Here is a 72,089-nt window from a genome sequence, read left to right on the forward strand (position 1 = left end):
TGAAACGCAGAGGTGAAGGTCGACGTAATACAGGAAGGCGTTATCTATGAGCGACGCAGAAAACATATGGTAACAGGAAACGAAATAAATGGCTCGAGAAATGACTCAGATAAGTTCTTAGAAAGGCACAGCGTGTTGCTCGCTTTGGAACTGACGAAGGTTCTAGTATTCATTGCATGTGGGAGATAGGGTGCAGTGAGTGAAGTAGCGCCTCCAGAATGGCGCTCCTGCTGATTATGGAAGCGCTCCCTTGCTTATGCTTTAGCCTGCCATCGCGCCGTATACAGGCAATTTCCTAGCACCAGGTGCGTTTTCGAAAAGTCAGTCCCAACATGCACTCGCGGTGTGTCGCATGTGATGCCAGGTGAATAACGGAGGCGTAAGTGCGATGTCCACAGATGTTGTAAGCTGCAAACTCAGTACGCGTTAGCACTTTAGAAGGCGGCAGAACCCCCCCCCCCCCCTCCGACCGCACACGCTAGACACAAATAAAATCTGACAGTACGCTTTTGTTGAAAACAGGCTGCCAGAGCGAAGTTTTGAAGTAGCAAAGAAATTAGAACTATATATGCGAGAATGCAAACTGATAGAAGACCAGCAATGTTACTGAAGCCAGTACGCTATACATGGGCCACTTTAGCCCATTATATTTTGCGAATAAAGCAAATGAGGAAACATATTATCGCACCCATGTTTTGCACGATGTAAGCGGACTTCCACTGAAATTTTTGTTTGAAAAATTGTAAGTGGAGCTTTTTTGTTGTATTTTTTGATAAAAGTTGTTTCTTTACCTATTTTTTATTCTTTTGTGTTTCTGTAGGAAGATGATATTTTCCATAAATGTTTCAAAAAGAAACGTTCTAAGTTTGACAATTCTAGTTTCTGTGTGAAATTGAAAACGCGCCAGGACGCGTGAAACTAGCAAAATTTTTCCGACTTCGGCCTTGTAAGGATCATTTTCTTACGTTTTTTTTTTTTTCATTTGTGGACAGCATAAAGAAATTCCTGGAACTAATTTACAGTGAAGTGTTTTAAAATGAGCTGAAACATTTTTCTACACAACATTTTGAGTTTGAATTTAATTTTGCCGTGAAGCCGGAAGATATTGTGGTAAGTAATAGGAGGACGCTTGCGCCGCCACCTTCAAATATTTGTTTGACTTGCCGGAAACGTTTTTTGGTATTAAAACTTTAAGTTTCGTGCAGTTTGAATATTCCTACATGACAGAAAAAAACTAGACAAAACACAAAAATCAAGCGGACATGCATGTTCGATCTCTCATGAAATTACCCTCCAGCGTTTTGTCGACACCGTAGACATTTACCGTCAATGCATCCCCTGTTTCCTCGATATCGCTCGTTCTTTCACAAAGCGGCTCCACAAGGCATGCAAACGAGTCCTTTTTGGAACTGAAGAAACGCTTTATTGAAGAACCAGTGCTTCGCATGTACGGCGCTTCAAGACCGTCTACTGCGATGCACCATGCTGCGAGAACATCATGCTGCGATGCATCAGGTGGTGCGGGGAAGAAGTAGCCAGATGACAAAGGCAATGAACATCGGGCTGCCTATTATTCCCGTAAATTATTCAAACAGAAACTTAACTACGTAATCACAGATAGGACGGCTTGCCTTAGTGTATTCGTATGCTTCTTTCAAGCTTGGAGAAACTTTTATGTAGCACGTATTGTGCAATAGAAAGCTGCATCGGGAATATTTCATGTCGCTATACAATTTTCTCATTCACGCCTTTCTTCTAACTATAATATTTCGGAAGTTGAACAATTGATCGAGACTAATTGTGTAATTAGGCCGAATGCAAAAAAAAAATTAGTCTGAGTAGCTCCAAGCTACGCCAAGCAACATTATTTACCTTGGTTTTGTCCAGCTATGTGGCACTTGGATATTTTTAAATCTTGGTGCATTATAAATGGGACACCCTCTCTTCTCTCGTATCTCTATACTTCTTTCTCTCTCTCTCTCCATATATATATATATATATATATATATATATATATATATATATATATATATATATATATATATATATATATATATATTCCGTAATCATTTTGCGCATATCTTTCTTTTGTTGTCATCTTGTTCTGTCAGTATGGTTTCAAGCAGGAGGGGTTCTTGTTAGCATACCAACTTGCACTGCGGCATTTCAGCTTGCGTCCAGTGACTTCATTATTAAAGTAATTTAACAAGCAATGCGCCAACTAAGTACAAACTAGTAAATTTGCAGTTTAGATGCATAAAACTGGCAATAATTTATCAAACTAGAATTTTAATTGAAAAATTTAGGAAACGCTAGGAAATGTTTTGTATCCGAGTTACCGGAAAACTGATTTGGGACATCGACAGCACAGCTGGTCCTTAACATGCAATTTCTTACGCATTCTAGCAATGAGTTACATACAGGCAGCTATTAGCATTCTTCGCCTGTATTTTCGCCGTCAAATTTCAGTGCTATGTGTCAACCACTATAATCACCAACATGTTCAAAGGATGAAGCAAAACACAATACTCGTAATTCTATGTCCTGCAGAGGTAATGTAGTCAATGCAAAGGCACAATTCACTTATCAACGGCACATGGCCTGAAAACAATTTTGCTCATATTTGCTGCTGAATCCAGTCCATCAACCTTTGTTTCGTTTCACACCTTGCATAAAGCCTGCACTGCAATAACAAGGCATATTTGCATTGCGTAATCAGGTTATTTGTACTGCTGGGCTCAGTTGCCGTCCTGCACATCTTTCCAGTTATAACACATTGTTATTTTTCTAATGTACTTCAAACAAATGAGTGTGTACTGGTTTCAGCAGTGTAGAAATATCGTAAATTTGATATCTAAGCCGATTTTTTTTTTCATAATGAAGTAAAGCGCTGTGTAAGTCAGAGGTCATTAGTATAGTTAAGATTCATGCAAAAACTTCTATGCCATGTCCAAGAAAAAAAACTGGAGGTACGACAGACATGAGATATCTATTCAAACGTATGGGCCTAATATACGTTTATGAATATTTCATAAATTTATTTCTGGAGCAACAATAAACAAAGAGGTCTGTTTGATCGGGTTAATAAAGTATCAACAGAATAGCTGCTCGCGTTTGTTCACGCATAAACGAACTAGATATATACAGTAATTTGTCATTAAACTTTTGAAAATTGACTGTAGAGATGAAGGCGAGGCATTGGCATAGGCTTTGCTTACCAAAAAAAGAAAACATGTTCATCTAAGTGCTGTGACTTTTCCCTCAGGCAAGTCATTGTGTTGCAATATATATTTCAGAACTACTTATGCAGTATAGCACATACTGTTTTCACTGAGCCGAATATGCCTACCAATAAATTGAGCAGTTTAAGAATGTATCTGTACTCATAGCACAGGAACATCGGAAGTACGCACCGAGATCTGCATATTTTCTTCTTTGTCGGCACACATGGATTATTTAGCCAACTTAAATGCCACGGATTACCCAAATGTAGAAGCTAGCAGCCTCTAAAAAGGTAATAGCAAACTGAAATGGTAATCAGTCCTTAAGTGAAGCCTAGTAGGATGCATAGTGCTGTTCGTAACAACAGTTGATCACACTGGACAATACACATGTTTCTGTGCTGCTTGCCATTGAACTTTAAAATGACCCTTTATTCAATGAAAACAGAGCAATAATACACGTTTTGCTGCTGATTTCACTCTACTTACTTGATATGTTGAATAAATCTTATTTCTTAACGTAGAGTGCTGGAAGTCCACATAAGATAGTCATGGAAATTCATCCTACTTCTTCCCACACGACAACAGGCAGCACCACTTAGTTATACCGTGCCAGTGTCTCCTAAACCTACCAAGCAAGCATCCTGTAGACCACAAAGTGGTATTTCCTGTACGTGGTAGTGATATTTCTTCTAAGGGATACTACAAGTGATATATCATGATATTTTCAGTAAGTGGATCGCCATCGTAAATGTATCGTTCGCGTCCTGCTTGTTTTAGGGCAATCTGCACCACAAGACACAGCCTGTTAACAACACCATAGAGTGGCACTGTGCCACTGCGGTGCAGGCCGGCCATGATGAGAAGCAGTAAATTCTTCGCATCGTCCAAACCACGCGGCCGGCTACTGCCCTTCTCCCCAATGTCGACCAACTAAAAATTTTACGTTGCATTATAGCAAACACGCTGCAAGCCACACGAAAAAACACGCGCAGTCACGCAAGATATCACGTCGCGCAAGTGATATGACTCAAGACATATGTGCTGTCAAACACCACTAAGAGCATTTTGAGTGCCTGCGCGAAGTCGTATTATGAGGTCGTCGCGAAGTGTAGTATGGTTGGAAATTATACGATACAACGAAAGACAGACCACCTCGTGACAGTGAGCTAACGGGACAAGTGTTAGCTTAGGTTTTATCGAGGTCATATAGACGGTCTGATTCTAGATTAAAGGGATGAAGCGAAGGAACAAACTATTTAAAGTGAAGAAATTAAGTTAATGTGTCTATAATTTCATGTTAGAGGCCCATTTTAAGGTTTGAAGTGTACTAGTGTCTCGTAAGGGAATAGCTTTAAATTAGTGGGCGGTTAAAAGAAACTTATGTTATAAATATCCGAGCACACGATTACCAGAGTTGATAATTTACTAGTCATGAATGGTCAAAGCTTATACGCTTGTGATGTTCACACTGAGATATATGTCTCAATGATATATATATATATATATATAGTTGAAGAAACGGAGCACACTTACAAAAACTGAATTTTTAATGGTTTAACGTTTCGGCCGTGGCAGGGCCTTCGTCCGAATAAAATGCCATAGTGGTTTTATTCTGACGAAGGCCGTGCCACGGCCGAAACGTTAAACCATTAAAAATGCAATTTTCGTAAGTGTGCTCCGTTTCTTCAACTACCTATGCACCGGACCTACAGAACTTTTCCTTGTATTATATATATATATATATATATATATATCGTGACGAAATCTGAGGGGACTTTGTTAGTATGGTAAGTGTAGGAATTCAAATTAGTTCGATAGGCACGCATTTTCGCATTTGTCATTATTTGTTTCCCTAAGTCAGTTTCTGCACCAATAATCTATATTATTCAAATGAGCTTAATGTTTCTGATATACTCAAAAACAATGTTTTTGTGGAACATGCCACAATCCCTTGCGAACAAATATATGTTAGAGAGCAGTATCACAGGTGATAATTATATATAACTAATAATTGTGGTCCCCGCAAATATCATTGTGGTGCACCTGATTGAACTTCAATAGCTCAAGGTTTAGGACTGTTGGAAGTAACAAATAGGGAATATAGAGAAGGGAAACTGAGGTTGCAACACTGGCGCCTTCCGCCATCGACCCCGAAGCCCAGTTGCGAAGCGTCTGATAGCGCCTGTATGGTGTGCTAAATATTGAAGCTTGTCAGTGGCTACCGTATGGCTATTGGAGGTTAAGAGGCTACAGTTGCCTTTCTTGTCCTGCGACTAACTAAGAGGGAACTTCACTGTGCCCTACAAGAATCAATAAAGCCACTTCCACTCGTTTTTGCATCACCTTATATCTGTCCCGACGACGTTCTCAACAGGTCTACTGCTGTGCAACCGAAACAATTGCGAAGGCCGTTTTCTCGGTGATGCGCGCTTCAAACGTTCGCTATCTACCCTAAACAATTTCTCTTATGCTCTAGAAACTTGGAATATAGACTTTAAACAACTTCGTACTACATCACAACCCCCCAAATTGATTTCGTGCGCAAGAAAACACGCCTCGTGTGGAGAATCGAAACTCCGGTGCGGTCAGTCGATGCCGAGACAGCTGTGGTTGCTACGCTCGTGTTGGATTCTCGAGCCGAGTGTGTGAGCCGAAATTGTGCGCGTGTGGTTGTACATGCACATCCATTGAAAACGTAGGAAAAGCGCAATATGGAAGTTGAGGGTTACAGTCTGAATTTGTTCCGAGTTCCCTTTTCTGCGATGCACTGCCGAAAATGATAAGTTTTTGCACGATAGGGCATTGCGCGTGTTCTCCCTCGCTCGCCTTCGGTTTACTCCCTAATTCGCGCACTGGCCTTGTGCTTTAGGCATTCCTAAGGATTAAGGAGTTCGCTGTTTGTAGGCGACCCTATTTGAAACACAGCGCAATAGTTTCAAGAACCCGACAAATGCACGAATGATAGCAAACACGCACACAAACTGTCAATGGCAAATAAAGAAAATGCGTTGTATATAAAACTGCTGTGCTATCACATAATAATCAAAATACTCTTGCCCTCATGCAGGCATAATATGCTTTTGCGTTCCCGAAGAATGATCGTATGTAAGCAAGCACTGGCCTTCAACGATATTTTACACGATGCGGACGTGCTCCATAATTTTTTCCTTTTTTAAAGAGGAGTTTTATGGACATTCCAGTAAACAAACACAAGAGAACGACGTAGTAGAAGTCGTTTGGGTTTATCAGTGTTTAGCATGCAAATTTTATTTTATACGCTGATTTTTCATGGCTTTTATTTGAGGAACAAAACATGCCTATCCTGTTGCCAGTGCTTCCATGAACCTCCTGCTTCCCATTATCTAGCGAACAACAGTGCAATGATCACGCAGCTCAACAGCGAAAACATGCAGGTATCTATGCTGTCGAGCGAGCTGTTTTGCGTTGGCAAATCATCAGAAAAATGGCGAATGGTACTTAGCTGAAAGTCGATACATGGCGAAGACGTACTACAAGCAATATGTACGAAAAATGGCAAATTATTTCAAATTGTTTCGGTTGATGTCTTTAGCAAGCCTAATTTAAAAACAAATAACGTATAGCCCATCTTGCCAAATGATTTAATAAAACAGTCGGCGCCAACTTCCTTATCTAAGAAGCGATACAACCGGTGAGTGAAAGATGAAAGTTTAATTTCCCAGAAATCCTTTTTTATAACCAGGCAGTACCGTAATAAAACCTTAGTTTGACTTTTAAAGAATCTGAACCATTTCTGAGTTTGGCAATGTTGTAGTCGTTTGCAACAGGTACTTGTAAGGGAAGCAGGATGGTAATTTAGAGGCGAATTTATGTGGCCGGATAGCCGGAGAAGCCACAGTGGCGTTCTAGCAGTGTGCGTATGCCTGACTCTTCCGCCTCGGCTTTACAGGTTTGCGCTCTCGGCCAGCTACACAATTCTTCAGCACCTACTCGCGACCTTGCTCGTGCGAGCAACCGGCCCCATCTCCAGCAACGTGTTTCATCGGGCTCCCGGCGCGATTCTGACAGCTCACTTCTGCCCTCGTATCGCCTCCTGTGCCTGGTCACCAGCAGCTTGGCTATGTGAACGTCGTACGGACCACTCGACTTCATTCAGCAGCAGCAGTGGTGGTGTAGCAGTGTGTGCATGCTTGGTTCTTCCGTCTCGGCTTCACAAGTTAGCGCTATCGGCCAGCTTCACAACTCTTCAGCACCTACTCGCGACCTTGCGCGTGCAAGCAAGCGGCCCATCTCCAGCAACGTGTTTCATCGGGCTCACGGCGCGATTCTAAAAGCTCACTTCTGCCCTCGGATCTCCGCCTGTGCCTGGCCACCGGTAACTTGGCGATATAAACGCCCTACGGACCACTCAGCTTCATTGAGCAGCAGCAGTGTAGCAGTGTGTGCATGCTTGACGCTTCCGTCTCGGCTTCACAGGATTAAGCTATCGGCTCGCCTACACAACTCTTCAGCACCTACTCGCGACCTTTCGCGTGCAAGCAACCGGCTCCATCTCCAGCAACGTGTTTCATCGGGCTCCCGGCGCGATTCTGACAGCTCACTTCTGCCCTCGGATCTCCGCCTGTGCCTGGCCACCAGTAACTTGGCTATATAAACGCCCTACAGACCACTCAACTTCATTGAGCAGCAGCAGTGTAGCAGTGTGTGCATGCTTGACTCTTCCGTCTCGGCTTCACAGGGTTAAGCTGTCGGCTCGCCTACACAACCCTTCAGTGCCTACTCGCGACCTTGCGCCTGCAAGCAACCGGCCCCATCTCCAGCAACGTGTATCATCGGGCTCCCGGCGCGATTCTGACAGCTCACTTCTGCCCTCGGATGTCTGCCTGTGCCTGGTCACCAGCAGCTTGGCCATGTAAACGTCGTACGGACCACTCGACTTCATTCAGCAGCAGCAGTGGCGGTGTAGCAGTGTGTGCATGCTTGATCTCTTCCGTCTCGGCTTCACAGGCACTGCTGCTGCTGCGGCTCCCGGTGTTCTTTTGACCATACCGACTGTTCCTGAACTAACGCGTGGAACAGCTAGAAAATCATTTTAAAGACAAACTTGATAACCTGCTTCACAAGACCACGACAGCTGTTGTTTCCAAGCTAGATTCCCAGCCTTCTTTAACCATTAAAGGTCTAAAGGACGAGATAGAGGGACTAACAAGCAGCCTTGATTTTGTTAACAAGACCGTTGAATCCCTCAGATCTGAAAAGGAAGGACTAACTGCAATAAACAAGTCGCTGATTGTGCATAACTAACCCTTGAAAAGACGAATTGATGACATGGAACCGTACTCACGAAAATACAACCCGCAAATCGAAGGCGTTCCCTCTACTCAGAGTGAAGACTACATGAATATTATTCAAACTATTGGCTCTTTATGGAATAGCCTGTTTCTGCTAATGATATTGATGTCATTCATCGTGTTTGGTCTACTTCTGACAAAAAGCTCTTGCTTGTCCGATTTCACACTCGAGCCTTGAAAATCGAGTTCATAAGCAAAGCCCGAAAGGTACACATTAACACTGCTGACATTGGATTCACAAAAGCACGAGGCAAAGCTATTTTGGTCAATGACCACCTTACTCCACAGAATAAGCAATATTTCAGCAAGGCCTGGCAACTCAAGAAAGAAAAAAAGTGGCTTTTTTGTTGACTGATGACTGTATCATCCAGGCGTGGCAGTCTACTGATAGCAAAATGTTTCGCATAAGTAGTGACTCGGACCTGGCCATTTTCGCTTAAAGTGAAGGGGCTTTATCTTTTCTTTCTTTGTTTTTCGGTTCATCGTATTCTGACCTGGTCTCATGTCGTACGTTTCCGTTAACGACATCCAATTCTACTTTTTCTATAACTACCATTCAGCGATTCATTTCAATTCACGTATTCGTTGCAAGCTTTTTCACGATTATCATATACTACTCTCTGCTTTATTCCTTCGCACTTATATGTGCTTCTGAGACATGGCTGAGACATTCGGATAAAAATATTTATGGTTTCCCATCGTACAATTCTGAGTAGTGCAATCACCTTTCATCACAACATGGTGGCTCAGCCATTTTTATTTGGTCCAACGTCAAATAAAAGCGGAGGCTTGATCTTCACCTAAATAGCGAGTCGGTGCGGATTGAAGTTGGCCACTCTGTTATAGACATTGATAATAATATTGTCTTTCGCACCATTTATCGATCACCGCATTCACCAATTCCTGCTTTTTGTGAAGCACTTGACATTATTCTTGACATTCTTTCAAAGGAAAAAAAGCCCGTTGTCATCTTGGGTGACATTATTATTAATTTACTTGATGCTTCCTCCTGTTATCCAACCCAGTATGTCAGCTGTTTCCTAGGTTGGGGTATAGAATCTCTACTCTCCCTTCTCACCCACTGCACTAACGATGGTTTCGGAACACTTATTGACCATACGCTTTCGAAACTTCGTCATACTCCCTCCACATTCATTCTTCAAAGCAATATTACAGATAATTTCCCAGTTGCTTTTTGTTTTGAGAACATTCCTCGCATTTATAGCGTAAACTTTGTTAAGAATAAGTTTGATCGCTACCAATTTATAGAAACGTTATCTAATTCTGATTGGTCCCGGGTAACTTCAATAAATTCTGAATCAACATTACACCGCTTTCATCTCTATAATATCCAATTGCGTATGTTAATCGACAACTTGTGTACAGTGCCATAAACGTATTTCTTCGCCTACAAGCTCATGGTTGACAAATGACTTACTTACTAGCCTGCGTAAGAAAGATAAATTATACAAAAACAAAATGACAACCATTAATTAATGTACGTCTTCTTGATCGTTATAAGGAGCATTGTAACACACTGAATGCTCCCATGATGAATGCCAAAAGCGCTATTATAAAAACAAAATTAATTCGTCTGGCTCTCACATAAAAAAACAACAGCGCCTTATCAATTCCTTTCTCAAGAAAATGATTAATCCGTCGCTAGCCAACATTCATCATGAAGGATCAGTAATATCTGACCCATTAGATATCTACTTCCTACTTCCCCTCTCCCATAGCTGTTCCATCCTGTACACACGACGAACTTGATAATTTTGGTAACTCATCGTCTCTTTCTTTTTCGTGCTACCCCAGTGGTCGTAAGAAGAACAATTCCTAGTATAAAGTCTTCTAGCGCAGGTATCGATAATATTTCCGCTAACCATGTGAAAATGATTGCCGATGACATTGCGGATGTGCTCACCTACAAAATCAATCTTATTCTTGAACTGGCGTATTTCCCCGAGGGTTAGAGATGAGTAAGAGAATTCCGGTATTTAAAGAGAAAGGTGACAAATGCATAATTTTCAATTATAAGCGGATATCTCTTCTTCCTTTTTTTAGCGGAGTAATTGAAAATTTAATCAATGCTCACCTGTATATCTACTTAACGCAACTCAACCCACTTCATCCGAACCAATTTGGGTTTAGACAATGATATTTGACTAACCTAGCCCTCATTTACTTTACCGAGAAGTGTAAACCAGAAACTAGAAAAAAGTGTAAACTAAAGGCGTTTAAGAAACGCCAATCTATGAAATCCTCTAACCCTACAGCTAGAATAGAAGTGGCAGAAATTCGAAGTTAATCAACAAGCGTAAGATAGATGACATCAGGAAGTATAATATGAATAGAATTGAGCATGGTCTCAGGAACGGAGGAAGCCTAAAAGCACTTAAAAAAAACTAGGAATAGGCCAGAATCACATGTATGTATTAAGAGACAAAGCCGGCAATGTCATTATTATTGTGGATAAGATAGTTCAAGTAGCTAAGGCGTTCTATGGAGATTTATACAGTACCAGTGGCACCCACGGCGATAATGGAAGAGGAAATAGTCTAGAGGAGTTTGACATCCCACAAGTAACTCCGTAAGAAGTAAAGAAAGCCTTGGGAGCTATGCAAAGGCGGAAGGCAGCTGGGGAGGATCAGGTAACAGCAGATTTGTTGAAGGATGGTGGGAACACTGTCCTAGAAAGATTGGCCGCCCTATATACACAATGCATCATGACTTCGAGCGTACCGGAATCTTGGAAAAAGGCTAACATAATCCTAATCCATAAGAAAGGGGACGCCAAAGACTTGGAAAATTATAGACCGATCAGTTTACTGTCCGTTGCCTACAAAGTATTTACTAAGGTAATTGCAAATAGAATCAGGAACACCTTAGACTTCCGTCCACCAAAGGACCAGGCAGGATTCCGTAAAGGCTACTCAACAATAGACCATATTCACACTATCAATCAGGTGATAGAAAAATGTGCGGTATATAACCAACCCTTATATATAGCTTTCATTTATTACCAGAAAGCGTTTGATTCAGTCGAAACCTCAGCAGTCATGCAGGCCTTACAGAATCAGGGTGTGGACGAGCCGTATGTAAAAATGCTGAAAGATATCTATAGCGGCTCCACAGCCACCGTAGTCCTCCATATAGAAAGCAACAAAATCCAAATTATGAAGACCGTCACGCAGGGAGATACGATGTCTCAAATGTTATTCACAGCGTGTTTGCAAGAGGTATTCAGAGACCTAAATTGGGAAGAATTGAGGGTAAGAGTTAATGGAGAATACATTAGTAACTTGCGATTCGCTGATGATATTGCCTTGCTGAGTACCTCAGGGGACCAATAGCGATGCATTCTCACTGACCTGGACAGGCAAAGCGGAAGGGTGGGTCTAAAAATTATTCTGCAGAAAGCTTAAGGGATGTTTAACAATCTCGGAAGGGAACAGCAGTTTACAATAGGTAGCGAGGCACTGGAAGTGGTAAGGGAATACATCTACTTAGGGCAGGTAGCGACCAAGAATCCGAATCATGAGACTGAAGTAATCAGAAGAACAGGAATGGGCTGGGGTGCGTTTGGCAGGCGTTCTCAGATCATGAACAGCAGGTTGCCGTTATCCCTCAAGAGAAAAGTGTATAACTGCTGTGCCTTACCAGTACTCACCTACGGAACAGAAACCTGGAGGCTTACGAAAAGGGTTCTACTTAAATTGAGGACGACGCAACGAGCTATGGAAAGAAGAATGATTGGTATAATGTTAAGGAATAAGAAGAGAGCAGATTGGGTGAGGCAACAAGCGCGAGGTAATGACATCTTACTTGAAATCAAGAAAAAGAAATGGGCATGGGCAGGACACGTAATGAGGAGGGAAGATAACCGATGGTCATTAAGAGTTACGGAATGGATTCCAAGGGAAGGAAAGCGTAGCAGAGGGCGGCAGAAACTTAGGTGGGCGGATGAAATTAAGAAGTTTGCAGGGGCAACATGGCCACAATTAGTACATGACCGGGGTAGTTGGAGAAGTATGGGAGAGGCCTTTGCCCTGCAGTGGGCATAACCAGGCTGATGATGATGATGATGAATTTGCATATCATTTTTGCGTGTCCCCAAGAAGGTTCTACGAAACCAAAAAGGGCTATGATTTCATGTGGCGTGATGCGTCTTCTCAGGTGCCCAAGGAGCGTGACTGGCAAAGAGTTATGGCGATGAGGTTGACACATACGTATGCTGGGTCTTGCGAGGCTGGTGATGAGAGGAAGGAGCCCATTGCAGAAGACATTTACATTAGTAAGAACTTGATGATGGCTAGTTGGTTCATATTTAGAACTGAGGTGGAAGAGCGTGAATAAAACAAGGACACGAGGAAACAAATACCACAGACGACCGCTGACTGCCAACTGGAATTTATTTGCAATTCTCCAGCCATTCTATACCTTTTTCAGCACAGCCATGAGTACACCAAGTGCGCCACGACAAGAACAGTGGTGAAAAAACATAACCGTTCATCATCAGATGCACACAGAGTGTTGACTTAACTGAAGAAGGGAAGAATGACATTCCTGCACCACATGTGGCTCACAATTGAGTTATTCATAAGGAATGACTGAAAATAATTCATGTACCGTTACCCACTGAGGTTGCTCGTGAACTGTCGTGCCTGCCCAGCAACCGCAGCTCTGCTGCGTGAGAATCATTGAAAACAGTCCTCACGTTCTCCATATGAGTGTCTCTAACACGGGTTCTTATCCCTCACGAATGCGACAATGTTAAAATAGTGAATTTTTTAATCTAACACGAATAAATTATCAAGTTGAAAGGTCATTGAAGAGTTCGTTACCCTATACACATACACTTTGGACACTTTCTGCGGTCCCAAGATATCGTTAAAGGGTCTGGAACAAATGTAGAAGCATGAAAAATAACGATACGGCGAATATGCAAATTGATTATATTTTTGACAGATTTTCATAAAATGTGACTATGGACATGCATGAAAAGGCTACTCGATTCCAATTTAAAATTTTGAATATTTGCAGACAATAAGCAATGCAAGGCAAATTGAGGCAAAATATTTCAGCTACTTTATCCAGAAAAGACAAGAAATCAACACACCCTCAGCTCTACAGACATTTTCTTTGGGTTTTCGCATGCGGTAGTCGAATATACTATTGTGAAAAGCAGCAGAAGCGTTTCGTTCGCGGGGCGGCAGAAGCGGGGGGTTAGGAAGTTGTAGCACGAAGAGTGTGTTCGGTTTATGGCAGGGACATTTACGTCGAACGTTTACAACGGCATGGCGCCATTCTCGGCACTCCTTGATGAACAACCGCTAGAAAGATGATTGTGATATCTATAAAGCTTAGCTTTCCAAATATAGCATCAAAAGCAGCAAAGATAGCTGGAAAATTGCCAAAGTGCCAAAGGAACACTGGAGCCATAACACGCGCCATGTTGGAGGGCTCCGGAAAAATTCCGGGGTCACCTCTGCCACGGCCCGTCGTTCTTCAAATGTGCGCCCAAATGTGATAGCACATTTCGCTGGTCATTTTCTAACGCTTCAGGTCACTGTGGTGGCGCACGTAACAAAATCGACCGGTCGAAAGTGAGCCCGCACGGAACACTTTTCTTGCAATTGTCAACCGTTTTGTGTGAAATAATTGACGGGCAAACTGAAAGTTGTGTTGCTTACACTAGATACATCATAAATATTTATTCTGTATATAACAAGTTTAATAACATTCAGTACAGCGCGCGCAGAGCAGGACAATTTCACAATCTTCATGTATTTTTATGAGTTGTATTTGTTTTCTTGCAACAATACGGGTTCTTAAAAAGGGTTTTGAGTGTTACGGTTGTAGTGCTTTGCAGAAGAGCCATTAAGCAAGGCGGACATACTCTGTTAAAAATAAATAGCTTTCAAAATATTATTACCTAAGAATGTGGCAACTTTCCTTTTTGAATAAAACCTTCAGACAGTCTTATTTGTATGGCAAACTTGCAAGCAGTGGCTGTTTAAGGTAGCTATATTTATTTAAAACCTCACAAAGTCTGTGATAGTACATACTCAATGGCAAATTTCAACGCACGTTTTAGGCCGTGTGTAATGCGAGCGCACAGGGAGCGCCAGAAACGCCACCCGGCTATTAAGTCTAATTTCTTCTACGTCTAAGACAACCATTAATTGAATATATGTCCTCATAAAAACATAGAAAATAATTTATTAGTTGAACCACTGCCAAATATTATTGCATTTCATATTTATTTCTTTTGAAGACTAGGCCAATAGAAAAAAGTCAGTTTCGCCCGAAACGCGAAGCATCGATTGTGACAGTAAACTATAAAACCGCTACGCGAAGTAAGGATAGTATTTTTATCAGCCTTAGAAACTTGGCAACATTCAGTTACTAACTCAATTAAAAAGCTTGGAGTCAGCGCGCACAGGCAAACACGAAACTGCACACTCTATGAACCCGGACAGTCGCCGTCAAAACGTTGGCGAGAGGAAGGGCGCCATCAGCAGTGAGCGAAGTGACCTTCGTGCTGTCTGTCGCTTCAACGCAGTGTGCACGGCGAGAACACAGCAAGCACAAAGGTATGCAGTTCGCTTTCATTATAGGGAGCGCGCGAACGCGCAACATACGCAGTTGGTGCCGGAGTAGAACGCCGCTTCCGCTTCCTCCAGCGCTGCCTCCACGCTTTCCTCCTTTGCCCGCGCGAGATTGAGCCGTGAGGGTCGGTTCCCCTTGCGCGCGGTCGCGAAGTACGCACTTGGTGCCGGAGAACAACGCCGCCCTTCCCCACACAGCCGTTCGCGCGACAGAAGACGGCGCGCTTCCGCTCAGGTTTCACCCTTGCGTGCCCTCGATTGAGCCGCGATCACGAGCTCACGAGCTTTCGCTCGCACATGCACCATGCGGCAACGGTATACCGAACATCTCGGCGATGGCAGCCGCAAAAATATGTCGGGAGTATCCGTTATTTGCTATCGGAATAAAAGTAAAAATTGGCACTCGTTAAGGGCAAACCAACCCTGCCCCACGGTGCCTTAGTGGCTATTTCGTTGCTCTGCTAAGTTTGTGGGTCAGACTCCCCGCCGCGGAGGCCGCGTTTCAAAGGCGCCAACCTGCAAAGGCAGCGGTGCATACCGTGAACTGGGTGCATGTTAAAGAACCCTTGGGGTTCAAAATTATTCAAAATTATGACAGCCTGCCTCAAAATCAGATCTCGGTTTTCGCTCGCAACAGCCAGGAAGAAACATTTTTACCAAAGGGACTGCTCCAAATGCTCATAAGACAGCATGACTACGCTCAAATCTGCGCACCTTCAACCTGTCTGAGGCGACACTTTGTTTTATCTCTGAAGAACGTTATCGCTATCGCGCCACAGAGTATTCGGAGCACCGAGGCAGACGCACAACCAGCAGGGACTTTCTCGATTGACTGCAGCAGGGACTTTCTCCGCTGCTCGGTCGCTGTTGAACAAATGTCCGCAAGCGCGTATCGCGAGCAGATACAGCTGCTGCTTTCCACGGTCGCCGCGTGAAACGGCGGCGCAGAGCGTCGTTGCGCTGCAGTCAACTCAGTGCCGAGCATGTCGACGGAAGAGCGGCTCAAGAAGGACCCCGTGTTCGGAGTGGACTCGCGACGCAGCTGGGTGACGGCCGCCTTCTGCAGTGCCTTGTTCTTCCTCACCCTCTCAACCATAAGCGTGAGCGGCGTGTTCTTCTACGGCATCGTCGAAGCCTTTGGCGTGAGCAGGGAGCAGGCGTCGTGGCCCGTCACTCTTAGCGGGAGCATGCTGCCTTTGGCATGTGAGTCGCCTACATCGCCCATTTTTGTGAGCTGCTTGAGACGTTATTGTCATTCGATCGAGTCCGGGGATAACTTTCGTATGACGTCCCGTTCGGCGTCAATCGTCATTTCACTGACGGTTATCCGGGAATTGAGCTCCGGAAGAGGCGTGTGTGATAGTTCAATCATTACTCTCACTTCAGTTAGGTTGTAGCTCCACCTTCCGACAGCGCTTGGAAATCGATGCCTCCACACTGCCCTAGAGGTGGCCGACCAAGCACAGCTAAATTTCACATGTAATTACTATCACGGATGCCGTACGAAGACCTTCGCTATTGATCTGAAATAGAAAAATCTAGGACAAGCTTTTGTATGAACATCTTGTCCAGACATTTGGTCAGGATTATTGAACGGGCCTATCATCACAAAAATAAAGCGCTTGCGACAGGTCTGTCTGCCAAAGCAAGTGTCACTGCAACTGATGGAGGCTTATCACATAAAAAAGAAAGGTCTAGACTGTGTTAGTGACACCTCTATTAGATTGTTTTAATCGGAAATAGATTTTTTTTATAATTGGTTTCCACGCTAGCCTGATGAGTGTTCTTGTTTGCTGCGATCTGCGCATGTTCTATATGCCTATATATGCCCACGGGCTGCCGTGAATAAAACAGTTGAAAGTTACCGCCCGTGCTGTTTATGTGTTCGCTCCCTCTGTCCCCGTTTTTATTTGCGGTCAATATGGTATGCAGTAAACACTAACTAGGCCAAAGTGAAGTTCTTCTGAAGTGTCAGTGAACCGTGATGACGGATATACGGACATTTAATTAGAGCAAATCTCAGCTTAAAGGGCGGAAACATACAAAAGAAAGCTTTGGAATATCGACCTGAATTTATTTTCACTTTTTTCTGTGATAGAATATGCTTTAGAAGGAAAGGAGGGACGAGTGCCACATCGAGCAGATTATGTTTAAAAGCAATGCTTTAAGAAGCGTCGTGCATGTAAGTGAGCAAGAAAAGCAGAAAACAGTTTGCCCTGCTGCGATTCAATGACTGGGCTAAGCAGTTCATATGACATGCACCGCTTCGAATTTCCTATGAAAGCGTGCGATGTAGCTTGATGGACCCGTCTACAGCAGGTTTCTCAGACCTTCAGATTCGCCTGAGTTTGATTCGAATGTATTGAGTCTATTCCGTCAGGCGTCCGTACCCAAGCTCCACCACAACAGCAGAAAAAGTACGTGAAACGGATTACGCGGGTGCCTCAGCTGAAGCCAAGTCGACATTGCTCCTCTAAATGTCAAAATGTCTATGCTCAGTTCCAGCTACAAAAAACAAATCTACAATGTAACCTACACCTCTTTGCTATTTCCATGGGCTAAGGTGAAGAGCGGGGGTTACTTGTGTTAATGAGAAATGTGCACATTAGTATAAATATTTCTCTGTGTAGAATATATTGGTCGAAAGCTCGGTATCCGCAGTCATAGAAGATTGAGTGAATTAAAAGGCATTTCGTTCTCAGGGCACATCATTTAGAATGAATTTTTACGTAGAGGTGGGAGAATATCAAAGTTTTTTAATGCGAATGCAATATGAATAGCAGCTGATGAATGTACAAATTCAATAGTCAAACGCAGACTCACATATATACAGGAGGACTATTTATTTCGGCATCCGCCTCTTGAAGCTTGCGCATGTTTACACGCAGACGCTACCAACGCACTAATGCTAAAGAGCGAATACTTCAGTTAAAGGGCCCCTGAAACGGTTCGGAAATATTTTGTAGGCGGGTAGTGTACAGTTAAAATTAATCATTCGCACCACAGTTTGTGTGAAGCGTCTCATATTAAGAGAGTCACAGACGATTACAAGTAACCCTCCTCCATAGCCATGCATTTTCTCCTCCTCTACTCGTTCGCCGAGTGATTGGGGCTAAGCTCCACCTTCGCTGGCTCTCTCCCCGTCTTTATTTGCGGTCAATATGATATGCAGTAAACACCAACTAGGCCAAAGTGAAGTTCTTCTGAAGTGTCAGTGAACCGTGTCGTGTCGTCTACTTCCGGTTGTCTAGGAGCGAGCGCACAAGGCCTCTCCAACCTCTCGACCAGCTGCTTAGCAGTCTACCCCAAGCGATAGCTATCGAAGCAGCGTGGGTTGCGAGCATTCTGTCGCAGCGCCGAACGGGTCTGATATTCCGGTAACCACAGGTGAACTCGGCCTTTCGAAGGATGGGTGGATGCATGAACTCAAGCTGATGAAGGAACTTCAGCGTAGACGTACATGAGCGGCCTGATCGGTCGGCATGGTCCCGCCGCAGGTGGCGCAGAGCTTAACCAGCCAAACAAAGAGAAAATATTTCTCTAACCAAGTGCAAAACATTTTAAACATTTACAAAAACAACGTGTTGACAATTACGTTCCAGCGAAAAAATTACGCCAGCAGCAAGGAAGAGTGCACTTCGTTACTGCTAATGTGTTTAGTTGAGCTCTGTCCCACCAGGTGGCTGCACCCTGCAGACCATTCACGTTTGCCCTTCTGCTCATCCCGTAAAACGGCACGGTCAAACGGCCAGGTCCAGTCCCTTTGCGCTTGCATTTACCCGCACACCGGACTCGCGAAACGCTATTGTGTTAGCAATCCTCCGGTGTACTGTGACGGCCGCGAATGCGGAAATCCTGCCGCCGATCGGATAGCGAGAGTTCGATGCGCTGCAGTCACTCCGCACGTCTGCTGCCTTGCAGAGGGACACGATGTCGCAGCTTGACAGTCACTACTTTTGCAGCCCACAACACAACAAAGGCGAATTGTGGTGCTTGCGAAGGGACTGATACCGACATTGACCACGGAGCTATCGTCAACATGGAGCACGTTGTAACACGAGCAGACGACGTTTCCTGTTTGCCGGAAGTGCTTAAGTGTAGTGAGAAATTGTTCTTGTGCATTCTCTTTCGGTCTCTTTCTTTTTTATAGAAGCAAATGACCTAACGTTGCAACTACTGCGAGCAACATTTGATCACCATAATGTTGGAAAAATTAGCGAGGACGCGCCCTGGGCAGCCAATGGGATACCTCACCCTACTCGCGTCATTAGGGCAGTTTACATCAAATGGTTAGGGGCGGCTAAAAATCAGGGACAAGTAGCAGTAAGTCTGGTTCGTCAGAGCTGATGTTGCGTCGATAAAGAATTTCGCCATGGAGCACAAACATTTTGATTGAGCGATCTGATTGGTCATAAGTCAAGCACTCGATTATCGACCTTAGAGAGCCGTTCTCTCGCTGCTCAATAACTATTTCGCGAAAGTCAGAAATGTCCAGAAGGGAATTGTTGTGATCCAGTTTATCGTGGTGAGGAGGTTAGACGGGGTGACAAGACAAGCATGCAGTTAGGGTCCAGATGTAAGCGGCCGGACTTATAGATCACAATTAAAGAATATTCATGAAGTCTGAGTGCCCAGCGACCAAGGCGGTCATTCGAGTCTTTCATTGACGAATGCCAGCACAGAGCATTGTGGTCCGTGATGACAGAAAATGGCCAACCAAACAAGCAGGGCTAAATTTAGCCACGGTCCACATCAGAGCGAGGTACTCGCGCTCGGTGATGAATTGCGCTATGAAGGGGACAAAGACGAGTGGCATAGGCAATGACACGCTCGTCTCCATTTTGCTGTTGGGCGAGGACAGCACCTATGCCATGGCCACTGGCGTCTGTACGAACTTGAGCTTGTGCAGATGGACCGAAATTGTCTCATATGCGAGGCGTTCTCAACAAGCGGATGAGGGTGTTGAAGGCGTCAGCTTGCCCGTGGTCCTAAAAAAACACAATGTCCTTCTTGGGAAATTTCGTCAGTGGTAGTGCGATTTCCGCAAAATATTCAACAAACTGACCAAAATAGGAGTATAAGCCCACGAAGCGGCGCACGTCTTTTGCTGATCAATGTACAGCAAAGTTCTTGACTGCATGAATCTTATCAGGATCAGGATGTATACCGGCAGCACTGACAAGGTGGCCAATAACTTTGACTTCGTGATGTCCAAACTGACACTTAGAACAGTTAAGGGTAAGGCCAGCCTCCCTAAAGACTTCAAGGCCTTGGTCAAGGGGCGGCTAAAAATCAGGGACAAGTTGCAGTAAGTCTGGTTCGTCAGAGCTGATGTTGCGTCGATAAAGAATTTCGCCATGGAGCACAAACATTTTGATTGACTTTTGGCCAAGCGATTGCGGTGGCTGTCAAACGTAGGAGGAAACACGATGACATGATAACATAGGCAGATGGACCACTTATAGTCCCGAAGGAGAGAGTCCATCATCCTTTCGAAAGTTGCTGGGGCATTACAAAGTCCGAAATGAATCATCTTAAAATTTTAACGGCCGTTCGGTGAAACGAAACGGTCTTCTCACGGTCTAGTTAATCAACCGCAATCTGTAAATAACCGGAGTGGAGGTCGATTGAAGACAAGTATTTGAATCCTCGAAGGCAGTCGAGAGCGTCATCAATCCGCGGAAGAGGGTACACATCCTTTTTCGTGATCTTGTTCAGTTGATGATAGTTGACACAAAAATGCCAGCTGCCATCCTTTTTCTTCACCAAGAAAACCGGTGATGCCTAACGGCTCGAAGAGGGCACAATTACACATCTTGACTACTTCAGCTTGGATAACATGGCTGTCTGCGTGAGACACGCGATAGGGACGTCAGCACATAGGAGTAGCATCACCGTTGTTAATCTTATGGGTCTCAACGGCAGTCTGTCCGAGCGGGCGATCCTCAATGTCAGAGACGTCGCGATAAGACACGAGGACGCGACAGAGATCCGCAGCCTCTTCAGGAAGCAGGTCCTGAGCGATCATCTTTGAAAATATGCCGGGATCCGACAGCAGGTGGCGTCAGACGAGGACGGAATATCCGATACAGAGATGGCGGTATCGCCGATCGGAGAAGCGTTGCTGCGCGACATGCCTTCCGGGGATAACTTAAGTACATGAACCAAACTTTAAATTGGGAACGAATACGCGGTTGTCCGCAATAGTCAAAATGGTATGAGGAGCGCTAACTGTGCGTAGCAGGGGAACTTTGATAATAGGAGTCAGCACATAGTCACCGTCAGGAACAGATGGGGAGCATGTCGGAGGTATATACATGGAGACTTGAGGCAGCCACCATATGAAGTCTGCGGAACATGAACGAGGCTCCGCCAATTTTAGAGGACCGCAGTGATTTGCTGGGTCGAATTGGAGGAGGCCAGCACAGCAGTCAATCAATGCTAAATAGTCTGATAAGAAGCCGAGGCCGAAGATCAAGTCATGGGCACACCACTCAAGAACAGCAAATAAAACGGACGCGTTGAAACCACCGACTGTTTTTTGTTTTTTTGGCAGTACATATATACCAAGAATAATGGGCGTTGTCCATCGGCGACCCTGATAACACGGGATGCGGCAAGTTGGAAGACCTTCTTCAGGCAGCAACGAAGATTGTTGCTTATTACCGAGATATGGGCTACAGTCTCAACAGGCGCTGAGACATGTACACCGTCAACTTTTTCGTCGACTATATTGTGTCTGGTCGCTAGGATGAGAGGCTTTGGCGAAGACGTCGACACTGCAGCTCACCTCCGGGAGCTCCATCGGTTAGTTTTCCAGAGGTACGCACCCAGGTTGGAAAAACGGCAATAAGCGACAGGACTGGGGTAACCTGGACGACGGGCGACGACTTTGCGGTGAAGGCGACTGGTGACTGTTCGGCGACGGTGAACGACGGCGCCATGCGGTAGTACCGTCACTGACGTGATGATTCGGCCGGCCTTGCGGTTGGAAATGACGAAAACTACCGTCTGGACGAGGGCTACCCCCGTGGTTGTTCAGTGGCTATGCTGTTGGGCTGCTGAGCATGAGGTCGCGGGATCGAATTTCGGCCACGGCGGCCGCATTTCGATGGGGGCGAAATGCAAAAACACTAGTGTACTTAGATTTAGGTGCACATTAAAGAACACCAGGTGGTCGAAATTTCCGGATTCCTCCACTACGGCGTGCCTCATAATCAAAAAGTGGTTTTAGCACGCAAAACCCCATAATTTAATTTTTTTACACGAGGGCTGTTCGATAACGACATTGTGGACCAGTGGTTGCAACAATATCGGGCGACATGACCAACGCGGTTACAACTGAAGCGAATAGGTCGGTCATCCGGTGGTAGCCACTCTTCCATTTTGCGAGAACCTCGAGGCACCCATGGATTTTGGGTATGCAGGAGCGAAGGAAGTTCGGTCGGCCGGGAACTGGCTATGGTCTAAACTGATTGAAAGTCCACATTGGTGTGTTCTTGGTGCGCGATAGCCTGAACAAGGGGAACCATAGGAGCGCATTCATTGTTGACAGGTGGGTATAGAGCAGCAGGACACATGCCTTCCAGCTCACGGCACACAGCCTTCGTCACCTGCTCTGAAGGCTGCTACTGCTGCCTAGCAGAAGAGTCCTGACGGTCTTCACAAGATGATGTTGCAGTCGTATTGGGAAGCCATGAAAATTACTGATAAATACGACGCCTTTTCACCTACTCGAAACGCTTGCACTCCGTAATAACGTCATTATTTGCAGCACAGTTCTTACAATCATTAGATAGAAGGCGTAATCGGCGGTTCCTTTTAAGATATGCCCAACATTTTTAGACTCGGGCGTTTGACTGTGGGCCTCGCGGCAGAGTGACAGCACGTCTTGTATATAGGAGACGTAACCCTCGGTGGATGTTCGAACTCATGGTGCCAGCTCCTCCTTGGCGATGACCTTCCGACCCAACGGTTTTCCAAAGAGATCTCGCAGCTTCTGTTTGTAGGTCTTTCACTCACGGAGTTCTGCTTCGTGACTTTATTTATTTATTTATTTTTATTTATTGAGCACCTGCATCGCCTTAGAAGGCATTACAGCAGGGGGGTACATACATATCTACATCAGTTGACACTCATTTCAACACACAAAGAGCGGTAAAACGTTTCATTACATTGTGTGCCAACAATACGAGACGGGAGAGCATTCTACGCCCTCGTGGTCCTGTAAAAACATTCATAACGCAAGGTGTCACCCTTAAAAGGAAATTCATGGAGTTTCAAGGCATGGTCTCTTCTACGGGAATTGTACGATGGTAATTTAATATATTTGTTCCTGTCAATGCCTATTTTTGAATAGTAAACACTGTGAAAAATTTGAGTCTGAGGCACTTTCTTCTATCCTTTAGATCTTGCCAATAAAGTCTGCGCTTGCCTTCGGTAATACTGAGGTTTTTGTCGTAATTACCAAGAACAAATCGAACCACCCTACTCTGCATTTTTTCAAGTAAATCGACTAACTGACACGTATAAGGATCCCAGCAGATACAAGCGTACTCAAGTACCCAACGTACGTGAGTAAAATACAGCTGTTCTTTCAATTTACTAGGTAATTGGCCTACATTTCGACGGAGGAAGCCCAACTTTCGTGCCGCCTTCTTTCTTACCTCCTGTACATGCCTGTTCCACCTTAAATCCGAGGTAAAGCAAACTCCCAAGTATTTACATTCCGTAACCCTGCTTAGAGTAACGCTATTTAATTTGTACTCGTATGTCTTGTATGAATGTTTGCTTGTAAAGGTGATGTTTAAACATTTTGAAACGTTAAGTGACATTTCCCATTTCGCACACCAAGTCGAAAGTTTGTCTAAATCACTCTGAAGTGCATAAAAATCGGAATCACTATCAATAACCCTATATACTACGCAGTCGTCTGCAAACATCCTGAAAGATGACGTAATACCATTAGAGATATCATTTATATATAATAAATATAAGAGGGGCCCCAACACAGAGCCTTGGGGTACTCCAGAGGTCACTGCAGCAAGATCAGAGGAGATGCCATTGAGAACCACAGACTGTTGTATATGTGAAAGATATTCAGATATCCATGCAATTACCTTTTTGTGCAACTTGTAGGCGTGTAATTTGCTAATAAGTAGGTCGTGAGCCACAACGTCAAATGCTTTACGAAAATCTAGAAAGATGCAATCAATTATCTGCCTTTTGTCTATTGCTTGAGCCAAATCGTGAGTGAATTCTACAAGCTGCGTAGTACAAGAAAAACCCTGCCGAAACCCATGTTGGTTTACATTTAATAGACTCTTTTTAACTAGATGTGACCTAATACAACTATATATAACGGGTTCCATTATTTTACATGTAATACTAGTCAAAGACACCGGTCTGTAGTTCTCAATGCAGTTTTTAGGCCCACTTTTGTGTACAGGCACAACATTTGCCAATCTCCATTCGGTAGGTATGGCACCCATGTCTAAACATTTTTGAAAAAGACGGCGTAAATACAGGCATAACGATTCACAACTACAAAGCATTGCTGCTGCTATATCGTCTGGTCCATTCGCCTTTCTGGGAGAAACATTTAGTAATAGCTTGCGTACACCTTCCAAAGCAAACTCAACTTCGGGCATTTCTTCATTGCATAGCGAAAAATCGAGACTTAAAACCAGAAACTGGCAATTACTAAACACAGAAGAAAAATAACTACCAAATGCTTCAACTTTGCGCTTGTCATCATCAAGTACCGTGCCTAAGTATTCAAGAGGAGGGACAGAATTGTCGTTCTGTCCACTATGCCGAATATACTTCCAAAATTCTTTGGGATCTTCTACCAACCGTTCCCCAAGACGAGCAAAATAAGATTCCTTAGCCGATTTGGCTGAATTCTCAAAATCAAACTTTAGCCTCTTTAGTTTGGATAAGTTTTCCAGGGACCTGTGTTTTTTATACTTTAAGTATACCCTCTGCACCCTGCGCAGCAAGATGCGCTAAAGCACGGTTTATCTCTATCGCGTTTAGATGAAAGCATCCGAGTTGGAACGAATTTATCTCGAGGATAGAAGAGCTTTTTCTTAAAGCTTTCCCACAACTGTTCAACGCTCAAGTCATCCGCTAATGTGTCAAACGTTGGGAAGTACGAATCTAACGACTGATTTATAGAACAGTAATCAGCCTTACTATACAAGAACACTTTTCTAGGCAGTTTTTTCTCCATTGGCACATTTGTAACACTAACGTCAGCAATAAAAATATTATGGTCGCTCAATCCAGGTAGTGCATGAACGTCTGATATAATACCAGACCCGTTACACAACAGCAAGTCCAAGACATGGCCAGTACCATCATCACGCGACGCACTGAGGACATATTGTTAAAATGCATGAGTGTCCATTAGATCAAAAAACGAGGAGTACAGACCACCACTAACAGATTTCCTGGGAACTGCACATGACCAGTCAATTTCAGGTAGGTTAAAGTCCCCTCCGATCAAGACACGGTCATTTTTCAAACACTCCAATAAGTCAGAAAGTTTGATGAACTGCTCATACGACGCGCTTGGTGGACGGTAGTAGGAGCCGAACGCCATGCTTTTTCCATTTACCAGCCGAATCTTACAAAAGCTGCCTCGATATCAAGTAGTCGGCTTGCCACATGAACGGAATGTATTCTACTACTTACAAGAATAAAGACACCTCCACCATTATAATTTCTATCACGCCGAAAACACTAGTAGCTTGCCGGAAAACTTTCAGAATCTAAAACCGAAGAATCCAGCCATGACTCAGTGCCCAGCACTACCGTGGGCTGTAGGGTACGTAGCAGACATTGAAATTTGTCAATTTTATTCTTTATGCTCCTGCAATTTATGATTAGAACCCTGAGAGCCCATCCTGTTGCACGCTAATGCGAAGGTCACTGCTGAACCAAATATCCTGTTGCCCGATCGAGCCGAAAGCGCTTTCCCCGCAGGTAAAGCGTATCATGCTTCAAAACAGCCTTGTCCCCTTCCCGCTTGTTCAACTTCGCATAGTCCCATAGCTTCTTTCTTTTGTCCCCGACAGATTGTGAAAAATCTTCAGATATGTTATAACTGGTGCCTTTGAATTTGTAAGCGTTCAACAGCACCGACTGACGGGATTCATAGGAACAAAATTTTGCTATCAATCAATCAAGTTTTATTTTCGCCGCAGACAATACATTGTTACTGCGAAAATAGGGGGCCAGAGAAAAAAGCTGCATATGTGCAGCTTGACCAAGCTCTAGCCACCCCTTACAACAGCAGTGACACGACGATTTGTTATCTTGATTCAGTTATATAAACATATCAGAAAATAAATGATAAGACAGTCCGATCACAAATGACAATTACAAGAACAATTAGAAGCATAAGCAGTTTCGATACAGTCAAACAAACAGGTCAAATAAGGTTTTGTTAGTAAGGGCCAGAACGTCCACACCTTTCCGGTCTAGCTCATTTAGTGCAGTTGCCAGGGCGTAGTCAAGTTTTTCTTTCCCATAATGGGTGCGCGAGGAGGGAACGTAGTGACTGGACGTGGCTTCCCTGTCGTATGCGTCCCTATACGATGCGCACGCTCAATACTCAGGCTTGTGCCGCCAAGCCTGCTTCTGCATAATTCTGCAATAAGTTCTTCAGATTCGGCTGCTGTCTCTTTCGGGGATGAATCATCCAACCCGTGGAAGACCAGATTGTTCCTTCTTTGCCTGTTCACGATATCGTCAATCTTTTGGGTGAGAGCGATCATTGTAGCACGATCACCCTGTTGTTGGTCTGCCATTGTTGCGACAGCATTGCGTACGTCATCGACTTTGCCAATCTTAACATCTAGCGAAAAAATACGAGCCTTCAAGTCTGTGACATCTAGGGTCAATTGGTTTTGTTTTTCTTCGATAGAATTTAACTTCGACATTATTTTACTTTGACCGTCTAGGATCTTTTAAAATTGCGCATCAGTTGGCCCTGGGTTAACGGCAATATCACCGCCACACAGCAATAAAAGCAGCAAATAAAGTGCTGAACTACGAAAAACAACGAACTGCCGTGTCGGCTGCCTTCTCTTCGAATGCGACCATGATGCAAACATAGAAAACAGCACTTGGGGTGGAACCGGCATGACAGAACATGGTGTCTTACAAAAAGTTTCGAGAGCACCAACCTGCGTAAGCAGTAGGAAACTGGTAAGCGCTTCCGCCATGCTACCGGTTCCACGCCCCATCGCCGAAATGCCGTTGCAGACTATTTGTAGGAAAAGGTGACAGTCAGTGTCACGGGGTGCACATTGTTGCATACTTGAGTAACAGAAAACGTCGAATTCGGTGGGGGGTTGCGCATTTGAAGTGTTTCCGAACAGAAGTCAAGCAGTGATCTGCTCGAGGGGCGCACCAGGTACACATCGTCGTGAATGGATGCTAGAGAGACTACTGAAGGAATATCCGCCGGGGTTCTTGGTTGCGAACCGTCACCGTGAAGGGTTGCTGCAAGAATCGCTGCCGAGAAACCGCGCACCCAGACAACCTGCGTAAGCAGTAGGAAACTGGTAAGCGCTTCCACCATGCTGCCGGTTCCACGCATTTGCCCTGTTGCCGCAATGTAAAAAATTATCTTCGCCAGAATCATTGTGGGATCCCATTTGTTGTGGCTGCTCACCTGATCATACATCTCCAGCCAGCCGGCGACGTCGGCGCCATCGGTGCTACAGACCGTTCCCTGATCACGCGGATGCGTGAGTGCGAAAGTCGATGCAAGCGTTGCCGACCCAGGCACCAACGGAGGAAGATTGGTAGAGGAAGGATTGGTTGAGATTTGGAATGATTGGCTGCTTTTAGATGTCCTTTGCTTTGCCTGAAAAGGAAGAAACAGAAGTCAATTAGGGCGCTTGAATTATTGCCACCATCAGCACCATTGTTACTCAGTTAAACGGCGGCCACTGTTAAAGCGGCGGCCACTGCGAAGCCCCGTTATGAGTCGTTATTCCGCGATTCCCCCAAATGTTACGAAGAGGAAGCCTGACGCACAAACGTATGTATCACTATTTACATAGGAAACATTTAGTGCTAAACTCGGAGACTGGTACAAAGGTAACAGCTACTGTTCCTATTCACCACTTCCTGTTCGTCTCCCTCTTGCGTGCGTGGTCATGTGCAAATGCACTGTAACAATATTTTCTATTGTTAGTGCCGTTGATGAGGTGACTGTTGCCTGGGTGATGTGAGCGCTTTTCGCCACGGTTTCCAACGCGCACTGGACAGCGTCATTCCGTGATCGACGTCTTCGACTCAGCGTTTAGCGACGCAGCCGCGGGATTACGAGTGTTGATGAGATGGCACATAGACCGTAGGAGACATCGAAATGACCCCACCCCATACGCCTGTGCTACAGTGGCACATGTCGCCTCAACCTTTGCCGCGCGCGTCTACTTGTGGCCACTGTGCTGCGGCCAGTTCTGGGCAGTATCGAAGGCACACGCATTAGATACTGTATTCGATGCTCTTTGGTTATCCTGAATCTGTGTCATGATGCACCTTGAAAGACGTGTATCAGTAACTGTATTTCCGATACATAAAAGAAAGTATCGTGTATCGTAAGGTACACGATACTGGCTATCGCAACATCACCGTGGGAAGCTATAAACTTTGTCTGAACTCTGCTTCTCAAGCTTATACTGCTGCCACTAAGCCGCCTTAACGAAGCTAAAGAAAGCGACACCCCTTTATTTTACTTCCAGAACCCTCCAGCGAGGGAAGGCGATGTGGTCTGCGCGTCTCTATCGGAGGTGCAAATTCACGTGCTGGTGGTCGCGTAGTCTCGACAAAAACAGGCTCGTGAACGTCTGTAAGCAGCCGGGCTTCTGTTTTCTTCATTTCTTGTATTCAGTTGCGTCGTTGCCATGACACTTTCGCGTATCCACTATAATGTGCTGCTTGCGCCAATGCGTGCGGCATCGTGCGAGCAAATTCTAATACCGCTGTTGTGTCGTTATCAAAGTCTCTCTTGCATGGCGCTTTGTTACGAAGTGTGAAGAATGCAAAAATGGAGTTCCCTTGCGTTTGGTGGCTTTCACATATTGTTTTTAAATGAATATATTTTACCCTGAGCAAGAAAGACAACAATGTCGAGATACCAACAGATATTTAATTTCAAGCTCCGACCAAATAAAGTCGGTCGGAGTTAAGAAATTTCCAAGGAAACATTCTTTTGCATACGCTTGCTGCTATATTATATAGATCTATAACAAGAAACTTGCGAATGTATCGAGGTATCTAAAGATACAAATGGAAAGTATCGTATCGGATACAATAGCTGCTGTAGTATCTTGTATCTGTATCACAAATACTTGTTGCAAGAGTATCGTGTATCGTGGGATGATGCAATTGCCACATAACTTTGCCCAGCCCTGGCTGCGGCAACTGTCACGTTGCTGTTGTTTCGAAGACTTTAGGCGAAGTGTGCGCTGCATATGTGTGTCCTGCCTCGCACAGGTTACCACGACTCTCTCTCGGGCATAAAAAAAAGCAAGGCATGCGATCATGTCGCGTAATCCATCAGGAGAAACAAAAGAAGGAAGCTATTTGTAGCGATGCCTTCCGCTAGGTTCGTATTCGCCTCACGACCAGCTGATCCAGTTATATTTATCGTGGTCACAGCGTAGCCCTGACCACTGACGTAGCGTGAAATATCATTCGCATTGCAAAACACATCGCTACAAAACAGCTCCTTAGGGCTCACGAATAAGGAGTACTGTTGTTTACCTTGTACGTAGTACAGCCCGAACGCAATGTTCCCTCCCGTCGCTTTCGTACCATCTTCACGGAAATTTCGCGACATAATCTCGTGCCTTTCCGGACACGCATATGCAGCGCGCACTTTGTCTAACGTCTTCGAAACAGCAGTAACATCACACTTGCAGCAACACAGTGGCCACATGTTGACAAGCGCGCCGAAGGTTGAGGTGACATGTTTATTTGTAGCACAGCCGTATGGACCGGGATATTTCCGTGTCTCCCATGGTGTGCTGCAATCTCCTCAACTAACATAATCCAGCTGCTGCATCGCCAGAAGTTCAGTCGAAGACATCCATCACGGAGCGCCGCTGTCCGGTGCGAGGCCATCCTGTCTTCCCTTCATTTCACGCGCATTGAGAGTCGCGGCGGTAAAGCCCTCACACCACCAGGCAACTTACCTTGTCAAGGGCACCAACATGAGGAAATATTAACGAATGTAAGAGTAATTGTCCTACATGCGCTGGGCGTGTAAGCACAAAGTAATCGCCAGAACTTCCGAGCCTCCGAGGTAATCAAACGAAGCCACGCACGGCGAGACCGACTGCCGCATGTTGTGCCGTTAATCCCCGCGGTAGCCGAAGAAAATCCAAAAGCGTAGCGAGACAAAGTCTAAGAAGGCAACCAGTTCGTCAAAAGCGTTGCGGGAGAGGGGAGTTGTGATGGCGCATAGTTGAAGGATGACGCTGGTTGTTTTCTTTGCCGCGGAAGCGCCAGAGTTAATTGAAATGCTCTGTCTCGTGTTAGCGCCGTCGGCACACTGTGAAAAAAAAATTATTCAGTTTACAGTGAAAGTAGAACGTAAAAAGTTGACGCACACTTTTCTGTAGATGAAAAATGAGGCTTCCGTGGAACGCAGTCTGCAAAAATAATTTCCGTCAAATGCAAAGCGCTGAGCCCCATAGTTGAGATCGCGGAATTGCCCATATTTTGCAAATAAAACTAAACGGTGAGCTCTGTAGAACGGAAATTCTGTAAACTGAGCCCCGTGCTTGTGATTACGCTACGTGCCCATACTTTAGTAATGAAAAAACGGGGACTTGAAAATCGGACAGAACGTGGTAAGGAAAGGTATGAGCATAAAAGACACAAAAACGAAAAGGAAAACGGAAAGACTATTGTTTTCATTCTTATCGTGTCCAAGTTTTCTATGCTTGAAATTCCATGCCATGAATCCATACGAACTTGCTCACCTTTATATTGCTTCGTATCAACAGGTGCAAAGGCGGTTTGCAAAATTTAAGTATTTAAGTGATAATGCTTGCATAAATGTCCTGCCAAATCGTTTGGTTCACTGAAATGTGTTATTTTGTGCAATTAACGAACCAAGTTGTGCATTACAGAATGGATAACTAACAAATTTCAGATTTACCTGGAAACGGGGCAGCAATAAAACCACATAGGACATACACCCCACCGAATGTGCTGTCTGCGCATTTTTTTCCTTTTGTTATTTTATTCTACACCAGTTTTTCTTCGTGTAAGTGTTGTCATGTTCCACTTGGTTTCTGTAAGCGCTATGTACAAAGCATACATATATATTTGTGTCCATGAAACAACAAGCCACTTGAATCTCAACAAAATGGTTCTTGTTGTGCTTTACTAATAAGAACTATTTGCATGCCTAGACACCGGAAATGGACTGACTAGAGGAAGAATTGGTTGAGATTTGGAATGATTGGCTGCTTTCAGATGTCCTCTGCTTTGCCTGAAAAGGAAGAAACACAAGTCGATTAAGGCTCTTGAATTATGGCCACCATGAGCACCATTGTTACTCAGTTAAACAATAAATGATTTCTAATTCACAACTGTCATTACTAGTGCTCTTACCAAAACGAATGGTTCAAACTCAGGCATGTTCGTATATGTTCATAGTCTTACAGCATAAAAAAGCTTCAGATGGAAAGGACCCAAGCCAGTTGATGGTTTACTTGGAAAAGTATATATGTAACGCGCATATTATGACACACAGAGATTACATTTTCCGCATTTACGAGAGCTTCCATGGCCACATGCCGTGGACAATAGCTTTCAACTTTCACTGCTCCAATAAACAACGTTGCAGATTTGACTGTTTCCCAAAACAATGAAGCGCTCTTGAAACAAGCTCAAAACAGACATGTTGAATAATTCTGACTCAGAACAAGCAAGCCCAATGTACTGTGAAGATTACAAGCTGGTATAATAGCAACAACACAACAAACCAAACCTTGCGCCACAACGTCTGGCTGTCAGCTCCTCTCAGATATGGTTTCTTGTGTCACGAAAAAGGTATAAATGTGTAGTATTCGTTTTACTCAAGCAGTAAAAATTGAAAATTATGGTTGTCAATGCATCAACATACCTTCCCCATCTTCTTAAAAAGTTATAATATTGCACTGTTTTCACCCAAAAATTTTTCCTTTTGTTCGTCTGTCCTTTTCGAAGCAACCTCTCGCATTTCCGTGACGCAAAAGAACCTGTAAGTATGCTCGGGCCCCATGCGTGGCTGCTACCGGCAGCACTGTTTATTCTGTCTGTTCCTTGACTTTCACTTCCACAACCAAACAAATAATGCAACATGTTTTTTTTTTTCTAAATTGCGTTACTTCGTATGAATGCGCCTAATCGGGCAAATTTTTTAAAATAATCAATCCTCCGCAAAAAAATTTTGAGTAATTTATTAACACGCCCACACATGAGCACTTCCCATGAACTTTGAGAGCAAATAAGCAGAGAGCCATTTTCCCCAAATTTCCACGACTTTCACGCCAAAAGGAAGGCCAAATTTACTGCTGGTAATAAATGCGTAGAAAAAATTTTGACCAATGTGTGCATCGTTGCGTTTTCAAAATTTTTCTTTTTCACAGCATAGAGGGGATACTCTGTGGTAATTACTTGGAACGAATTCTATTGGCCTGCAGTTGGAAAAAAAATATTTTTAGAGCCTCAGCCACAAAACATTTTCTTTCGGATTGAACCAAAATTCTCATTCGGTAAAATCGAGGGAATATGCTTTTAAACGAACCGGTGATTCTATACTTTTTTTTCCAAAGGCACCTTTTTTTTGAGAAACTAAGGTTGATTTTATTGTCGTCAGGCTCAGGCAGGAAAATAAATTTTTTCTCAAAATTTAACACGGTTTCTAGACATGCCCAATTGTATTAATGCGAGCATACTCTACTCTCTGCAGTGCACATGTTGCCACTTCAGAGGCTACAAGAAGCAAAAGTTATGCTTCCAGCACAAGAAAGCAATAGAATATGTCACCTAAGGCAAATAATCACAGGAGTCTCGGATCAGTAGAAAAAAACTTAAAGGCTAAAAATTGGTCAGTACACTTATAGCACGCACTACTGAGTCAGGATCTACAACTTAGCGCTATTCTCGAAGAGTACCATCATTGCATTTGCTAAAGCTAACCTAAGAAAGCATATTTGGCGTGAGCAAACAAGGTTGGAAGGGAGACGACACCACAATGTCTCCCTTCCGTCCTTGTTTGCAGGCGCTAAATGTGCTTTCAGTTTAACAACACGCCCATCAAATGGCAATGCTGAAATTTAACCTATGAAGCTGAAACCTGCCACGCTAAAAATGAAGCTATAGAAGTGAAGGACTGCTCAACAGGCAATAAAACAACAAAAAATGATAGGCATGATAAGTAAAGAAAAATTCTGTTGAGGACGGTAAATAACTAGACACCATGAATAAATTTCTAAATCTGCAGGCACACGATGGGTTAGGTGACTTAGGCCAGACGTGTTTGAAGATTCCTAGCAAAGGCCTTCGTCCTACAGTGGACACAATGCATGGGAAAGGGCACTGCACCTCTTCGATTAGGCATCCCGAAATGTCCGCAAAGCGTTTGGGGCTTCCGGTCGGACTAGCTCTGAAAGGAAAGCGCATAACATCCCCGTGATCGAGCTGTCGAGGACTGTCCGAGATTTCCTTTGAAAGCACCATGACCGGAAGTCTCTCTCCTCGCTGCCTTCGTCTGCTCTTTGCTACTCGTAAATAGCGCCCTACCCTGCGAATTCAGTATCCTGACCTACGAAATGGTGCAGTCTCAGGAGCCACGATACCGACACATCCATAAATCATGCATAATGGTATCGCAGCCTGAGCACATCGAACGTGGTCTCACACAATCCTTCAGAAAGCTTATAAGAAATATTATCTTGCTTATTCAATTATTAAGCTGTAATTTTCGTGGATGTAATGTCTGTCTCGCACGAATTTGCACTCACATAATCCTGTAGAAAGCTTATTAAGCATATTACCTTACTTATTCGATTATTCAGCTGTAATTTTCGTGGATGTAATGCCTGTCTCTTTGTATTCCAGTTGTGCGATGAGTGAGAAATAACTTTGATTAGTGTCCAGCACTTTTGGACTCTGTTTTCAAGCATTTTGATGGTTTCCCCGTTACACCCGTTTGCCGATACGCGAAGTCCTAAGGCTCTGATGCTATCGACCACGGGTTTTGGGTTTTCATCTGCGTTAAGTGTAATGTTTCGTTTGTCGGTGGACCTATTGCAGTAATGAGAATTGTATTTTCATTCAGTTTCCCGGCATGTGAGCTGTCACATAGACAAAGCCCCAGCTGCCCAATCCTATATTTCGCTTCTGCAATGAGAGTTATGCAGGGACTTTTCTACCGGAGGAGTTTTCGAAATGGGCTGATTACTGGAGGATAAAAGGGTAATAGAAATGTCGCGTTTACATATTGCCAGGAAGTGAGCTTTACTGCCAACGTGACACTTCGCATCTCTACCTCGAACAGCGTCCTCAAGTGTCATTTTTTCCATGTCTTTTCACGTATCGCATCCAAGGAATGTCTTGAGCACTGCTTCACTCTTTTTTTTTATCTTTGTACAATAAACATCTGCGACAGATTTCTGCTGCTTGCCGAGCAACCCGAAAGGTTAAGTACAGTCGACATCGGCTGGTTAGACAAACACGTGTTGCTAACATTGAATAACCGCTTGTTTTTAGAAATATTCTGATTCCTTATATTTCTCATGTCGACCAACCGCAATCAACTGTAGATGTCGAGCTAAAGTTACATTGTTGATCTTTTTCACTAAACAAGGCTGTGGGCCCTCGGGCATGTCCCTTTCCAAATACGTTCTTCGGCAGCCCTATGCGCCTTGGTTGGGTTCAGTAAACTAATCAATCATATTCTATTTGCGCATTCTTGCGGACTCTGTTACACTGAGTGCCTGTTGCAAGGAAAATTTGAATTCTATGACATTTATTTTCATGCGTACGCTCGTATTTTTATTGTTACAGCAGGCACAAGATTACAGTAGGCACAAGATAGGATTTACTTCACCCAGTGTGCGTACATTTTTTACACTTGAATGTTTGTGTGCCTGTGTATATGTGTTAGGGTTACATGGGTAAAGGGAGTACTTAATTTCTTAACTGTGCATAGGGATAGCCGGCTCTTAGGTAGCGTGCCTGCGAATTTGTCAACAGAATATCAATAGGACCAACAGGACAATCAAGAGGCACTCGCAAAACTTACCTTTTCATGTCTGCTTCAGAGTCTTTATTATACTTAAAATGTACGCTCATTATCGACTGTGAGAGTGAAATACAGAAAAGTTATGTATATCGCTTATACTTCGCTATAATGTCGTGTGATGTGAAATCTCTGAACAAACATCACACATGAGGTTTCTCTCTAATCAGCAGTGACGCGTATCTGTTTCATGCAGGTCCCCTTACTGGCCTGCTATGTTCGCGCTTCTCCTGCAGAAAAGTCCTTCTCGTCTGCTCTTTCCTCACGGGCATCGCTGTGAGCATGTGCTACTTCGCAGAAAGCACCCTCTTTATTGTCGTCTTCTTTGGAATCATTAACGGTAAGCAACCGGTCGCCACTAGAACAATATACGCGCGTAAGTCAACACCTATTGTTGACTAATTTGTGTTCTGGCTTGTAAACGGCGCCAGGGACAACTAAGACCAGCCAAGGAGACATGAGACGGTCACACTCCGCGTGAATGTGAGCAAGCGTGGCAGCAGCAGTGAGCAAATGAGCCCCTTCGTGGTGCCTATCGCTTAAACGCGAACTAAACGGTAAGAACACTCCGCACACGAAGCTATCAGCTCTCTGGCCACCTAGACTCTATCCCCCATTGCAGACCGCCTTAAAGTAGGGTCCGCGCGACCGTGCTCAGCAGCGCCAAGCACAGCTGACACCGTTATAGAACGTCCCCTCTCCCCACTCTCGGGGGCATTGCGCGCAATGGAAGACGGCACGCTTTCTCCTTGCCTTCTTCCGTTCCGCTCGCGAGATCGAACCACCACCCACAGCTCGCTCCCTCGCACGCTTTCACTCGAACAAACAACATTTAGCGAGTAGTCAAGATTGTATTGCACGTGGGTTCTAAACGAAACATCAGGATGGTGGAAATGCGCCCGGAGGGTGTGCATAATTACTATCGCACTAAAAATAAAAATGTCTGCGCAACACCAGATACACGTACTCCTTTCATGACCAATGTTGAAAAGTATTTAAAGAACTGTAGAATGCTAAATGGCCCAGTTGATTCTATTTTGTTATTGTAAGAATGAAATAAGAGCACCTTAAATAATTTGGGTGGCAAGTGTATTAGACAATTGTTTGAGTGTCCCTGTGTAATTGGTCTTATACGTCTTCTACATTTTAATGGCCTTATACATCCAATAGAGATAACACTGCAAGTCTGAATGTTTATTTTGGCATGAACTAATTGGAAGAAGAACCTCAATCATCCTGATTAAACTTCATTTTGTAAACTTAGCAAAATAGATATTTCTAGCAAGTTAGATGACGAACAAGCGAGATCTTACGGTGTATACGAAAATAACATTTTACCACGTGAATTTTCCTCCCTCACTATGGGATATGCTATTTCAGGAAAAGAACTTATTATGAACTGGCAACTTCTAGCAAAGAGTAAACAATCAAGTGATAATTCAACTTTGTGCCAGGTGGTAGAAGCGTCGAAGGTCGTGTCCGAGGTTTTTTACAGATATTCAGCTCCACAGCAAATTTTGCATCTCTCTCCCATTGAACGGCCCGTTTCAGGTCGAATGAAGCACATGGAACCAAACCTGTCAAGTAATACTCGCGTGCAGCTGAAAAGCAAAATGGTCCGAGGAATGGTCTCGCGGGTGCGTTAATGAATATCACTTGTTCACATATAATTATGCCCCGTTTTATTTCAATTCTCTACTGAACCGTTTGAAATATGTCGCGAAATGAATGTTAACTAATGTTTTGCTATCTGGTTCTGGCACAGCAGGCTGTCAACTACAAATAGACTAGCCTGTGCTTGACTGATACTTTACTTGCGCGCGTACTTCACTTGTGAGGCTCAATTGAAGCCTGTAGCTAGGTGTACCACGTGAATGACTTGGTGCACAGTTGGCCCTTCACTGAATGCTCGTTAGAGCAGACGTACGTGGCCTATGGGTTTTAGGACACCTCTATAACTTCCTGGAGTATGACTGCTATTGTGGATCCCGAAGCGACCTCACATTGCTTCCCGAATTCATGGGCATATAGAGGCACTTTGTGCAGGAGGCTTAAGTTTGCACACCGAAGAAAAACTACTCCAGGTATTTCATTTGTTCTCGCTCCTCAATGTAGAGTTCTAAGCAAGGTTTCAGAAAAGCTTTTGGAAAATTCTGTTGGAAATGATTTACCAATATTTAGAGAAAGTATAAGCAGACTTCGCCGATTCTTCCGCTTATGAACTCATTGACTGCGCCAGCGGCAGGCTCCCGCACCGGACGAAATTTTCTTAGAAATAACACGCAATTTACAAAACATAATGCCTCCGGTGGCTTCTTGAACACTACCCAAAATCCACTGCTGTCAAGAGTTTATTCGGCCCACAGTACTCGGCAAGGACAATCAAGCGCTTATGTTGAGCGATAGCTGAAATGTTAGCTCGTCGGTCTCTGAGCTGCGTACTGCCACAGAAGCACGAGTGCGATATTCATGGGTGGTTCTGAACGAGGGAGGAGGAATAAACTTTTATTGTAGAACCAGCACTTTATGATGGCCGGGCCTAAGCCTCCCACGAAGGGACGTCGAGGGCTTGCCTCGCCGCCGCTTCGCGGGCGTGCTGGGTCGCCCAGGTTTGGTCGTCGAGGGCGGAGCTCCGCAGAGCCTCATGCAACCTCGACGAGAGAGTCGTGGTGTTAGTCTGGGTGTACTGTGCTGGGCACTCCCAGAGCATATGCGGAAGTGTAGCCGGGTGAATTCCACAGCACCGGCAGTTGGGGGTAGTGTAGACGTCCGGAAATATCGTTTTTATTAGCCGTATTGCGAGGCTGAAGCACCGCATCATCAGCTAGTGTGGTAAAAATGCTGGCAGCGTAATGGATGTGACAGAGAATTATGAAACCCACTTACGAGCACTTAATTGCTGTGGATGCTTCAAAGGCGGAGAGGGAATCGCCGTGCGCGAATTAAGCACTCGCATATTATTTGTTTAGCAGCATCGAATTATTTTGCCTCTAATTAGTGCCACCTCATGTCATCTTGCATTCATAATCATGCTTGACGTTTTGTTGCGTGTGCACCAGGATCTTGTTTTCAATATAAGTTAACAATCTCCCTCCTCCTTCTTGAACTTAAAGTTGGAACCTTGGCTTCGATGTCCAGAAGCGAGACCTTTCTTCGGGTGCAGCAGTTACTCGCAGCAGCCCCCTTCCTTGTCGCATTACACATTCGCTCTTGAGCATGTTCCTTTCAGGGGTAGGGGTACTTTGTGTCGCACCATCAAAATAATATGGGTGTAGGCAATGGTATGACACTTGCCTTTTCTTCGTAGGTTTCGTACTGTTGTCGTTGTGAAATATTGAACATAAAAAGGACGAGCGCATGCGATTTTCTTGTATTGCAAAACATGAACAGTTACAGAGGAAACGGATGACGCGTGTTTTGTACACGGGAAGTGCTACCATTGGTTGGTATTTAGGATGCACGTTCTCTAGGAGAACACTTATATTTCAATTCATGTACATTGAGCTTGTAAATCGGAAGCGCATTGGTTTTTGGATACCAAGTCATCCAACAAAATTCTTAAACTGGAACACTGCCTTTTCAGACTCATTTGCCTGTTTCTGCTTTCCTCAATGTAAGCGGCACATGTTTACCTAATGTAACGGGACTATAATTATGAAGTTTTGGTTGGCAAAGTGATATCTGCAAGGTGCAGTCACTTTCGGCATAATTTGTATTAACGAATTGGGCCTATCCAGCAATCTCCTTGAAGAAATGTGTCAACAGTAACTGGCCTGCTCCTCAAACAGCTGCTTGAGATTAATATGCCGATAAGAAAACTGCTACTGGCTTGCGCTTCTAAACGATTGTAGTTTTGTTGCACTGAATGGGCATTCTGCTGTCGCTGATTATAAGCAGCCGCGATTGACCTTGCATGAAAACAAGTACCCACCAGAGACTTCTGTTGGAAAGCCCTTGCCCATATAAAGGACTTAAGTAGAGATATAGCTGGGAGCTGTTGTAAAGACGATGGGCGCTGGCCCTGAAAGAGCAAGGAGAATACAATGGACACTTGCGCGATGAGACAGGCGATAAGGTTTATTGCTCTCCAAAGGAAATCTTGAATTCCAGATAGCCACCATATGATGTTCCTAAATAGTGTCGCTTCCATTTTGCAAGCGCCAAAGTAGTAATACTTCTAAGATTATCATGGCGCAACAGCCGCTACTTTTCATGCGAGTTTTCTGCCTATATATAGCAAAATTTGTGGCCGAATTCACAAAGCTTTTTTTCGTTACAGCTTTTTGCCATTGTCTGGCCACCTCCACTAATATGGGTAGCCTCAAGTTTCACTGCCATTTACAGTTAAGAAAATGCATAGCGCAAGAGCTTTTTGTTGTGAATAACGGCCCTGTTGTCTTCCCGAGTTGCGAAAGAGTGACAGTGGTAACAAGCATAGCGCATGGCTATATGGAGTCAACTGGGACCAGTCTGGTGATTACCATTACGCTGCCGCCAACCTTTTGTAAGTGGCCGGCTTTACCTGAAAAATGTTTAGGCCGGCCTCAGACTAAACCAAACATAATAATGAGTAAGCCAGGCGATGGGCTCTGTCACAAGTTTCATTCTTTGCGTAACTCTTCTACGACGTCAAAAAGGACTTGTTGGTTATTCATACTGATTTCCAAAGACACAGATGAAACATGTAGGAGGTGAATAAAACATTGATGTTGAAACACTGTTTCCGAAGTGGCACACATTTTTTTAGAAACTGCACCCAAATGATCACTTATGACTATTATTAGGAAAATTACGAACTTAGCTACTGGCAAGTCAAATGCCGGTACGTGACAATCCCAAGCTTGTGGAAGCCTTCAAGCAATTAATCACTGCAATCTACACTCATACAAAGGGGCAAGTAGCAGAACAAGCATTTTATGCTCGAATTGCTGCATCAATATAATGTGTTGATTGAACGCTAACATTGCAAATTATATTCAAATGCCTTTCGCTTATATAGGTCTAGTGTTCTTTGAAGATTTCAGATTCCGCCCTTGTCTTGAGCGTAACCTGATGGCTGCTCCTACGGAAAATCTCTGCTTGCGCAGGATTACTGTGTGCGTATCGTCTACCGAACAAGTCCGGAGCTCTCACAAGTGAAACAAATATAGGATAAGCAGTTAACCCACAGAAAGTATTGTCATCACACACTTTGTTCTGTGTACAAACGGATATCGACTGATATATCGATAGCTGAGCTCCTATCAATACCACGCGATAGTGTCGTCAGACATCAAAATATTCTTAGAGCAGAATGTCAACGGTAAGCGTTGTTGCATCATGTCCAATCACTTGTTTTGCAACGACGCACTCTCTTGCCAACCTATTCGTGGTTTGGTCTGTCGTCATCTTGTCTTTCGCGGATAACGTGAGTCAATCCTCGTGACAATTGATTGGTGAACTTGATGAATCCAGAAGTGGTGCAATCGAATTTGGGCTTATCCAAGAGCTTTTTAATCAAAGTGAGTGAGTTGCCCGTATGTCCGCACGCCGATGCACGGCAACTTCAACGTGGTTCGTAATGTGAGCACTTTTTGAAGGCTGTGTGACCAACGGCGTAGATGAGTCAATTCTATGATGATTCTTTCAGGGACGGCCAATCAACGCCTAAAAAGGAACGCGTACATTATACTCACCTTTATTCTACAACAAGCAGTATTCTTTTACGTAGAACGTCCAGCTCTCGTTAGGAAAATAATATTTTTTTCTGGGCTAAGTGCTACTTCCTATATAAAAGTGTTCAACAAGAAAATTGCCCAGCCCCAAATTCACGGGTACGACCAATTTTATAGAATCACATGAGCACAAATGCACTGCTCCAGCACGACACATGTGCACAAGCCATGTTCCATCAAACACAAGTTGATGTGCACTTGTAGATTTCTTGGACCCTGAAGACGACGGCTCCCACGATCTGAGTTTGCAACTCAAGCAGCGATAAAATCAAACTTTTTTTTTACTGAATGGTTCAGACTTGCGCATAGTCGTCGAAGACGATTTGCTGTTGCTAGTTCTGCATGCTGGCTTAACTTGAAGTTGATCTCAGAGGAGCGCACAAATCCTTTAACTTTTAAGAAAAAGAAAGCATGCCACGCACAGATATTCTTCCTACATGCAAATGCTTTATGCTTCCGACGCACTCTTGAGGTTTTAAAAATGAAACAGCTTCTTTCGTTCACAATTTCAGGGACCACGCTTTCGGGGCTCTACATCGCTGTTAACCTGCTCGTGGCACAATACTTTGAGCAGCGAAGGGCCACCGCCTGCAGCTTGATGTTCACCGCCGGAGGACTCAACACAATCGTCTTTCCACCGCTTATAGAACTCTTCTACTCACGCTATGGTATCCACGCAGCGTTCTTACTCTACGGAGCCATCTTGATGAACGCATTTCCGTGCTGCATCGCTCTAAGAGACCCACCATGGTTAGATAAGCACAATTTCTTGAGCAATAGAAAACGCCGAACGTTGGACACTGTTTGCACTGCAAGGAGTCCTGTAGGCGGGGATACCACTTCTCAAGACACCAATATTGCGAAATGTGTCGAAAGTAACGATGAACTGCATCTTTTCTTGGATAAAAGGAGTGTAGAGAAAAATGTGCAACGTATCAGCTTAACTAATACCAATGGTACACCCACCTCCTCCCGCTTTTCGATGAGTAGCAGGCTGGAGAGAAATTACGTCGTTGACTGTTTCAAGCATAAACTGGCACCATTCGCCACACTATCATTTTTAGTGAGCGCTGTGTCGTTCACGGTTGTGAACTTCGGGATGGCATTATACGTCCTGCTTTCAACAGACCTAGCAAGTGACCATGGCGTTGAACATTCAAGCTCAGTTTATCTTCTTCACGCTTTCTCCGCGAGTGACATCGTCTCCAGAGCTCTCAGCGGTGTCATCATCGACTCTAAGATTCTGTCCCTGGAGTCCGTGATGCTCCTGGGGTATCTTGTCCAAGGTGCTGCTTTCGAGATGCTCGCGTGGTTTGGTACGTTCCACATGATGCTGGCTGCTTCGGCGCTGATGGGCCTCACATGCGGCGCGAGGATCGCCCTTCAAGCCCCCGTGATTGCGAAAGACTTTGGTCTCAAGAAGCTTCCCGTCGTTATGGGAGCAATCTACTTCTGCATTGGCGTAGCGTTGCTTCTGCGCCCACCAATCGTCGGTGAGTCTGTACTTGTCAACAGCGTAGTGTTACTTAGATTGCACTTCGCACATGTTACAAATGTCATCTTTAAGCAGTAGTGTAACGTGTTAGAGCTATTATGGGAACAGCGCAAACTAGAGAAAAATAATGCCGCCTCCATTCCACCCTGTGAAAGTGGATGTACTGCGAAGCTGTTGCCGACATTGTCCAAGCACCACCACACAAGTCGAAGCACCGTCAAGATCAATGTAGCATCCGCGACCCCATTGGGGCATTTTCCGTTTGTGCTTCGACGTCTCCGTGCGTGTTCGCGGCGTCCGTACGCTTATACGTAACCCACGTTTGCGGATTGAAACGTCACTGTGATTTTTTCGCGCAAGCGTAGGCTCGCCCGTGAAATCATTAGTGCCATGTATGAAGCTGCGATGGAAGCGAGCGTCTGAGGAGGAATTCGCCTATTAGCCTTCGAGGAATTCGAAGAGAACTGCACGCCAGGGGAAGTACGAAGGGGCGCACTGGTGCCTTAGAGCGCGCGCCAACGGAAGGCCACTTAGAATATTTATTCATTTATTTACAATACCTCAAAGGCCCCAGTGAAGCAGTTTTAAATGAAATGTGGGCTGTTTACAAATGTGCCTAATATTATAGAATTTTTTGATCGCTATATTGAAGTCGATGCAACTGGAGAGGAGCGCAACGTTAGAGGGAAGGTAATTCCAATCTTGCGATACTTTGACAAAAAATGAAGAAATGTGCGCAGTGGCTCGAGCAGATGGTGGGTATACAGCTTTCTCGTTATTGCTGCGATCTGATTGACGATGGTCTGGCTTAATGGCAGGAGTACAGGTTGACGTGGGATAAAACTTGAATAGGCACAGACGTGCTATTCTGCGGCGTGCCGAAAGACTTCCAAGGTATGCGCGAGATTTTAGCTCGGTGACCTTAGAATGTTGTTAGTATTCTGAGAAAATGAATCGGACTGCACGGTTCTGTACAGGTTCTAGCATTTTATTAATGTGACTTTGGTGAGGCTCTCAAACAAAAAAGTCTATAGGTGGTGTTCAGCGAAGCGGGCAAGGATACGAGAAGCGATGCGCCGCGGAGGAGGAGGGTAAGCGGAGGCGCGTTAGGTTGGCCTTCTCTGGCGAATGCGGTTGATCTTCTCTGTCAAATGCAATTGAGTGTGCGTTATGGAGATAACTATCGTTTCAACGCAAACAGAGCGGCAAGAACGCAGAGCACACGAAGTTATGAGCTGTCGCAGCGTCTACAGTGCCCTCCACACAGGGCCCGTATGCTGAAACGTTCGCCTTCCACGAAAATATCGCTTTGGTCACGTCTCCGCCAACGGCGCGCCTTGATTGGCTGTTTTAGCGAAACCGGAAAATAAATAGCGCCATCTAGTAGTTCCGGCTTACGTCATTTTAACGTCATGGTGTCGATGGGTGCTCTCGCCATAAATTGAATAAACGAACACATCCTTTGGCGTCTTTTGGCGTTCGGTTGGTGGTGGAGTGTAATAGAGATAAGATAGGTGGTAGTTTATCGCAGTCTTCTGGTGGCGTCATACAAGCGTTGTTTCGCGGCGATATTTGTTGATTCATTTAAAATAAACCATTCCACACTTTATTCAACTTATTTTACCTAGAGTGGCCGTAACCAACCGTACTCAGTGCGCAGAACCGTGCTGCAGCCACTACACTCGAAAACAACACACCCGGGCCGCTCTGCACTCGCACGATGCGCTCTCTCATGCCATGTGAAACATTCGACAGCGCGTGTTGGTAGTGCACGCTGACGTCACGGGTAAGCAGTCGCTTGATTTATTGAACATGACTATCGCGGAAGGCGAACGTTTCAGAATACGGCCCCAGATCACTCTCAAGATGGGCGCGCGCGGCTGCCGAATACGCAGTTGCTCTCGGAATGCGACACCGCCTTCCATCCCGCTCCTCCCTCCCTCCCTCCCGCTCCGGAGGCTGGCGCGCGATGGAAGACTGCGTGTTTCTTTCCCGCTTTCCTCCCTGGCGCGCGCGAGATTGAGTCGCCATCATTACGAGACGTTCATTTGAGGGATCGCGAGCCGTTTGTGCGCAGGCGCGAGTAAGAGCAAGCGCGAGACAAAAAATCTGGGGGCTTTTGCTCCTTGAATGTATGATTTCCTAGGCACTACGAAGGAGGTTTCTTAGTGAGTGTTGTATGCGTTTGTCCCTAGGCGTGCCGGCATTGCGGAGTGGGGTCGAGTTTGTTTAAGCTCAGACGCTGGCTACCAGCGCGGTAGAATAGGTGAAGCAGCGGGCACTGACACCCAATTTGGGGACGGCTGGGCCTCTACTACGACAACTAGTGCTCTACCAGAAAAATCAGTGTTTTTTTAAGGTAGAGCGCCGTAAGAAGCCAGAAAGGCTTAATCCGGCATAACTGACTCAGCACCAGCGCCACAGGCGCGAGAAATTCTGTCCAACGTACCTTGAGAGGGCAAAGTTCTGACTGGTGTTGCAGAAGTCGCGAGTCGCAATAGTGCTGAACTTAGCGTCGCAAGTTGGCGGTTGCACTTAATTATATTTATTGATTCGTGCTTTTTACTAATTGTAACAACGTGTCATTATTTCGCATTATTGGCCTCCAGGACACCAAAGCTAGAACGCGTACTGGTCCGTGGCTCGGGGCTCGCCGAGACATGCGCTTGCCCGAGCGTGTTCGCGTAGAAAATTTGCAGCGAATTGTTTGTGCGAATTCCCCCGGTATGCTTCGGCCTCCACGACCCCACCCACGAGCCGCCCCGCTGCTTATTGGGTGCTCTCGATATCCTGCGCCGCCTGCTTTATTATAACCTCAGGTGCTCTCCTGCAGCCTGCGTTTGCCGGTTACATGTGCCTTCCTGGACCAGCGCTACTAAAAAATTCAATTTGTCGTCGCGACGAAAAAAAGCGTCCAGCGCCTTATACAACACCAGTAAGAACCTTGCCCCTTCGGATACAGCGATCACCAAATAGGGCGTCCATGCCCACTGCCTCCCCGCGTAAGCAGCCAGCGTCGGAGCGTAAACAAAGTCGACCCTACCCCGCAATGGCGGCATGTCTAGAGGACAAACGCATACAGCACGCGCTAAGAAGCCTCCTCCGTAGTTCCTAGGCAGAGTCGTACATTCAAGGAGCAAAAGCCCCCAGCATTTCCTTTTCGCGCCCGCTCTTACGGCGCCTGCGCGCAAACGGCTGGCGATCCCTCAAATGAACGCCTCGTGCCATCATCGGCTCACCGTCGCACGCTTTCTCTCGCGCATACAGCTTATGGCATGCGGGAAGAATGCTATCGCCCTTGCACTTTATACGGAATATTGCGGCGGCGACGACGGCAGAAATGCGCACGGAGTGTGCGTATATTTGATATCTAAATATATTTGTCGCAATTATATGGGCACGATTCCTATGTAATTGCCATCGCAATACTATGGGAATGCACCCATACGCTTGCACGTAACGCGCGTTCAGGAAGTGAAATTTCAATTATTTCACATTTTTATTACGACTGCAGCACAGAATGTGCAACAGATGCAATGGGCAGAACACCCTTGCCACACGGACAGAAACATCGTGTGCACACGCTCCTCACGCGTGCAATGAAGTGCCCGAGAGATCAGCATACATCCTCATTCTTCTGTGCGCGACTACATTTTTGAACTGCAGTTAGAACTCGGTATAACGAAACCCGATTTTACAAAGTTCTCAATCTAGTGAAGCTATTTGCATTCCCCGGCATGGACCCATAGGGTCCAACGTTATGTTCGACCTGAATTCACGAAAGATATATCGCCGAAATTGATTTAACGTATTTTTTGCTGAAATAAATGAGTAAAAAAAGCGGTGATTTCTTTCTCATTCTGACACAGACGGGTTCTTCTTCGAGCGTGTGCTCTAAAGCTATCGCCTTAAAACATCTAGGCACCATGGTCACGTTCGCAGCTTTATTTTGACGAGGCTACACGCCGCGCCCATGCACGGAACAGACGACTCAACACCGCCTCGGTCCCCAGGTGGTCGAAATTTCTGGAGTCTCCCACTACGGCGGGCCTCATAATCAGAATGTGGCTTCGGCACGTAAAACCCCATAATTAACACCGCCTCAGAGAAGGACCAATATTCAGCGGAGACACTTATCACTGCTTACGTGAGGGAATGCGAATATATTAGTCCAAGACCCTTCGGTGAAATGTCTTTTTTTCTATTGCCCGCACGTTCCATGCCCGCGCAAACTCTCGCCGGCGTTCTGACTGCGCCTGGGTCAGGGTGTACTATATATACTATTTAGGTGAGGACGCTCGCGAGGCGCGATCGGTGATGACCATGTGACGGCAGCAGATAGATCGCCGGGACGATGCAACTTCAGCTAGAAAGGCGGCGAGAGTTTGCGCGGACAAAGAAAGCGCGGATAACGCAGGCCACAAAAGAGCGCCTGCACGCGGCGTCGCGTCGGTCCGTTGAAGCCACCTCTCCCTCTCTCTCTCTAGCTCCAAGGTGACCTACTTTCGCGCATCACTCAATCATTTGCGATTTCCCGCGAAGCGGTGGTTGTTGTGCCAGGGCCGCTGGATAAAAAGAAAAAAAGGTTGGGAGTGGAACAAGATAGTATTCAAAGATCCCTGACAGCTTCTCACACTTCCCGGCAACTGTAGCGTATGTAACCGTAATGTTCACCGCGAAACGATCTGACTCTCTCTCTCTCTCTCTCTCTCTCTCTCTCTCTCTATATATATATATATATATATATATATATATATATATATAAATATATATATATATATATATATATATGAGAAGGTGCCTGAATTATGATGCACCAAGCTTTAAAAATATGCAAATGCCACGTAGCTGGACCGTACCAAGATAATGGTATTAGCCGCCACTCGGAGATACTCAGGTTAGCTCTTGCATTTCGCCTAAATACAGAACCTGTCTTAATAATCAACTTCTCAGACATTATATTTACACGAAAACTGTAAATGAGAAAATTGTAGAGGAACATGAAAAACTCTCGATACAGCATTGATTGTTCCTGAATGCGGGCTACATAAAAGTGTTTTTTCGAGCCTGAAAGAAGCGTGCCAATACACGCAAAGTGCCTCGAACGGCCAGTCGCGTGTATTTTGCGTGTGTTCGCGGCCTTCTTTAACGCAAAATTTTACGTAGTGGGCAACAGAAGGCTGTATCGGGAGTTTTTCATGTTGCTCTACAGTTTTCTCATTGACATTTTCATCTATTATAAAATTAGAGAATTTGATCATATATGCAATTCGGCAGAATTATATGTTATATTCGAGAGACATAGACCTATTTAGCAATCGCACATGGGGAACCACGGGAGGTTCGCAAATTATTTGAATTTGCATTAAATCCTCGAAAACAATATAAAGTCTCTATATGACGCAGGGGCAAAACTCAATGAGTTCTTCACATAAGTCTCTGATCCCTCCCACTAGTACAGCGTTCATGAAGAATAAACACATGCTACAAACAATTTTATTTGTTGAACAAATAATTGTCATCATCATCATCATCAGCCTGATTAAGCCCACTGCAGGGCCAAGGCCTCTCCCATACTTCTCCAACTACCCCGGTCATGTACTAACAGTGGCCATGCTGTCCCTGCAAACTTCATCTCATCCGCCCACCTAACTTTCTGCCGCCCCCGGCTACGCTTCCCTACCCTGGAACCCAGTCCGTAACCCTTAATGACCATCGGTTATCTTCCCTCCTCATTATATGTCCTGCCCAAGTCCATTTCTTTTTCTTGATTTGAACTAAGGTGTATTAACTTGCGTTTGTTACCTCACCCAATCTGCTCTTTTCTTATCCCTTAACGTTAGACCCATCATTCTTCTTTCCATAGCTCGTTGTGTCGTCATCAATTTAATAGAACCCTTTTCGTAAGCCTCCAGGTTTCTGTCCCGTAGGTGAGTACTGATAAGACACAGCTGTCATACAGTTTTGTTATGAGGGATAATAGCAACCTGCTGTTCATGATCTGAGAATGCCTGCCAAACGCACCCCAGCCCATTCTTATACTTCTGATTATTTCAGTGTCATGATCCGGATACGCGGTCACTACCTGCCCTTGGTAGATGTATTCCCTTACCACTTCCAGTGCCTCGTTACCTAATGTAAATTGCTGTTCTCTTCCAGGACTGTTAAACATTAGTTTTCTGCAGAATAATTTTTAGACCCACCCATCTGCTTTGCCTCTCCTGGTCAGTGAGCATGCACTGCAGTCGGTTCCCTGAGTTACGAAGCAAGGCAATATCATCAGCGAATCGCATGTTACTAAGGTATTCTCCATTAACTCTTATCCCCAATTCTTCCCAATCGAGGTCTCTGAATGCCTCCTGTAAACACGCTGTGAATAGCATTGGAGAGATCGTATCTCACTTCCAGTTTGCTGGCAGGGAGATACTGGTTTGCTGGTAGGGATCTGCTGGTATCTCCCTCAGTTTGCTGGACTTAGTTGGACTCAGTTAGTTAGTTGGACATAGTTAGTTGGTTACAGTTGGTTACAGAGCAGTTGGGAACTCAAGTTTGTTGCCTTCAGGTAGTAAAGGAGCGCTCGAAATGCTTTCTGGGCTAATGAATTGTGAGGCCAGGCTCCCAAGATCTTTGCTTCTGTAAATGGCCTGTCATCCAGTTCATTCAAGGCACACTGGAGAGTCTGACGTTTGTTGTCAAAGCGAGAACAGTGGCACAGAAGATGACCGATGGTCTCTTCACACTTGCACTTAACGTACACTGGTGATTCCGCTATTCCAATACGATAGCTGAAGGAGTTGGTGAATGCTACTCCTACCCACAGCCGACACAGCAGTGTTGCTTCACGTCGTGAAAGGTTTGCTGGTAATTTAAGTTTCAGTGATGGGTCGAGGTTGTATAAACTACAGTGCTACACTTAGAGTCCTGTGGTGTATGCCAGTAACTTAACGTGGTGGCACGAGTAAGACTGCGAAGCTCTCTTGCAGTGTCTACTTTCGATAAAGGTATAAGGAGTGTCGGTGCGCCATCCTGGGCAGGTCGGGCAGCGACATCGTCGAGATGGTTAGCAACGATGCCACAATGTACCCGCAGCCACTGAAAGATGACAGCATGTCCTCGTTCAGAAGCACAATTCAAAATTTCGTTGATTTTAGACACCAGCTGTTCATAACTGCCACGTCGTAAACCTCGCAAACTATGGAGGGCTGCTTTCGAATCACAAAGTATTGCCCATTTGTTGGGCGCTTCTTTTTCAATGTATTCGACAGCAGCGCGAAGAGCGGCCAGTTCGGAACCTGTAGACGTCGTTAAGTGTGAAGTCTGAAACTTGATGACGACCGATTGAGGTGGTATAACAATGGCGCCCATTGAATTTTCCGAGAGGGAACCATCCGTGTGAACATGGATTCTGTTAGCGTATGAACAATGCAAAAGTTCCAGTGTGATCTGCTTCAGAGCCGCAGTGGTCAGGCTAGCTTTCTTCACTATTCCTGGAACAGCAAGGTACACAGGAGGCTTTTTAAAGCACCACGGAGGGGATGGCGTTCTTGTTGCGGGTGAGTACCTCAATGACAAAGAGTGCCGGTTAGCCGTAACTAAGCTGGAAAACGCTGCATTGGGCCTTTTCTCAGGCAAGCGAGCGAGATGGTGGCCAGGCACTCTGCATATATTGCGAACGTGCGCCCGGAGTGTATCGATAGCTATATAGGTCACCATTGGGTAGCCTCTCGTGGTGGCAATTGTTGCTACGGTTGAAGCACTTCGAAGTAGCCCCAGACATGTTCGAAGGGCTTGGCCTTGAATGCTCTGTAGGACATGGCTGTTAGTTTTGTTAGCATTGGGCAGCACTGGTGTGCTTTATTGCAAGTATCCTAGGAAGAGCGTCCTGTATAGTTGAAGCATAAATGCCATGGATGTGCCCCACGTTGTACCAGCAAGAAACCTTATTATGTGGGCGATAGAAGTAAGCCTCTTATTCAAGTATGAGATGTGCGGGCTCCATGAAAGGTCTCTGTCGATAATAACGTCTAGGAATCGGTGAGATTTTGCGTATGAAATTGTTTGGTGGTCAATAGAAATGAGGTACCAGGTCATGGGCTTGTGGTTAAAAGCGACTAAGGCGCACTTCTCGGTCGAAATGCTGAGACCTTCAGCACGCAGGTACGATGTTAGGGTAACTGCTTTTTGGAACCGTGCACGCACCTGAGGACGTGCAACTGCCGAGGCCCACATACATATGTCGTCAGCATATATGGAAAGGCCTACTTTGTGTAGTAGAACGTCGGCAAGTCCAAGGATTGCAAGGTTGAACAAAGTGGGGCTAAGAACCCCACCCTGCGGGACGCCACGGCAAGTGTAACGGTCAGCGGTTCCGCCATCTACACTCTGCACAAAGAAAGATCTTTTGAATAGATAGCTCCAAATCCTCTGAAACATGCGTCCACCAATTCCATTATTTTCCAGGGCCTCAAGGACGGCTTCATGCGTTACATTATCATAGGCGCTTTTCACATGGAGGAAAAGTGCAACCGATATACGCTTCCGGTGTTTTTCTTCTTGTATAGACGTCACGAGGTCGATGACGTTGTCAATAGAGAAACGGCCTCTTCAAAACCCAGCCATGGCCTCGGGGTATACGTTGTGGCGCTCAAAATACCACTCTAGGCGTGTGAGAATCATTCTTTCCATTACCTTCCCAGCCCAGCTGGACAGCGCAATGGGTAGGTAGGACGCTAGGTCAAGTGGCGACTTTCCAGGCTTCAGGAGTAGTATCAAGCGGCTGGACTTCCACCGCTCAGGAACGACGCGATCATTCCATGCCTGGTTGTAACATTCCAGAAGTCTGCCGCGGGCGTCTTTACCTAGGTGACATAAAGCAGCGTAGGTGATGCCGTCTGGTCCTGGCGACGATGAGAGCCTACATGTGGCCAGAACAGATCATTTAGGAACGTCCATACAGTAACTGGGCAACAGATTAGCCACCAGGCCAGCAAGAAAGAATGTAAATATTTCGTTTATTTCAAAATAATTTGATTTGTGAGCAACATAAGGTTATACCTGCTTTCATATAAATATTCTCTTTAAAAACATGTGATCACTACCTCTGCATAAGGTGACCATTAAACCTACATATTGCTTTTACGCTAGTCATAATTAATTGTACACTCATACTGCTAAACCTTCACTTCTTTGCTGCATGAGGTTAACCGTTATGCGCACCAACTTTACACACGCTAAGAACTTCATGCATGGCTGAAGGCATCTTTAATTTTTCTACATCATTCAAGGCTCTCTTATCTTTAGAAAATTCACAAGGAGGAAGTATTAAATTTCTAAAAGGCATGTTTTATGCGGCATTTCGCATTTGGTGGGTTTATATGAGTAAAAAAGGAAAACGCATTTCAGGCATGAAAGCGTTTTAAGCACACTTTCAATATTGTCAGAGTAAAAAATAGTCAACAAACGAACACAAGCAAATCAGCAAGCTGTACTCGCAACCTCACACGCGTGTTCAGGGGTAAACAAGGGTGCCCTGACCTTTGCAGAGGCATTCCGCGACAGTTGTGTGCGTCATTTGCTTTCTTGCAAGCTGTCACTGGTGCTATAGTGCCTAGGTATATGCCAGACTCTATACTAGCAGTAAGGCATGTCGTTGGGCTAGTCGGTTCATAGACTCAGAAAAATGTTAAACTGGGCGAGGAAGGCAAGACATGAATTGAAAGAGAGAGGCACACAAAGAGAAGACTTCCGAATGGCTTTATTTCGTGAAAGTAGGACATGTATAAGACTCCACAAAACAGAAAAATAAAGAACAATCACGATGAAATTGTGCACGAGGCAATGACGAAAAATAGGAAGGCAACGTGTGCATTAAGAGCACGGGAGAGTCCTAATGTGTCAATCTAAGAATTCTATTAACTTCCTCGATAGTGATTGAGAAGGTGTATATACTAGCATACAATACTATAGCATCACTACATAAACTGCGCCATCGCGCCTAACACAGTCGAGTATACATAGTGATGGATATAAGGGGATATTCAGAAGTATCACTTTCGGCGATACTATCACTTTCGCGTCACCTGGAACGTGGCACGTTGGATAATTCGAGAGCTTTTGCTCAACCAGACAACGCAGACCACGTTTCGACATGATATTGCTATGCATTTTTGAAAGATAAGGCGGATGAGATGACTGTGCAGTGTTTCGAACAAGGAGGACGGCGCCAATGCAACACATGCGGCTGCATGAACAAAATGTGAAAGCTTTTCACCATGACGCGGAAACTTGAACTAACGCCTACAGAAATATGCCAGTGTCGTTTGCTGTTAGAAACAGTTGGCCGACCTACGGCACCTTTTCTCCGCCGATCGGTTGTCGGCTGTCAACACACCGCGCGGTCCCGACGGAGTGCGAGCGCGGTCCGCTCGTGCAGGTCCAGCGTGCACCAAACTTTGCGACACGATCCGCCTTGCGCGCGTCCGAACTGGTCCGCACGCAGCCGGCCGCGGGTGAAACGGACGACCGCATTGAACGTGTTTGGGCCCTAACCTCAAGCCGCCTGTGGTTTACCACGCGGCGCGCTGTCGAATCGCCACGTGCGCTTGTGTTTCGTACTTACGCGTTGCAGATAATTTCCGTGTGTTTCTTCGTTTTGGCCTCTCGTTGTGAGACGTCGCACTATACAGGGTGATCATTTTTAAATTTTATGGAATTTTTAAAGATAAGAACCTGTGGCCAATAGCACAGTTTTTGTCTTTGAGCTGTATTATTCGAAGAGGCGGGCTTTCCTAGCACATGAAATCCTACCAGATATTCATTTAGTTTACGAAAATTCATTAAGTAACTTCCTAATGAAAACAAATGTTTCCAAACTGGTCTCATTCTGAAAATTCATTGTAAATGCAAACGCCTTGCAAACTCACCGGTTACAAGTTCTAAATTACAATAAATGCCCTAAGGTAAGTAGTTGAGCAGCAGATGAGTGACTTTTTAATAAATACTTGAATGTGTGTGCTAGTAATGTCTCCCTCTCTCAAACGCCAATTTCTCGTGCTAGTAATGTCTCCCTCTCTCAATAGCCAAACTAAAGGACTAGAATTATGTAACCTGCAACAGGCGAGTTTGAAAATTTCCCTAAAACCCTGAATATGATCGCCCCGTATAGTCCGCCTGACCACGCGTTTGCAAGTTTGTTCACAGTATTGCTCCATTCTTGGTATTGCACTGTCCACTGAGCAGGGGCGTCGGCAAGCAGCGAATTGAATTGTGAGCTTTTACGTGCAAGAACCACGATCTGATTATGAGGTACGCCGCAGTGGGGAATTAAGGAAATTTGGGGCCCTTGGGGTTCTTTAACGAGCGCCTAAATCTTTGTACACGGGTGCATTCGTATTTCGCCCTTATCGAAATGCGGACACCGTGGCCGGGAATATATCCCGCGACCTGGTGCTTAGCAGCCCAACACCCTAGCCACTAAGCAACCCCGGCGATTTGTAAGCACTGAACTTCTCAATATTTGCGAACACCTCAAAATTCCGAGGAACAACTTTGTCAAAAATTTTAGACTAGGTATGAGCAACTGTAGTGATAGACTGGTGTGGCATGTGATATAGCAAGACGTGGCATATATACCTCAATATATAGGGACATTTTCGCTCGCCGATACCATATTTTCTGCGACACAGTACCCTTAACGCTATCGCATTAAAATCCAGCGAGAATGGCTACGTTCATCCTCGGAGCCACAGTGACGTTGGGTCTGCGTTACCTGCGGAATGATGAAGGCGGCTACTGCATTTTGGAGTCATGAATAGCCACACGATAATGATAGCCGAGGCGCACAGGACGTAAAACATACAGGCGCTGCACAACTGTGACTCAGGCGAGACAGCGGGCGCGGTCAATATTGCCAGGTCACTAGGCCTATTCAATATTCTCTTCTTGTAAATGTAAATAAAAACAACAAGCTATAATATTTCTTCGATGGTGATAAATTTGGGAACGCACAGACCGTTTCCTGCGCAGTATATTGTCTCACCTTTTATTTCATTCGCATATCGCTAAATGTAAATCACGCATTCCTAAAATATCAAAGAAAAAAAGAACACAAGGTTCGTTCTTTTGCACAGATGTTAACGCAACTTTACGTGATTCTCCTATTTGCAGGCTACTTCCGAGACAGGCATGGATCCTACAGTGGTCTCCTTCACTCCACAGCCATCGTTAACGGTTTGATGGTGGTTGTCTGGATCATAAAACTACTCAACGGCAGGAAACAATTATTGCCGACAAAGGCGGTCCAATACTCGAAGGAAATTCGAAAGGAAATAGGGACGGAGCTCCTGGAGCTGGGCAGAACAGCAGCAAGTGATGCTGGCCAGTGACACCTTGTTACGTCTCAACGCCATCAAGGGTGTTAATTAAACGTTTGTCACGCGTCCAACCACCGCACCTCCTAACCAGACGTCAGCACAGCGTGGACAGCGACTGCAAGCGCTCACCGCACCATTACCTGGGAACCGGAGACAAGGATGAACGGGAGGGAACCATGACAACGAATGAATAGGCGCCGTTAATTCAACGAGTCAAATCACCACCCATCCCTCGGCACTCATCCAGCCGTCAAGACAGCGTGTAAACCGGCTGTTGCAGGATTCCATGAAATGCCCTTACCTTGCAGACTGAGCGAAGAACGCGCTGGGCAACGGCGAACGAACCAGGTGTCGGTGCATGATTTGTTCGACAAATTCCAAACCACTTTCTTCGAGGCGGAGTTTCTGCGGGTTATGGATAGCATGGGTATATTATTGCAACGGAGTCGACAATGGCGATATGCTGCTGGATAGTTCTCAGATTTCCTAGTCGACTCGCCTAGGGAAGACGATGGGATTAAAAGCAGATAATTCTCGTGAGTAGGGTCCTGATGTGAACTAAGACGTTAACCTGCATCTGCATGGAGTGGGGCTCGGCACTGGAGCCGTGTAACTAAGCTAAATAAACCCTTTTTCCTTCATTTTCTACAACGTGATGTCGTAGTCGACGGGATTGGTGGATTTCATGCCCGAACGCCACGTTAACCGTGACAACCTTTACAGCGGACGTGCGTAACCAAGCGTCGACGTCGAAACTGTGTGGTTTCGTGTCCCTTTTACCGAGGACTTCAATCACGACAGCAGCACAGCGTTTTCGTGGAGCTGTCTCTCTGTGACAGTGCGCGCACAGTTGTGCATGTGCGCCTGTGGGTATTTCACTATTCCGGCTACTACAAGTGACTCTTTTCGTGTGACTCTGTGGGCACCGCAGGGGTGAGAACATTGACGTGTGCCAGTATTCTTAAGTCGTAGACGTTGTTCACCTTAAGCAATTCCTCGTAAGCCACTGACTTGCTTTGTTCTTTTTCGTTTCTGTCTGCGGGCACTGTTTTTCTTATTTTTTTCTATTTTGTACGCCAGTATTCTCGCCGGGCGCGCAATTTAATTACATAAGGGTTTTTTGCTGTAGAACCGGCATATATATTACTCCGCACATGTAAAACAGGGGGAAGGGGTGAGATGGACACTCAAGACGATGAGCAAAACGAGAACAAAATGAAAGCGGGAGCCAGCGGGAGACAAATGGACTTGTCTTAAATACAAGTCCACTTGTCGAAACCTTGGTTCTCGCTTTCACCTTGTTCTCGTTTCACTCCGCACATGGGACATTTCACAGAAGCATTTTTCTGACTCCGTTAGTGCTCCTGCTCAAAATTGTTTTTATGTGTTTGTTATCTGCTTTGAGTACGAGGAAAAGCGGAACTTTCGCGCGCTTCGAGTGCTCGTGGACAGAGGCACTCTCAACATTTATTCTGTAGTAATTCACCTTTGCTACCTCAAATGGCAGGCTACGCATGGCCATGGCCTATTCGGTAGGGTGCGTAGCTGAGGTGCCGGAAGAGCGCAGCTTGAACGATACCATTGGACACTGACCGGTTTACAAGACGATTACAAGCGACCCCCTGAGCCTTCTTGAAAAATATAACGAAGGTTCCTTTCACCTGCGTCTACTTACTTCTGGAAACGTACAGCATCTGCCAAAAATTTTTTCTAAATCAATGAAAACATGTAGAGCTTTGCACTGAGCAGACGTTGTTTGTTATGCAATCCAATTGAACGTTTCATTAGATCTGTGTTTCGCTTTCTTTTATTTTCATTTTTGCAGTATGGCTTATAGTCTTGCTCTACTACACGAGTTTATTATTTTTTTGCTCAGCTATCTATTTTTACAGTGTAGCTGTCAGCCTCAACTTGGTCTGGATTTTCTGCGGGCTCGCGCTCATGCAGAAACAGTGCCGCCAGCTATCAGCCGCAGTTACCCGAATAGGCTTCAAAGGGCAGCTGGAAACAGGTTTTGTCTTTGAGTTTTCGAGTAACATTATTATGTGTTCCCGTATATTCTAATTACAAACCGAAGCTATCATGTCTGCATCTTGTGTGTAAGTCGTACTTTACGAATTTCTTGGCACAATTTACTTTGAGAAATTCAATAACTTCTATAAGTCACTTACGCTTGACGGAGGAAGTAGAACAATAAGGATGCATGCTGTACTTCCCCACACGAGCGCGCGCATGACGCACGAACGCGCACACAATGTAACGGTCCTTGATGCATGGCCGCTCTGCCGGTTGCGTGTCCCTCAAGCAGCTGTGGAGGGCTTCAGAACCGGCCAATCACTAACCATTGTAATTCCCAAGACATCTGCCGGCATTTCCTGAGCGGCACAATATGAATAAGCCACCACGCACTCCATGTAGTCCTCGAGACGACGGGTGGTGTAAACCACTACAAAACTACAGCCGAACCAGGACACTATCCTGCGAGTGCCGGTACATGCAGCAATAGCGGAGAACGAAGAGTCCGACAGAGCAACTCGTGCGTATACAATTTCAGCACTCGAAGAATTCACACTCGGAAGTCCGCCTTTGGTTCCAAATTAACACTCGGCTTTATTAGCACACTACAGGGGAACCAGGATACGATATCCTCCTTCACATAATTCACTCACGAGGGCGGAGGCCAATGATTGGAGACAGCTCCAGACAGGAACATTCCCTAACATAAACCTGCTCAGTAAAATGCACCCCACCAGATACGCTGCTGACTTCCAACGGCGCCGTCAAAAGGCCACCTTGTATTACACAACTTGCCAATGCCTACTTATATCAGCGATCCCCCAAATCAAAAATCCAAGTGCGGAGTAACGGGAGGCACTGCTGGCCAGCGACCGCTGCGAGAACCAAATTAGTCTCGTGCTAGAAGCACGCAAGGCAGATGAGGTCATCGGAGCCTGGACAAAGTGTCCCAACCATGCGAAACCCCGTTAAGAGCATCCATGAAGACCCTGACGGACCACGACAAAAGACCCTGTGAATAGAAAACGATAAATGCTTCTGATGACGATATCTCGCACAGCGTGTGCTACGACCATAATCAATCTTATGGGAAACACCATCCAAAAACAGTACCGCCAACTAGCGGCTCCGGCAATTCAGGCAGACCTCAAATAGCAGCTGGAAAAGCGCTTTGCCTTTCACTTTCGTCGTAACGCAATTATGTTTCCTCTTATATTAGATAGAATTAGAGTCCGAAGCTGTCGTGTCGGCAGCTTGTGCATATGTCATACTTTACGAATTTTCGGACGCAATCTACATTGAAAAATTAAATTAGTTCAATGAGATACTTCCGTTTGGCCGAGGTCCTTGAATAATAAGTATGTATACTGCCCTTCCGCAAACGTGCGTCACTTGTGGTGGTAGTGCTTCTTTAACGTCGGCAACAGCTTCGTTGTGCATTCATTTCCACAGGGTGAAATGAAGGTAGATTTTTGAAGTGTTTGTGTTTCCCATTTTCCATTATTTCAGTTTCAAGGAAACATGTTTATTCTCTAGTGTCTTCAATGGTATAAGAGTGACAACAGATGACAGGAGACATTGCAAAAGCCTGCATGTCTTTGCCATTGCACAAGGCCAAACGCTTGCTAGCATCGTCAACGAGCATTTTAACACTGAAATGTTAGGATGCTCTCAAATGCCAACAAGGATCAAGCTCTCGACCCATGAGGCAATCGGCCATGTAAGCTCATTGCTTGACAGCAAGATGACAAAGGAACAGGAGCCTATCCACTTTCAAACCCTCCTGCGGTTGACTAATATTATAAATGTGTCATGAGTATATACATTCTTATATCCTTATAGGAGAACCTCCGCATTCCTTACACCAGTGCAGTTTGTTTGGTCAACTTTGTTCGGTATCCTCTTTTTTTGCCCATTACGTGGATGGAAGTCAGACATGGATAGTAAAAACACAAATGTTATCTTAACTTTAAAAAAGTTTTCTTTCTTGACAATAGTGATCAGTTTACTTTCAATATTTTCATTGAAGCTTGTAGATGCGGTAAACAATGTCTGCAGCAAATAACGGAAATGCATTACAAAACTGTCATAACTAGCGTAACGATACTTGATGAGGTTTACCGCATGTGAAATTTATGTGTCGGTAAACTGAAAGTGTTTTATGCAATTAGCTAAGTTTAAAGAATAGCGATATGCCTTTTTATAAATTACAGGTTGCATTTGTATACGGTACACAAGAATGCATCCTTCATATATATATATATATATATATATATATATATATATATATATATATATATATTGTAAGTAAGAATATCTAGGCGTTTATTGTACGTCAGCAAAAAACTTCTGGAAAATTTTTTAATCTCCATGTTTAAGAAGTAGAATATTACAGAATTTCTCTTCAATATTTTTCTTGGCTTACAGGACAACGACAACGCTTTTTTTCGCTAGCGAACTCATTAGCATATCAATATGAGGTCTTCTCAAGAATATTTCTATTGCGAAAAGCATGCACTCCGCATATACGCCTCCAGCACCGCCTATAGAGGCGCCACTGATGGCCACCTAACGGGCGCCGTCAACTGCACGCACGGGAGAGCGAGTAGCCGACAACGCTTTGCAGTTAGGGGATAGCTGAAGATCGGGGCTGCGATTCCCCCTTCATGCGGGTGTCAGACAGCTACTTCTGCGGTGACAGCTGCAGGAAAATCGCTGGCCTCCATGAAAGTAGACACATGCATGACGTTAACGAAATTTGAGACAACTCAGTCCGCGTACATCCCAGGTGCGTCCCGCAGACCAGCGTAACAAAGACCAGTTACAAAGTGGACCTTGTGGTAAGTAGCCGCTTTGTTTTGTTCAATAATGCGATGTCTAAATTGTTTTTTTTGATAGTACATTTTCTGCATTGCGGTTTCTGTACCTTAATAATAAACACACGTCGTTTGGGCGGCCTGATATCGCGAACAACTTTATACGGCACGATGCCTGCACAAAGTGTAGCGATCTTGCTACCGCTGATTGCACATGACATCGCCGAATAAGCGCCACGAAAGTTGCCTCAAGAAGAGCAATTGTGACATTGCTAATGGATGTGCGCAACCTCGTCAAGGAGCACTCCAAACGCACGTCTGAATAAAAGGTTGACTTTGCGCTGCACCGCCGATGCAATTCAGCTGCGGTCGTCGAACTGCTCTACCCAGTGCAATTTTCGCAACTTCAAGTTCTCTCAGTTACCTGCTTGAAAACGTACAGAACTGTAGTATGTGCATTTTTGTACTTTAGTGTTAGGGGGGAGAGAATCCACACCGTATATTTGAAGGCGGAGCATCTCCGGCCAAGTTAAATGAGGAAGCAGCAAGGCCGCGGGATTTGTTTCGTGGTCGAGATGCACGTAGCGATATTTAGAAACATTACATAGGTACTAAATTCCTTCGTCTAGTCCTTACGCGGAATTTCGCCATAGATGCATCCTACGTGTGCCTGCAATGTACCATGTTGCTTTAGACCTCCATTTGCCTGTGTACGTTTTTCCTGCGTTGCTTCGGGGGCACGGTAGCAGTGTGTTGCCGGCGAGGATTTTCTCAGCCACCCGTAATAAAGATTTTATTGTCTTACGCTCAGCGTGCGCCCAGTCTACTTTCAGTTTTGCATTGGTCACAATTGGGCTGCAAGCTTTCAATGTTCTTTTTTTATTTATTTTATGGATGGGAGGCGCACATATGCCCACCATCTTACTTAACCCGAGCACATATCGAGTTTCGTGTGTCGTTACTCGAACTATTGTAAATCTTTAAGAAGGGGGAGGGTGAAGAAGAATTGCGTGCAACTGTTACAAATAAAAATAGAAAAGGGGAGACAAAGAAGCATATGTATGCAACTGTTACCAGAAGACTAAATATATGATCGCAGTAGAACTCAAATTGAGCTTAAATTGTGTACAGACTAAGTTCCATAGTAGCAGTACAAATCAGCTAGCATGCGACAGGAAATAACATAAATGCCTTAATCACCTTTACATTTTTGCGCTTTCTTGCCAGGCCTCAGTACCTGAATTAATGCTCCAAAATGCATTCTGCACCTGCAAGGTAAAGGCGGATGGTGAAAACATATTGCCGCTGTCGTCCATTAACAGTGAACAAAACAGGTCATGCACAAGTGACATAATGCTCTTGGGCAAGCCTTGCGTGCGCGCACTTGGAATTTACACAAGAAAGGATTGTGTTTCGACGGCTTCCTCGGCCAGGCAGTGAAAGATAGGCAACTGCCACTCGATGTTCCACCTGATCAGGATCCAAATGTAGCAGCTAAACTGCTTGATGGTTTGTAGGACCGCAACTTCTCGCTTGTTAGAGCCACAAAGCATGAGCTATAAGTGACAATTCCTAAAGATGCTGAACAAGAAGTTCTGGTGCATGATTAACAAATTTTAAAGGGGCATTTCCGTTTTTATGAAGTGCGCCGTGGAAATGGCATGTTGCATAACACAGATCACATGTGCTATTACATGGCAAATATCGTGATGACTGCCGAGCAAATAGCAGACACAGCATGTGTTGGTGGGCTAGTTGGTTAAGCATGATTACAATGACGGCGCCGAATAAAACAACACACGAAGAAGGGGGACACGAGACAGCACGTAGGCGCCTACGTGCTGTCTCGTGTCCCCCTTCTTCGTGTGTTGTTTTATTCGGCGCCGTCTTTGTAATAAAGCAGACACAGAATAGAAAACCAGGAACCCAGTCGCGTCATGTGGACTGGCAAGAAATTATACTCAGCCACATAATAGCAAGTAGATGGTTTCACGACATTTTGCGTTCCAAGAAAGAATATAATGTAGTGGTGGAAGGCTTACTTTCGGCCAAATCATTTTACCCACAAGCGACAGATAATAGAATACCCCTTGAAGATGAAGCCAGTCCTTGTTTTGCAAACAGCACAGGAGCTTAAATGAGGCAATGTGGGTCTCATATAACGCTGGAGCAGCCATGGCTTTGTTGCAGACCAAACGCAGAAGTGTTGCAAAGTTCTGCTGGAAGTGGAGTGTCCCTAATTGTGCAAGAAGAAAAGATTTATTGGAATCAACGCAGCCACGTCAAATTTGTTATATTTGGTGCTACAACATGGGCGCCTAGAAATAAAGTCATCGCACAAGTACTACACCGAAGTACAGATATAACTGCACGTTCTTGGCCTTAACAAGTGTTTCTTCTGTGTATATTCAGAAACCCAACATATCTGCATTAAAGTGCCACTTGACAACGACTTTATTGCACAGGACATCTCCCGACTTCAGCAATTCTACTTTAAGCACATTTTACTAGCGTTAACTGAAATGATGGTGACAACTTCCAGTTAAATTTTCATACATGCACCAGGTAGAGCCATATACTCAACCTTTCCAGGTACTTGATACACAAACGTGCTGATTGAGTCAGTTCGTCCATACGAGTATTTTCTAGGTGAGGACGTACACGTTTAAATTTACATCGCCAAAGGATAAGTGTAATCTGCGTAATGCAGCAGCCTTAAACGAAACGTCATAGGTACGCATTCCAGATACATTGGAGCCAGTGAAAATGAAAGGGAACGACATATTGGCGTCAGCCGTTGTAACTGCAACTGTACAAGCTTTTACGTACATTACACAAGGTAAAATTTAAGGTCTCTCTGTGTTCAAGCTGCTCCTTAGCCTTCCCTGGAAGCATCACAAACTTTCGTCTCCTCTTGTGTATATTTAATGGGAAAACTTTGGCAACAACCAGGTGCTGTAGCAGCTACAGCGGTTCACGCCAGTAACTCTCTTTTTGACAAGCTCTGCATTCAAGAAACTTAAATATTATGTTCCTTTTTAACGCCGTAGTATTGCGCATCAAACTTGCCTGCTGGAGACAAAATGTAAGAACGTATTTTCTTAAGCTCGGTGGTGGCCACACGAAAAGTAAAGGTTGAGGAAGTCGCATATATACCCAGCTTTAGTCTCGGAAATGTGTGGAGCATTTGTTTACCATGCTGGCGGCTAAGGCCAACTGCTCTTCCGCATTCAGGGTATGTGGTGCGGCATTGTTTCATTTTCCTTGGTGTTTGAGACCAGGCAGCCCTTGCTTTCTTACAGCACAAAGTGCAAATGTAGGAGGCCTAACAGTGGTATCTGCGTTCCCGTGGTTGATATGACATGATAAATTTCAATTGATAATATCAATAATACTACTACATTGAAGTAGTGTAACAGCCAATTAATATAGCTGTATTACGGACAATCAGTCAGGAAGTTGCGCTAACGCCTGTAATTATCCATAAAGTTTGCGTGCGCTCTAGTGTCATATTTTCGCATTTCTATCTTATTGAAGCCTACATGGATACCTAGAGGGGGACGATGTAAATTTCTACAACAAAATTAGGAGCGGCATCTGTGAGGGCAGCACAAATTGTACAAAAAGGGAGGAAAAAAGGCAAGCAAAATTAGAAACCACTACTAGAGAAATGGCCACAGCTCTATCAGAAACGGTTACACACCCTTCAGATCATAACACATTCTTTCACCTGCTGCCCATCAACCTTTGTCACATTACCGGTTGGTCACTTTGACATTGATGTGAAAATTATAATAAAATGTATTTTATTGTCAGAAATTTGAAATCCGTATAAATACATGCACATTTGCGCGCACTACCACTTGCACAAACGTGAACATGGCATGCATTGTGATAAGATGATGAAGCAAAGGAAGTTCAGTGTTGTTGCATCTGCATAAATTACAAATGGTTTTCAGCAACAATTGCAGAGTCAATAAGATATGTTGCAAAAATATCGCAAAAAAAATCCATCTCAGAGTGAACAAAACAAGACGTAAAACAACTTACAAATGCTCAAGGTTAATACCCAAGCAGGCTCAAACGCAAATGTTAAAAAATAGTTTCAAGTGCCTATTCTACACAATTCGTCACTTCAATCTGGTCACCACGTATTTTGCACGACAAACGTGCTCACAAACACTGAACGATTAGGATAAAGAAGCATATTTAGCTTACAGCTTCGTGCTCCAGCGATAAACATGCAGGAATCCACGACTTCAGCTTAGTTATCGAAAAGTACACGCATATGACTATGGCCCATGTAAAAAAGTATGACATAAGATTAATGGCAGCATTCAAAAATCACCCTTGAATTGAAATGCCACCCTAGCAAAGACAATCCTCGTTGTCACTCAGAAATTTCGGGGACCTCGAGGAGCCATGGAGTTTCTTTCCCTCTGCGAGGTCAAGATGTAGCACTGAGTAAAAGAGTATTTGCTAAAATCGGCCTAAGGCACCTTTCTTTCCTGGCGCAATGGACATGTAAGAGGCAGTATTATAGAGGCAATGTTATAATTTCCACAATTAAACCACCACCTTGAACTGGCCATTAGCCATGTCATGTTGCAAGAGTGCCAGCTGTCACAATCTATGAAGCTAATCACCATGGGGCTTGGCCATAAGCTCGGAAGTTGCCCTCCAGAATTGTCCACCTCTTTCGCTTTTGGCTGAAAATAGCACTTTTCACACCCACTAATCCTTGTCTAATAATTGGAGCCCCCCACATATGCCAGCACTCCACGCATGTCAGAGATTTTTCTAATTTTGAGGAAGTATATCAGCGGACAGTGCTGACATTATCCTGAAAAGCTTCATGCGCTTTATGCACCACTCAACATGTATTCTTGCACTTGCTATTTTGTAGGGGCTCAGAAGTTCCTCACCTGTGGAAGGCTCATTTGGCCGGGCAAGTCTAGCATCTGAAATTCACTGCTCGCTCCACAATAGCACCCCTAATTTGAGGAAGGCACTTGTTGTCAAGCATAAGGTCCCCTGGCTCAAGCATGTGCCGCGTGCCACAGTCAAATCTGATGAGAGAGTCGGTGGCACGGCCACCATAGGGCCTTCATACATAGCTTATGGTGCCACTTGGCGTTACTACAGTGAAGTACCAATGAAAAAATATTTGGCATTGCCTTCTAGCAGCTAAATTATCTACATTCATGACTTTTTCGTTGAGCTCGTCAATGAGGCAGTGACAGGTTAGTTTATTCCACCTCTTATTTCAACATTCCTCATTTAGCTTCGACATTATTAATTCGGCAGAATAGCTGTTATAGCAAGGCTGGTTCCATAAGCTTGAAGCGCCTGAGCAACTGTGCACAAGTATTTCCTACTGCATAAGAATTTGTGATTTACTGAGGGAACAAAACTTGCAAAGAACACAAGAGCGCGTGGCTTGTTCTGCGCCAGATGGTAGCGCCTACGTAAGCAACTTCGCATCGCACAGCGCGGAGAGCACGGTAACGCCGACTTGTTGCGAAGGTGAATTCGCTCGTTCCCTGCAAAAACTGCTCTGCTGCTCAGTTCTTATTCAACAGCCACGAACATCGCACATCTAAGATGAACATCCGAAAAACAGGAACATAAAAGTAGGCCGTTTCTTTACGGGCACACACAGCTTCACTGCGCAACGTCACGTGGGGCCCGGTGCCGTAGCATACAATGTGGAGAAGTCTGCGATCGGTTTATTTTTATGTCTGCGGCAACCTCTCTCAGTAAATTATTTTCCACCCCTCGCCAAGCGCTAGCCGGCTCGCAATGGTATGACCAAGTGAGTGAGTGAGTGAATAAACTTTATTGCAGGTCCGGCGAGGACGCGAACTCGTCGCGCACCCGGCTAGTCCCACGTCGGGACCGGCAGGTCTAGCCTCCCGGCCCGGTCGCGGGCACGCCGGAAGGCCAGGATTTGCTTTTCTAGAGCGGGGCTACGCAGAAGTGAGTTCCACTCCTCCTTGATGAACTTGGGGTATGTGAGGTAGAGTGGAGGTCTGGCCGCAGGACGGGCAGGTGTCGTCGCGATACACGTCGGGGTAAGCCTCGTGGAGAGCGGACAGACACGGATATGTGCTGGTCTGTAGAAGCCTACGCGAAACGGCTTGCGCCCTATTCAACTTGGGGTGAGGGGGTGGAAAGACCCTTCTGGACATGTAGAAATATTTAATAATCTCATTGTGAGTAGCGGGAGCGTCCCTGTGACCGTAGAGAGGAGGGGAGTCAGTGCTCCTTATAGAGGAAGCGCGGTCGGTTAGGTCACGCGCAGCCTCGTGGGCAGACTCATTGAGGTTCGGGGCAGCACCGTCGACCGATCCTACGTGAGCGGGAAACCAGTGAATTGAATGGTTTGCGAGAGCATGTGGACTCGAGCCGCTAAGAAAAGAACAGCTTCCTTGGCGATGCAACCCTTCTGCAAAGCCCTAATTGTCGTTTTGGAATCACTATAGATTTCGGACCCACGACTGTCAGCAGGGCGAGGGCGATGGCGACTTGCTCGGCAACTCCGAGGTCTGAAGCGCGAATCGAGGCACTATTGGAAATCTTTCCGCTCGAGTCGACCACAACTGCGGCAAAGGTCGTCCGTCACTGTATTCCGCGGCATCGACGAAGCTTGCTCTAATGTCGTCTTGCTTGATCTGTTTGAGGATGGCTGCTGCTCTGGCCTTGCGTCTGCCCTCGTTGTGGACGAGACGGACGTTTCGGGGCACAGGGGCCACTAGGAACTTGTCTCGATTCACCTAGCGATCGGGGTACTGACCATCGGGAATTCGGCAGGGTGGTAACCCCGCTCTTCGAGGATTCGTTTACCTGCCGCTGTGGTGGTCAGGCGACTGAGTTACGCGCTTTCTTGGGCTTCGGCAATCTCCTCGGCGGTGTTATATACCCCCAGCTTCAAGAGATCCTCGGTATGGGTCCTGATGGGTAGCCCAAGAACCCTCTTGACTATTTTGCGGATAAGAACGTTTAGCTTGTCTCGCTCCGCTCTGAGCCAGTTGTGCATAGAAATCGTGTACGTTAGGTGGCAGAGTACGAATGCATTGATCAGCCTGAGAAGATTGTTTTCCTTCATGCCTCGATGCCGGTCTGCGATTCTGCGAACGTGGCGGAAAGCGTTGTGGGTCTTTGCGATGACCTTGCGGAGAGCAGTTCCGTTTCCGCCGTTGAAATCGACAGACATGCCCAGGACCCGAATAACGTCGACCCTGGGTATCACCCCCCCCCCCCCTTCACAAGAGTGCGAAGTCTGATGCTGCTTTCAGAGACTGGCTTCCAATCTTTGGGTCTGCCTCCCTTCTCTTTTCTGTAAAGTAGGAGCTCCTACTTGGCGCGGGAGCATCGAAGTCCGGTGGGGCGGAGATACTCCTCAATCACGTCGATCGCCTCCTGCATGGCTTCTTCGACTCTGCCCTCACAGCCGCGGGAGCACCATATGGTGATCTCGTCGGCGTAGATGGTGTGCTTGAACTCCTCGACGCACGCCAACCTCCCGGAAAGACCAATCATGCAGATCTTAAAAGTGTTGGGGAGATGACGGCGCCCTGAGGAGTGCCCCGCCCTCCGAGGGGCACATCTTCGGAGCGGAAGTCTCCAATGCGAAGCTTGGCCTTCCTGTCAGTTAGAAAACAGCTGACATAGCTGTGGAATCTGGAACCGAGACCCAGGTCTGAAATGGTCTTGACGATGAAGGTGTGGAGCACGTTGTCGAAAGCCTTCTCGAGGTCAAGACCGAGCAGAGCCTTGACGTCTCTGGAACGGCCATCCACAACCCGATGCTTGATTAGTTTCATGGCATCCTGCGTTGAGAGTCCGGCGCGGAAACCGATCATGTTGTACGTGTAAACCTCATTGTCTTCGAGGTACCCGTTAAGCCTGTTGAGGACGACGCGCTCCATGACCTTGCCGACGCAGGAGGTCAGAGAAATCGGCCTCAAGTTTTTGATGTTCGGGGCCTTGCCGGGCTTGGGAATGAGCACCGTGCAGGACGTCTTCCATTCTGCAGCTACAAAGCCACTCTTCCAGGACTCGTTTATCTTGTCGGTCAGAAAGACAATCAACGTGCCGTCAACGTTTCTCAACATTCTGTTGGTGACTCCGTCCGGACCCAGCGCAGACTTGCGGTTGAGCGCGGAAATGGCCTGTCTGACCTCGGCAATAGAAACGTCTTCGTCCAGCTCGGGGCGTGGAGGGCCTCGATAGTCCGGGAGTTCGGTCGACGGATCTCCGTCGCGACGGACAGGCAGGTACTTCTGTATGAGTTTTGCGACGAATTCATCGACCGTGTTAGACCTAGTGGCTTCGTGAAGGTATGACCAAGAAAAAGGCGGGCGCAGTATTCTTAACAAAGTCACCGTCTCCGTGCAGCATGCATTCAAAATCTTCAGCAAAGATAAATTATCATATTATCATTCTTCAAGGAAATGTAAGAACAGTCACCAAGATGCACCGATGCCAAATTTCCGTCAGTTGGCATAACTCTGGAGCTGCTGTCTAGAGGTGGCCTGCAGTGTCCTAACACACCGGCGACAAATGCATCGTGCACGGAAGCCTCTTCCTTTCACCTTACAGTTGTTTCAGTTGGGTTAGCGGATTTTTGGTCGATAAAGACTGCATAAGAAGCTTACTTTATCGTTTTCTGCGAAGCGGAAAAAAACTGCCCTGCTGTTCCTCCCCGAGTTGACGCACCACACGCCTTGGGGTATTTCGTGTCCGTTTTTGAGACATTCCTGCGACAACCGACCCCTACAGAAAAAAATATCTTGCAGCACACGGTAGACGGGAAAGGCGTGCAGGCGTGCAGAGCCCCGCAGGAGCAGAAAAATAGAATGGCAACTAAAGCAGCCGGCGAGCGACCAAATACAAAAAAAGAAAAAAAAAAGACGAAACTGGTCAAGAAGCCTTTTCTTTCTAATCATATTTGCATTATTTACCTTTACTTCTGCTTTGAAATTGCTTCTACTGAATTTTGCCGCGACTACTAGGAACACGGCAACGCTGTATTGCGCAAGCCGAAACCAGATCAGCCGTCCGCCCTGTAGCGGCGCATCGTCCCTTCTATGACGTCGATCACCAATCTGTAACACCGGCTATAGAGCCTCTCTTGTAGTTAGGACACGACACCCAAGAGGGTCTTATCAGTGGCCGAGCTAAAGCAATGAACCTTTTATTGGTAACGAATCCGAAGCAATAGCACTCTGAGCAGGTATTATACAGATTGTAAATAAAGATTTCTTCAGCGATACGTTGTGTCGCTGCATTAGTTAAATGTTAATCGCATTAACGTCGGCCGTCATAGTGAGATGGGTTCTGTCGAAGCTTCCTTTTTTTGAACCAGTCAAGAAGCGGTAGCTAAGTCACATACAGTAGAGTCAGGCAGTATGACATCTTGCTCAAAATTAAATGGGGAGAATCGCAGTGCTTGTGCAACTAAAAAACGAGTGATAAAGAAATTGTTGATGTCCATGCTTCGTAAAAGCCTTCCAAATTGGCATTTTGCTGTGTATGATCACCAGCTGCAAAACATGCTGCCTAAATGGCATAGTAACACACAACCTAACGCAGGCTAGAAAGACCGCTTTCCTGTTTCTGTTAGACCACACAGAAAATATTATTATGACACGTGCGCCCCAAGTGGTTGAACAACGCTGATATTTATGGTGCATATACTACATACACTAAGTTAATATCTTTTCTTTCTCAAAAGTGTCCTTCGTCCCAAATTTCGCAGGTTGATTTCATTCCGCCTTTGCTCACTATAGGAACAGACAACGCCTCAGCAGTGGTGGAAGTGCGAAGATCAAAGTTCTTATTTTCTTTTCTTAAAAAGTCCGTTTTCGCGCTCACCACAGCGTCGCACACCAACAATTTTCTACAGCGGATCTAGGGCAGAAGGCAAGTGAAACATACGTTCGTGCTGTCCGTTTTCAGTGGCTGGACATGAAGGTCATAATTCATATGTTTAATGTCTCCTACATATACCCACTATATGTGTGCATTTTAACAATAAAAAAAATTCACCGACAATTTCGATACTGTCACGTGGTTGTGACCTATGAAGAACACAGTAGCAATACTGTTAAAGACGAAACTAACCTATATTGGGCGAGCCTGTGCCCAGAAACAACAGGCTACACTTAAAGAACGGCGACAACGGCCAATACAGACGGCGATCGTCAAAATCTGATCAGCGGGTCAAGCGCGCCGGCTTTTATACATCAGTCGTCGAATGTTTCAGAGTAATCGCTGGGACACGCGTGCCTTCCACAAAGTTGTACAGTCGCGATCTTTTTGACGGTGAACACGGGAGCGCGTGGCTTTCCGTACTGCCAGCGCAGTTTAGCGGCGACACCGAGAAGCAGTGCACATGCGCAGTGCGTCTGGCGTGTGAGAATTATACCTTCGCGCGCATTGCGTCACGCAAGCACGCGCGTGTCGTCTGCTACACGCGCACCGCGACAAGGGAGCCGTGCACTGCAAGAGCGGTAACAATATTGAAGTTGAGATTACATTCCACACGATGCATGAATAAACATGAAACTGCTATCTTTTGCCGACGTTCCTATACTTGTAGGCGTAACAGTGTCCACCCCTGTGTTCGAGGAAGGTATGTATTCGTTCCCATTACCACGTTTATCAGAACAGCTGCTTAACCTCAGCATGTCCCGTGTTCCTGAAGACGAGAGGTCGAAAATAGTAAAACTTTCGCTGAAAGAATATTTTCAGCGCTTCATCGCCGCATTGGTGCACAAGCCCCTGAAGACTGTCAATAGGATCATCCAAGCATTCAGGAAGGAAGGCCGCATTTCTGACTCCCCACATAGGCGTCGGGAAATGGTAGCGACAGATGAAGGAGACGCGCTTATGGTAGCTTCAGTAGTGGAGAATCCCTTTCAGTCCGCGAGGGAAGTGCGGGAGCTGCTCGATGTGGCCGCTTCAGTTCTTACCCTACGACGACCCCTCAGGAGCGCTGGATTGCGAAGTTATGCGGCTGCAAGAAGCCCGTTCTCAGCGGTTCGAACAAGGTGTCACGACTGCAATTTGCCGAAGCTCACGCCTTGTGGACTTCCGATGACTGGGACCGAGTAATCTTTTCGGAGGAGTCGACTTTTTCAACACGGCAAAACCAGTGCGCGCGGCTGTGGCGCTCAACAGGGACACGGTAAGAAAATTTTCTCTACGGATTTGGTTTTGTGTGAAGAACTAAATTTAATATACTTTCGATGCTGTTACGAGCCAGCCAATCTGCAGGGAGTCGCTGCGAGCGGACTCACCTGCGTGAACGTGTGGGGTGCGCTGTCAAGACTTGCTGTCGTGCTTCTACACCGCATCGAGCGCCCTCTTATTTCGCAGCGCTACTGCAGCGAAATCTTGGACAACGTGCTCCTTCCTTAGGCCCACGCCGCTTTACCAGATGCCGGTTTTGTGTTTCAGCATGACCTTGCGCCGGTGCACACTGCGAAAATTGTGAAAGAGCACCTAGAAACTAGTAGGGTCCATATGGTCTCCTAGCCGGCCAAGGGCGCTTACATGAACATGTGCGAAAATGTATGGGGCCGCATAAAAGCAGCCATGGTGCGACACCCTATTCATTTGGCAACTGAGGACGAGCTGTGGGAAGCTGTTTGCCAAGAGTGGGAGCATCTTAGAGCAAGTAACATTGCGCCTGCCCTGTGCTCTTCCCTACCGTGTAGAATGACAGCAGTTTTTGCTGCAAAAGGGAATATGACAAAATAGTAAAGAAAATGAAACAGCGATTAATTCAAGTTTACAGCTATTACTTTTCTAAGTCTTTCATTATCTTGTGAAAAATGCACAAAATAAAAGTTCAGACGTTTGCGTTTTTAGCTTGTTTTCTGCATTGTGTGACTAAAGGAACCCGGGAGAAAAGAAATGAAAAATTAGGTCACGGTTTCCAGGTATTTAGCGCAACGCTAACAATGAGGAACAAACCATTTACATTGGAAACATCTCGATTATGCTTAGAGTGATAATTCGGTCACTCCCGAGGAAACAAAAACAGCTAGCAGACGACAAGCGAGCGCTCCGATGACGTGATGCGCGCGAAGGAAAGCTACTCTCACCGCGCATGCGCACAGAGATTGTAAGGCGCCGCTTAACTGCCCTGGTAGTATCGAAGCCACGCGCTCCCGTGTT

At 45.4% G+C, this 72,089-nt stretch overlaps 1 protein-coding gene across 2 annotated transcripts; it reads left to right on the plus strand.

Annotated features, from left to right (window-relative positions):
- Nucleotides 1-15,986: 15,986 nt before the first annotated feature.
- Nucleotides 15,987-55,709, plus strand: LOC126526163 (monocarboxylate transporter 12-like). 2 transcript variants are annotated; one of them, XM_072283999.1, is made up of 4 exons: nucleotides 15,987-16,368; nucleotides 35,685-35,828; nucleotides 41,715-42,695; nucleotides 54,863-55,709. In XM_072283999.1, the coding sequence occupies exons 1-4, from the start codon at nucleotides 16,149-16,151 to the stop codon at nucleotides 55,078-55,080; spliced, it is 1,563 nt and encodes a 520-aa protein (XP_072140100.1). In that variant the 5' UTR covers nucleotides 15,987-16,148; the 3' UTR covers nucleotides 55,081-55,709. The 2 variants fall into 2 exon arrangements, with proteins under 2 accessions (XP_072140100.1, XP_054923984.2); XM_055068009.2 differs by lacking the exon at nucleotides 41,715-42,695.
- Nucleotides 55,710-72,089: the final 16,380 nt, after the last annotated feature.

Source organism: Dermacentor andersoni, chromosome 8 (assembly GCF_023375885.2).
Source record: "Dermacentor andersoni chromosome 8, qqDerAnde1_hic_scaffold, whole genome shotgun sequence".
Classification (NCBI taxonomy): domain Eukaryota; kingdom Metazoa; phylum Arthropoda; class Arachnida; order Ixodida; family Ixodidae; genus Dermacentor; species Dermacentor andersoni.

Excerpts from the sequence above, each read along its gene's own strand:
- LOC126526163 (XM_072283999.1), top strand. The coding sequence starts at position 16,149 with ATGTCGACGGAAGAGCGGCTCAAGAAGGACCCCGTGTTCGGAGTGGAC. Across the intron at positions 16,369-35,684 it reads GAGCATGCTGCCTTTGGCAT|GTCCCCTTACTGGCCTGCTA; the intron begins GTGAGTCGCCTA and ends TGTTTCATGCAG. Across the intron at positions 35,829-41,714 it reads CTTCTTTGGAATCATTAACG|GGACCACGCTTTCGGGGCTC; the intron begins GTAAGCAACCGG and ends TCACAATTTCAG.